General features: G+C 38.7%; 4 protein-coding genes across 8 annotated transcripts in view; all 4 read left to right on the top strand.

The window, feature by feature from the left end:
- The first annotated feature begins 1505 nt into the window (after positions 1–1505).
- arih2 (ariadne homolog 2 (Drosophila)) lies at positions 1506–16152 on the top strand. Its single transcript, XM_060881165.1, has 15 exons — positions 1506–1664; positions 3236–3694; positions 5224–5291; positions 5385–5457; positions 6701–6842; positions 7093–7214; positions 10289–10398; positions 11543–11660; positions 11786–11836; positions 12900–12921; positions 13022–13173; positions 13611–13754; positions 13852–13920; positions 14455–14568; positions 15419–16152. The coding sequence occupies exons 2-15, from the start codon at positions 3446–3448 to the stop codon at positions 15488–15490; spliced, it is 1506 nt and encodes a 501-aa protein (XP_060737148.1). The 5' UTR covers positions 1506–1664; positions 3236–3445; the 3' UTR covers positions 15491–16152.
- A 2387-nt stretch (positions 16153–18539) lies between these two features.
- impdh2 (IMP (inosine 5'-monophosphate) dehydrogenase 2) lies at positions 18540–30753 on the top strand. Of its 3 annotated transcripts, XM_060881157.1 has the most exons (15): positions 18541–18898; positions 20529–20577; positions 20955–21056; positions 21223–21297; positions 22054–22260; positions 22353–22440; positions 23214–23413; positions 23496–23586; positions 24054–24149; positions 25269–25340; positions 27235–27378; positions 27586–27730; positions 28047–28190; positions 28342–28425; positions 29505–30753. In XM_060881157.1, exons 1-15 carry the CDS (start codon positions 18801–18803, stop codon positions 29524–29526), a joined length of 1617 nt encoding a protein of 538 aa, XP_060737140.1. In that variant the 5' UTR covers positions 18541–18800; the 3' UTR covers positions 29527–30753. The 3 variants fall into 3 exon arrangements, with proteins under 3 accessions (XP_060737142.1, XP_060737140.1, XP_060737141.1); XM_060881159.1 differs by lacking the exon at positions 28047–28190 and having other exon boundaries at positions 18540–18898; XM_060881158.1 differs by lacking the exon at positions 25269–25340.
- A 6891-nt stretch (positions 30754–37644) lies between these two features.
- Positions 37645–46111, top strand: dalrd3 (DALR anticodon binding domain containing 3). The gene is made up of 13 exons (XM_060881468.1): positions 37645–38081; positions 38622–38926; positions 39051–39346; positions 40310–40368; positions 40617–40718; positions 40974–41038; positions 42543–42601; positions 42710–42792; positions 42973–43099; positions 43549–43607; positions 43734–43850; positions 44027–44095; positions 44343–46111. The coding sequence occupies exons 1-13, from the start codon at positions 37845–37847 to the stop codon at positions 44460–44462; spliced, it is 1698 nt and encodes a 565-aa protein (XP_060737451.1). The 5' UTR covers positions 37645–37844; the 3' UTR covers positions 44463–46111.
- Positions 46112–61315: 15204 nt separating this feature from the next.
- Positions 61316–61451, top strand: part of celsr3 (cadherin, EGF LAG seven-pass G-type receptor 3) — a 57542-nt gene continuing 57406 nt past the window's right edge. For 2 of the 3 annotated variants that reach the window (XM_060882179.1, XM_060882178.1), the window contains exon 1: positions 61317–61451. This exon is cut by the window's right edge and continues 5227 nt beyond it. In XM_060882179.1, the coding sequence (XP_060738162.1) occupies positions 61419–61451 (33 nt within the window). In that variant the 5' untranslated portion in view covers positions 61317–61418. The other variant, XM_060882180.1, reaches the window with a different exon arrangement.

Below are 61451 nucleotides of genomic sequence, written 5' to 3'. Positions count from 1 at the left end.
GTTTTGATTGTCCGATTCCGCTGAGATTTTGGCCCTAACTGTGACCAGTACTACCATCTGACCAAGTTTGAGCTCTCTAGGCCTTACGGTTTGGGCTGCACGACCGTTTCTATGGCGGAATGATAATAATAATAATAATAATAATAATAATAAAAATCCTAACAAAAACAATAGGTTTCCAGCGCTTCGCGCTTGAACCCTAATAATAATAATAATAATAATAATTAAAGCTGCAAGCAGCATTTCCCGGGTTCAAGCGTTTAAGGCCTTTAGGGAATAATAGTTGAAAACAAATGTCAAGTAAAGAGTCAAGTCAAGAAGTTTTTATTGTCATTTCAACCATACAGTATATAGCTGTTGCAGTGAAATGAGACAGCGTTTCTCCAGGATCATGGTGCTACATACTGTAGAACAACACAGAGCTAAGGACTTAAGTAAGTTAGTCCTAGTCACATAAAATGCATCTGTGCAAACTGGTGAAAACAGTGCAAGACAAGACAAACAAGACAGTGCAGGACAAAAGACAAAAAGACAGTGCAGGACAAAAGACAAAAAGACAGTGCAGGACAAAAGACAGTGCAGGACAAAAGACAAAAAACAGAGCAGGACAAAAGACAAAAATACAAGACAATACACAAAAGACAATAGACAAAAGACAATACACAAAAACAGTATTTACAAGACCAGTGTAAATACTGTATATCCAATCAATATTACATGTGCAGAAATACTGGAATGGACACATTAGTATTATAGCAGCAGTTACATGAGATATTGTGAAGTATTGTGCAAACAGCAATCAACTGAAATGTGAAAGACAGCATGTGCAAAGAGCAAAAACAGCATGCAAAACAGCATGTAAACAGTTTTATATGGTGGTGCTGTAGACATGGATGTATATTGTATTATATGTCCATATCAACATGGAAATAACAGAAATTTTAGAGTTAGCTCCACTTAATATGAGAGTGTCCTAGACACAAGTTTCCTTATTTTCTCCTAGGGATTTGTTTGATAAACAGTCCAGACTTAAATTATACTCCAGTTATACGATTATACATTAGTATGTTGTAAGTTTTAGTATGTTGTGAGTTTTAGTATGTTGTGAGTTTTAGTATGCTGTGGGTTTTAGTATGTTGTGGGTTTTAGTATGTTGTGAGTTTTAGTATGTTGTGTTTTAGTATGTTGTGTTTTAGTATGTTATGAGTTTTAGTATGTTATGAGTTTTAGTATGCTGTGAGTTTTAGTATGTTGTGTTTTAGTATGTTATGAGTTTTAGTATGCTGTGAGTTTTAGTATGTTGTGGGTTTTAGACAGTCACTTTACTTCTAGAGATAATCTTTTATGCCACAATGAGTTAAATGAGTTAAACTATATTCGGTGCATTTGATATAGTTCTTGGGTTCCATCCTAAATTGCTGTTTATGTAAAACGCAGTACACTACATATTGTGCAGAATCCTTATTATCCTGTCAGTGCACCCATTAGTCATGCGTTTGATACCGGGCCGTTGGCTCACTGGGACCCGGAAGTGACGCCACGCACTAAGCCCCCGCTTGTATGTTCCGCTGTGCGTCGGCTCTGCTAGCTGAACAAGACAGGAGCACTTCTACCGTGTGAATATTTCATCCAGCAGAAGTCGAGCGTTTTCTTGTATCATTCTGGTAGGTAAAACAAAGTCGGTGTGTTAGTAGAGAATGCGGGTTTTCACGTGTTTTACACGTGACTTTACGCAGAGTTGTAAAATGGCCTTGTTTACATACGAATCCTCGGACTGAAGTGCGAGCTGGTGACGGCGTTCGGGTTCATCTGAGGGAGGAAATGGTTTTGTATAAAAAAAAAAAATCTTACTTACTGGAGCTAACAAATGATAAAACGCTGGAAAATATCTATGTATAACTTAACGTAGTTTTCAGTAGATCTGATACTGACTGAAAACAGGATAGTTTACACGTTTAACAAGCAGTCAGCCTCCTGCGTATCTGCTGCTTTAGCTTTAGCTTGCTAAGCTAGCTTTTATTAAGTCAGACAACAATGCAGCGTTCGCGAGTGTAAACAAACCCAACTAACGAGTTCAGGTCAACGGTTTACAGCCTCCCCGCTTTAACTGTCTGAAACTGTAATCTCCAACCAGGCACTTTGTGTGTTATTACGCGTGTGCTGTGGGTTATTAATAGTAGTAAGAGAAGAGGAGTGCACAGCGAGTTGTTTTTCGTATCTGGAAAAAGTCCAGTCTTGAGCTGGACTGGTGATAGTCTTCATTTCAGACACATCTCTTGGTCCATATATGGTGCTTTTGGCTCTGATTCAACAGTAGTCCGTGTCCAGAGTCCCAGTGTACACCGAGACATGGGTGAGTTTTGGCACTGGTCACATCATCTAACTAGAGCTAATCTTTCTTGTGATCCCTTGCCCTATGTTTAATCCGTTAAACCTCAACAGAAAGCCTTTCATTCCAGCGAAGCTTTGTCTTTGGACCATTTGTTCATTTCGACCATCTGTGACTTGAGCAACACAGGGAGAAAAAAAATCAGATGTGTGGAAAACGACCTCCAAAAAGAAATGACCCATAACACCCACACTTTTAACCTCAAAGTGTGAAATATCCAAGGTCTGTATTTCTGTAGATAAGACTCCAGGCCACCTTGACCAGCAGATGTGGGTTAGTGAAGTCGATCCAGAGAGATTAAATCGAGAGCTGGTTGTGCACCAAACCAGCTATGAATTCCCAGAATTCTTTCCAAGTATTTTCTATGCGCTTGTGTATTATGTTTACGCACGCTGACGTAGTTTATCAGCTAGACTTGATACCACCAGTATTGCACTGATCTTAGAGTACTAGGTAAAGAAAGTTTAATATACTTTTACATCTCCTGATTTCACATGTACACTGTTAAATATGTTTGTTTCGAACCTGGTGTGTGTTCCTGTGCATTTGAGAACACAGCAAACACATTCAAGTGTGGACCAAAATAACCAATAAACCATGACAGCCAGGCGATCTCTGTGCACTTCCAAGTGCGATTCAGTTACAGCAATAAAAGAGATTTGACTCTGAATCAACTCGACCACAGCAATGAACCCAACACGCCTTAATTGTAATGGTTTAGAACTGTGATGAAGGATTGAAAAACATTCCTACTCCAGTCATATATTGAATACACTTGCTTTAACTTATGTGTAATAAAAACACATTACTGATCAATAACACAATTTCTTGACTGTGTCCCTTCAGTGTCTCTCAGTTCTCTCAGCTCGTCCCTATTTCTGATTTCCTCATGAGTGACGGGGAGTGCGACTTTTTCTGCTTCTTCCGCTGCTGCTGAGTTCGGCACAGCCCCCCTGGGATAAGTGATCCAGTCTGGGGCAGACAGCGGCAGCATCGAGGGCCGCTTCCTGGTGGAGAGCGGCGTTTGAGTCGGCGCACGGATAAGCCCCAAGGGCTATGTCTGTGGACATGAGCAGCCAAGCGTCCGACAGTAATGAGGAAGATTTTGAAGAGGAGGAGAATGAGGGCGCTGAGGAAGAAGATCAGGGTGATATGACTTATTATTATGAAGGTGTGGCTGGTGACGTGGAGCAAGCGGAACCAGACGCTTTTGACCCGGAAGAATACCAGTTCACATGTCTGACCTATAGAGAAAGCCAGAGACTGCTGACTGAGGAGGTCAACCATGTGTCCTCCTCCCTTAAGGTTTGTATTGGTGTTGTGTGTGTGTGTCTGTGGTTTCTTTCAGAAAGCTGATTAGGTTGGAAGGTGGAAGATGTTTTCTTTTTGTTGCATTTTGATTTGAATTTAAAACCTTTCCCATGTCATGTTAAATGAAGATATATATGGTGTCATGCTGATGGGTTATTAGGTTACTCTCACTGAGTAGGTTTTAAGTGATCTCTCTGCACTTAACAATGTTTTTTAAACAATTAACTCCTCTTAGATAGCTGGTTATTTAGATACATTGATTCTTGGGTCAAAATAGTTTTTTTCTCAGTATTTTCTCAGTACTTCTGATTGGGGAAGTGCTCCATATGACTGCAGTTTGTGAAGCAGGCTTAAACCTGCCCTGTCCAGTATGCAAATAATTAGATCATAGTGTATTCTGACAAAAATCTTGCAGCATTTCACTGATAAAGCCTGCATGTATGACAATGCAAATCAAAACGTAGATGGAGAAGCTGGTCTTTGTGATTAAAACAAGCAGTTTCTAGCTGTTAAATTGGTCTATCTGCGTGTGGTACAGCAGAAGAATGTTTATATATAAAACGGCATACAGTACTCGTTCTTTAAATGCTATCGAAAAATAAAGCAACTGATTCCGTCGCGATCCATTAAAGTTTCATTTATTTATTTACCCCACATGCTTCAGCACTGTGGGTGGGCAGAATTGACTCACTGAACTGTCTGAACTAAATTCACTGGGAGGAAACCCTGCTGTGTTCATGTGTGTGAGGGAGAGAGTACAGGGAGAAAAATCTGTGTGTGGTTCTGCATATTTTAATGTGACCTGGCACTGGTGTGACTGTGTGGGCTGCAGTGTTACAGCTGCTTCTCCTAAAACTGGAGAATCATTATCAGCCTCAAATCTTTCACGGGCAGCATGCAGGGAGATGCTTCCTGAAGTCAGCAGCCAGGCTTTTACTAAGGCTACATTATTGCAAGCTTTTCTTCATTCTGACTAAGAAATTGCACACTAATGCTCGGATTGAGTTATTTTTCTCAGAAGGTAATAAAGAGCAATCCCCGAACTTTTTGTGTCTTATATATAACAAAGGTAATGTATTCCAAGAAGCTGGGAGTTGGTCCTGGGGTCATTCAAATGTACTGTGACGAGGTTTATTTCATACTATGAATTCCCGTCTTTGCTGTGGTCTATTACACACAAAACACACTCTTCTTCCCAAGGTGAGTGAGAATGAGGCGTCATAAATGTGTAGATTGTGTAATTGTGTAAATATGGGAGGCTTAAAGGTAGGCAATTTTAAAATCTCATCAATGAAAAGGACAAAGGAATGAGATTATATTTATATAGTAGGTGCTGTTTTTTTTTGTTTTTGTTTTTGTTTTTTCTTTTCATTTATCCAGATGTCGGTTGGTGTTCTGGCTGATCATTGCTTTGATTGGCCAAAATTGGTATACCAAATTACTGTCTTTCCTACTGCTTTACTAAATGCCTCATTAATTCTTTAGTCAAAAATAATTCACTCGTATCGTTTTTCTTTCACTAGGTGTCACCGGCTGTGGCCAAATTGGTCCTTGTACATTTCCACTGGCAAGTGTCACAGATACTAGACAGGTAATAGAACACACACATAAACTACCCTGATTAAATATGGGGCAAGTTTACAAACAAAGAAAGGGAAAAGCTGGTTTTCTCTGTGTTCTCTAGGTACAAGTCGAACTCTTCACAGTTGCTTTGTGAGGCCCAGGTTCAGCCCATAACCACCTGCCGATCTCTCACTGTGAGTATCTTTTTTTGTTGTTGTTATTTTCCAGTTTACTTCAATTATATTTGAAACACATTCTCCCTAGTGCTTTTATAGGATTTCTATTTGTGAAGTTATTTGGCAGCCTAGCTCTCTCCGTAATGTTTCCCACTGGCACGGCATTACAGTAGTTCTGGTCTCACTACCACTAACTCTGTTTGCATATTTTTTTTAAGTAATAAACAAAAACACAGCTGTATGGAAAAGCAGCAGCCACCAGCTGGTACCTAAACTAAAACCTGCAGTCAGACATGCTTTCAAGTTGGCCGCATCTGGGACATTTCTGCTTCCTCGAAAGTTGTATTGTTTACAAGTATAATGATTGAGTGTGTGGTTGTACAGTGCGGTTCAGAAACGTACATCACAAATCACATAGGGATATTAAAGTAATGCTGAAATGACTGTGTGTGCAGTGCACATTGTGTATGTGTGCTTGAACATTGTTGTTCTGGCTGAAGAAAGGAATCCATATAGTTATAGAGCTAAAATATTTATGAATAGCAGAGCAACGCGGTAGGTCTGCATGGTAATATGGCTAAAATGAAAATCAATGTTTTGTTCAATATTGAAATCAAATTATTCATTCAGCCAGTTTAGGAACAAAAGCCGTTTTATTGCATAAAACGTTTAGCCGTTTTATTGCACTTTGTCTTATTATCTCTTATTATCGTCAAAAAAAACAAAAAACAAAGGTTTTCACACAGTAGGCTACTGTATATTCCTTCAAATGTCTGTCTTCTCAATCAATACTTCTCAGTCCCATTAATTGATTGTATCTTCTGGTGCATGTCTAGAGATTTTTAGTTTTGCTTGTAGTGCTGAATGAAATCACCGTTCCCTGCAGGCTCACTGTGTTTTAGATGCAGAGACCAAATAGTGTTCAACGCTCACTGCACATAGAACTTGTGATTGTAATTTCAGAAAAACTCAAAGGTAACTGATGTTGATTATGAGCAAGTAGTCTAAGGTTGGGTTGTCCAAGGGCTGGCGTGGGTGCAGGTACAAGGCTTTCAGTAGACTCAGTCATGGCTTCTGCTTGGCTAGAACGAAACCTTTACCCACACTGGCCCTTTGTGGATAAGATTAAGCTGACCTAGGAAAGCAAAAACTGAGGACAGGATTATAATGTGAATAATTTTTCAGCCCTTCTGTATGTGTTTTGGGTAACACTGTTCTCTCATGGCTAAACTCTTTCATACCGTGTGTTTACTGTGTTTAGGCCATGGCGTCATTGCAGTGCGGTGTGTGTCTGCAGTTTGTACGGAGAGATGCGCTGCTCTCTCTACCGTGTCAGCACTCCTTCTGCAAGTCCTGCTGGGAGCAGCACTGTACTGTGCTGGTCAAAGATGGCATAGGAGTGGGTAAGTACATTTCTCTTCTGGTCTTTATCACTTTAACCAAGACAGAGTGTATTGTCTTGTAAGAATGTCTGGGTAAGTGAGAAAAGCTAAGCCTTTCATTTGTCTCTTAGTTACTAATCTGATTTTATATAGATGTTTTTACTCCGGTACATAATTCCTTTCTTTAAATAAGGTAAATTTGAATGTAACAAGAAATTTCAGTTTGACCTCGGAAAAATACATATTAATCCAACCGTGTGTGTACTTGTAGGGATCTCATGCATGGCTCAGGACTGTTCTCTTCAGATGCCAGAGGATTTTGTCCTGCCACTGCTTCCCAGCGAAGAACTAAAGGACAAATACAGACGCTACCTCTTCAGAGACTATGTGGAGGTATTGCATGTTTGTTTTGCAATAACAGATAAACAAAGAAAATACACACAGCATCACAAGTGGACAGATTAGGGATGTCATGACACCACAATGTTGTTATCACAGCTCTGGATGAAAAATAAAATAAATATTTAACTAAATAATTTAAACACGGTTTTTTATTTAGTAGTGCATTGGCGTAGACCAGTGGGGGGCAAGATACGTCTGGGTGGGGGAAGGTTAGAGATGCTGTATGACCTGCACTAATAACTCACAGCCATGTGATCAAATTGCAGGGTCTTGTAAGAATGAATTTGCAAGATGTGTATTTTTTTTACATTTTTAAATAAGGAAAACATGTGTCCCATATGAAATAAAAAAAAAATTAGTTTTGCCTTCTCGCTCAAGTTAATATGTAAGGTATAACAGAATGGCACAATCATCAAACAAAACAACAAAACAAGGAAATAATCCCTGTTTAAAAGTTTTCACACATTTAGAATCAGAATCAGAATCAGAAAGAGCTTTATTGCCAGGTATGTGTTCACATGCGAGGAATTTGTTTTAGTGACAGAAGCTCCACAGTATAACAGATTGACATATACAAAATATACAATTTGTATGTACAAGTGTGAAATGTGCAATTGAAATATAAATAGTATGTTTTAAGTAAATAATGTGTAAGAATAGTGTTGTGTGTTCCGCTTATGTTAAGTGTTCATCAGATGGATTGCCTGAGGGAAGAAACTGTTCCTATTTCTGGTCGTTCTGGTGCTCAGGGCTCTGTAGCGTCGACCAGATGGGAACAGTTCAAAGAGTGAGTGTGCTGGATGTGAGGGGTCCAGAGTGATTGTCTTTGCCCTTTTGCTCACTCTGGAGAAGTACAGGTCTTGGAGAGTGGGGAGAGTTGTGCCAGTGGTTCGCTCAGCAGTCCGGACTACCCTCTGTAGTCTTCTGAGGTCAGATTTGGTAGCTGAGCTGAACCAAACAGTAATTGAGGTGCAGAGGATGGATTCAATGATGGCAGTGTAGAACTGTACACTGTAGAACTGTTCAGCAGATCCTGTGGCAGGTTGAACTTCCTCAGCTGGCGAAAGAAGTACAACCTCTGCTGGGCCTCTTTCACAATGGAGTCTATGTGAATATCCCACTTCAGGTCCTGGGAGATTGTGGTTCCCAGGAATCTGAATGACTCCACTGCTGTCACAATGCTGTCCATGATGGTAAGTGGGGGGAGAGCAGGGGGGTTTCTCCTGAAGTCCACCATCATCTCCACTGTCTTGAGCGTGTTCAGCTCCAGGTTGTTAAGACTGCGCCAGACAGCCAGCCGTTCAACTTCCAGTCTGTAGGCAGACTCCACACCGTTCTGTATGAGGCCGATCAGTGTAGTGTTGTCTGCGGTGCAGTCATTAGAGGTGCAGTCATTTGTGTGCAGGGAGAAGAGCAGTGGGGAGAGGACACAACCCTGAGGGGTGCCAGTGCTGATGGTACGGGTGCTGGATTTGAGTTTTCCCAGTCGCACTAGCTGCTGCCTGTCTGTCAGAAAGCTGGTGATCCACTGACAGACAGAGGAGGGCACAGAGAGCTGGGTTAATTTGGGCTGGAGGAGTGATGGGATGATGGTGTTAAAAGCAGAGCTGAAGTCCATAAACAGGATCCTCACATAAGTCCCTGTTCTGTCCAGATGCTGCAGAATATAATGCAGTCCCATATTGACTGCATCATTCACAGACCTGTTTGCTCTGTAGGCAAACTGCAGAGGGTCCAGTAAGGGTCCAGCGATGTCCTCCAGATAAGCCAAAACCAGTCTTTCAAATGATTTCATGACCACAGACGTTAGAGCCACAGGTCTGCAGTCATTAATTCAGATAATTTTGAGTTTCTTTGAGACAGGGATGATGGTGGAGCTTTTGTAGCATGAGGGGACTTCACACAGCTCCAGTGATCTGTTGAAGATCCGTGTGAAGATGGGGACCAGTTGATCAGCACAGGTTTTCAGACAGGCTGGTGAAACGCTGTCTGGGTCTGGTGCCTTTCTTCTATTGATCTTCCTGAAGACCTGACACACATCATCTTCACTGAACTGAATTTTAGGTGTGGTGGAGTCGGGGGTTCCAGGAGGTGTGAAATGGGCTTTTTCAGACCTGCAATAGAACTCGTTTAAGTCGTCTGCCAGTTGTTGATTCACCACAGTGTGGGGGGATGGTGTCGTATAGTCATTTAGTTCTTAATATTGTGTAATAATTGTGCATGAGATCCTTAATTCTCTCAGTCCAGTTGCTTCACTTCCTCCAACCAATTCTTTTGGTTGTCTTACCCAAACTGCATGTTTGTGGTCTCCCCAAAGTGCCTTATTGATATTGAGGTCAGGAGACACTGATGGTCGATCCAGAACCTTCACCTTTTTCTGCTATAGCCATTGTAGGGATAACCTTGTCTTGTGCTTTTGATCATTGTCATGTTGAAACATCCAAGAGCGTCACATGCTGCGCTTTCGTGCTGTAGAATGCAAATGGTCTGCCAGTATTTTCTGATAACATGCTGCATTCATCTTGCCATCAATTTTTACTAACTCCCCTGTGCCACTGGAGCTTACCACCATGCCTCTTCAAACATAGCATTTATGGTTCTGACTAAAGTTGATCTCATCACTCCAAATGACTGCTCTAGAAGCTGTGAGGCTTGTCTAGGTGCTGTCTGGTGTACTGAAGGAGGGTCTTTTTGTGACAAGCCTCTTTTAGCAAGCATCATTTAGCATCTTGCTCATCAGTGTAAAATACAGACACTATTTGTTTTTTTCCTATATGCAGAATGGTATGTTGTTTACAAAGCTAGTATTTAAGATTATAGTTTTGCATTATATACTAGGTTGTGGTATTAAAAATGCATCAAACTTTCAGTTCCTCACACAAGTCGATCTTTCTGTCCTGCTTTAAGCTTCAATGATAATTAATATTTAGGCTTGCAGGGTGCTTTACAGAATATTTTTCCATCGTGGATGAACGTCAGGATTTGAACTGAGGATCTGAACTCAGGATTTTCACAAGGTGAACACGTTAAAATAAATAATTGTACTGTTCCGTTTCATTCTACAGAGTCACTTCCAGCTGCAGTTGTGTCCTGGTGCAGACTGTCCAATAGTCATAAAGGTGCAAGAGCCCCGAGCTCGCAGAGTTCAGTGCAGTCGTTGTGATGAAGTCTTCTGGTAAATATAAAATCATTCTAGTATACACAAACCGCACACTCAATCACACTAAACATAAACCAACATGTGCAGATTTGCTTGTGAATACAATAATGTTTAGGAAGCCCTTTAATACAACCTCAAATCAAGTCAAGAAGCTTTTATTGTCATTTCAACCATATATCGCTGTTGCAGTACACAGTGAAATGAGGCAACATTTCTCCAGGATCATGGTGCTACATGCTATCATGGTCTTAGTGAGTACAGTAATCCCTCGCCACTTCGCGGTTCAAGTTTCGCGGTTCATATTTCGCGGCCTCAGTGCATCGGTGATTTTTTAAAGATTATTCATCGAAAAATAAAAATAATAACGGTTTCCCAGGATGCCAGACAAAGAGAGAAACTCTCTCAGAGGCTTTGGACATACCCACGGGCACTCAGACAAGGCATGTGATTGGCTCCCGGCGCGAGATCTGAGCTGATTGGCTGCGCATCATCGCATCCTCTCCCAGCTTCTTCCCTTGTTGTACTGTATCTCACCACTCTCGTTCACGCTGTCAACTGTGTCTCACGTATTGTGTTTTCGTTTAGCCCTTACAATGCCTCCTAAGTGCCATGTGCTTGCAAAAGATTCCACTAGTGAGCCCAAGAGGAAGAGGAAGATTATGACCATAATTGAAAAGGTCAATCTAAGGTTTTATAGTTAAATTGATTTAAGTAAAATATATATATATATATAAAGTATAAATATACATATTTTAAACATTCTGGTACCCACACACACATACGGAAATTTCTAGGGGGGGGCACTCCTACTTCACGGATTTTCACCTATCGCGAGGGGTTCCGGTCCCCATTAACCACGATAAACGAGGGATCACTGTAGTTCTAGTCACATAAAGTGCATCTGTGCAACCTGGTGCAAACAGTGCAGGACAAGACAACAAGACAGTGCAGGACAAAAGACAGTGCAAACAAAAAATTACAAGACAATTCACAAAAGACAATACAAAAAAGACAATAAACAGAAACAGCGCTGACCAGTGTAAATACTTGTATGTTCAACAATATTGTGTGCAGTAATACTATAATGAACACAGTTTCATAGCAGCAACCTACCTAATTAGTGGCAGCTCATTGAATGTGCTACTGTCTGTCTCTCAAGTTTTAAGTGCAGACAGATGTACCACGCCCCCACAGACTGCGCTACCATCCGCAAATGGCTCACTAAATGCGCAGACGATTCGGAGACCGCCAACTACATCAGTGCACACACTAAAGACGTGAGTAAATTTACCAGCTCTGACGCATCTGCACACGCACGCAGCACATTTTTCGTTCGGATGCCACTGGTGTTGAGTTGTTTGGTGTCGAAACTGATATTTTTCTCTCTACTCTTGGATTGCAGTGTCCTAAGTGCAATATCTGCATCGAGAAAAACGGAGGCTGCAACCACATGGTGAGTAGCGTGCACTCTGGCTGCACTCCATTCTAATTCCTGCATCTTCACGGTTATTTAAAAACATGTTGTGCATACATCCAAGTGAACTTGTATCCATGTAGGCTTTCAAATATGACCGCCTGTCAAGTCATGGAGATTGTAGTTTACAAAGAGGAATTACTGGATTTAAAAATCTGTCTGCCCTATGATCCCGAGTATGAGTGATAGATGGATCGGTGGGTGGGTGGATGGATGGATGGAATCAAGTATGCTCATTAGAATTCTAAAAAAACTAAATTCTCAGTTTAGTTTCATTATCAAACTCTGTAGGTTTTTACCTTCTTATTGTACACTATATTATCTACTACCATTTCATTGTAAATATACCAGGCATTGTTTAGTTTAGACAATTAATTATTTCCCAATGCTTGATTGCTAGGAATGGGCTATTACTAAATTAATTTTAACTGTTAATTAATTAAATGCAGTTATGCTTAGCACAGTCATAAAAATACACCACAGCTATAAACAATCTGCATTTATAAAGTAGGCCGTGAGTTTACTGCTTAAAGGACAAACATGGTCAGGTCTGACGAGCAGTGGCTACAATTTGGTTGCAAGAAACACATTTGATCAGAAAAATGCAATAGTTCTGTGCTCCTACCTGACATAGATTAGATAAATAAAAACTTAAACAACATAAACATTACAAACAAAAATGCAAGATGCAATTGGCCAAAATAGCAAATATAAATAAGAAACTTCACGCAGTGGTTGTGCTCAGTAACTAAGACTTAAATGGATTTGATATTGGTCAGAATAGATCAAACATGCTTTCTTTATATGTTTATATGTTTCTTTATATTTGATTATGGTCAAATTATAATAAATATACTTTTAATATCAAATTGATAGAGGTTGATTTGTTAAAAGAAATCTTCACCTTCTCCATACTTAAAGTAATTAAATCTCGGGCTGAAATTGTGAACGTTCTTAAATTTGTGTTATTCAAGTGTTGTTTTTAGGCTTCCTGTAACTGTTTATAAGTGTTTATATTTTTCTCCTCTCTCTTTCCATGCAGCAATGCTCCAAATGTAAACATGGTAAGAGCCTAACAGCAGTGCATGTAAGATTACCTAATCAAATGAACGCAGCTCGAACATGCAGTTGTCTCGCATAAATTCGGCGTGTGTTTGTGTGTAGATTTCTGCTGGATGTGTTTGGGAGATTGGAAGACCCACGGCAGCGAGTATTACGAGTGCAGCCGCTACAAAGAGAATCCTGACATCGTGAACCAGAGCCAACAGGCGCAGGCTAGAGAAGCCCTGAAAAAATACCTCTTCTACTTTGAGAGGGTACTACATGCATACATGTGAACAAAATGTTTCAGAGAAGCCATGAACAGCCACTAGCCTAGTTTTAGGTTATTACCCTCATGCCTTTTGTGTATTATAAATGGTCCCTAAAACCCTGTGTTGTGTTTTATAGTGCAAATGGGATTTTTTGATTACTGTTTATTACTGTCAATTTCACCAAATCTGTCAAATTTATACAGGCTGATTCTTTTGATCAAATTAATCACTAAACAAATGGGGACCTTCTAATGTGTTACACAATAATATAGAATGTCTGAAATATTTCACAAGCTCATATTTGGTGCTTTTACCTGCAGCTGAACTGAGTTACAACCAGTACAATCCTTAAAGAGATCCAGTGAAGTTTGTATTCTTTCTGATTGGTCTTGGGTAGACAACAAACAGACACTAAAGTGTGTGTTTGTGAATGTGTTTAGTGGGAGAACCACAATAAGAGTATGCAGCTGGAGGCTCAGACGTATCAGCGCATTCAGGAGAAAATTCATGAGAGGGTTATGAATAACTTGGGTACCTGGATCGACTGGCAGTACATGCAAAATGCTGCCAAGCTACTGGCCAAGGTACGTACACACACTACACACTTCTTTCTGAAATATTTCATAGGTTATGCTTCACAACTGTTTTTGCCCTGTGTCTCTCTGTTGTTTCTCTTCCTAGTGTCGCTACACACTGCAGTATACTTACCCCTACGCCTACTACATGGAGTCTGGACCCCGCAAAAAACTGGTGAGTGATCTTACCAGCCATGTGCAGATTTACATTCAGACTTGTGTACAGGCCGCACATTTATTACTTATTTTAATGTTGTTTTTCTGTTGTCAACTGATGTGATGGTGGAGATCATGCTCAACTACAGTTAGTGTTTTTATTTTTTAATGAGTAATGGTAATTGACTATTAAAGTGAAGAACCTTACAGCGCTGTTGATACTATTGACGCTGACATGGCATTAAAATAAATAAATAAATAAAAAAAATTTGAATGACTCTCTTAAAAGAAGTTATTTTTTCCCCACAATGTCTTAATAAAGCTAGTACAGTTTGTGTGATTTTAAATGTTTTGAATCTTTTAACATGTTCAGAAATCAAAAGCTTGTATAGCATCATTAAATCAATATTAAAGTACATACAGATTGACAAACTATTGACTATTGTAGAACCATAACGTCATTTAATGTTTAGCAGTTGTTTACATTGTGTGTGTGTGTGTGTGTGTGTCTGTCTGTCTGTCTGCCTGTCTGTCTGTCTGTCTGTCTGTGCAGTTTGAGTACCAGCAGGCGCAGCTGGAAGCGGAGATAGAGAACCTGTCATGGAAGGTGGAGAGGGCGGACAGTTATGAGAGAGTAGAGGGGGAGCTCAATGCCACTGATAGAGGGGTGAGAGGTTTTTGTTGTTGTTGTTTACAGCACCATCTGCTCCTAACACACAAACCATCATGCCTTTACACATTCAAATGATAACTCCCAGCCATAACTCCCTCCACTTACATTCTTACGTTACAGTGCTAGATAAAAACCTCAATACTCAAAGGGGGTAGAGTAAAGAGCATGTGGTATTGTTTCACTAGACACGAAAATAAAAATGCTTCATATTAGATTTCCACTCTAGTTTCATCTATAGTTGTTGACTTGATGCCTAGGAAAAATCTTTCACATGGTCAAATGTTTACATTCACTACATTTTGTTCTGAGAACTACACTGGTTTCTTAACTTAAAGGTGCAATAGTGTTACAATTTAACACCATAAGAGCTTGTTTTTGTTTTTAATTCAGTGGCAGTCATCCAGTGGGATTTTCAAAGACATTTTCACATTTATGATGGTTATTACTGTATTTACACTGCATTTGTTAAAGGCACTTTTTGGTTGTTTAGTAGCTGCTGCGCTGGGCATAATTGTCTTTATGGTCACAATAATAATGTCGTCTATAGTTATATTATAAGAGGGACTGGGCCTACGAGTGAATGTAGCTGATGTAGTCACATGACATGACTATTTTCAATTATTAGTGTACAGTACTGTGAGGAATAGTATACACAATACTCTACAGTATATTATTTAGCTGTACACTATGCTCTTGTCACTATGCTTATCAGAAAGAAAAAAATGATAGCGATGATCTCCTGTAGTGCCTAGCATTTGTAGGGTTCTTTAATGTTTCTTTTCTGTTTTGTTTATTTTTGTCTGCTTAATTAATTGTGAATTCATTCTTCTTCCCCCCCCAATAGGATTTGGAAAATCAGATGCACATCGCTGAACAGAAGAGACGCACACTGCTAAAGGACTTTCATGACACTTGAACGCTTGTCTGAAATGATCCCAGCATTTGGCTCTCTCTTCTATCATCCTCTCATCCTTCTCCATCTGTCTCTCACTCCAAAGATCCCCTCACCTCCCCATCCTTCACTTGTTTCTTTTGTGCTGTTTCTCATGTGTCTCTCTTTCTCTCATTCAAACATTTGGTCATATTTCTTGTATTCTCTCATGTCCATGTGATTCCCCCACCATCTCTCTCTATCCCTCTTTCTATCCCTTTCTCTATTCCTCCCACCCATCTGTCTCTTAGCTCCAGAGTTTCATCAGAGCGTGATTGTCATAGCATGATTCATGCCCCAAATTATTATTTTTTTTAACAACTCCATATCAGCACACAAATACACACACAGTTTAAAATATACATAGTTTAAAACACTCCTGAAACCTGGACTACCTGCTGCTCTTCCAGCTGAATCCTCCCAGTAATCACTTTTTGGGGGGGTTTCTCTTTTGTTTTGTTTGTTTGTTTCTTTTTTCTTTCACCCTTTCTTTTTTCGCTTTTCACTCTAGGTTGATTTATTTTTTCTTCTTCCTGAAAATGGCTGTTGATAGTTAGCTCGCTTAAAAACAAATGAAACATGCTGTAATTTTCAACGGTTGTACATTAATACAGAAATAGTTACTGAGAGAAGGTTTTTAAACCAGATATTGAGTCCTGTGTTCTGTACGCATACACACACACACACACACCCCTGTCACTTTTTTGTAAAGTAATGAAAATATGTTCAACAAATTATCAAACTAATAATGTTATTCTCTAGTGCATAATGCTTATCGTTCTTAGATTTATCTTTTAGAAACCTTCACATGAATACTTGCTGAAAGGAGAAGACCCCATTCAGTGCTTGTACTGCAGCATTCCCCTTACTGTCAAGCATATTTTGTTGGACTGTCCTGCGCATAATGACCATAGAAGGTTATTTTATGAGGCCAATTCATTTAAAGAGCTATTTTACAAGGTTTCATCAGAAAAAGTTTTAGCGTTTCTGTCATATATTAATGTAAAAAATTTCATTTAAGTTGTCTATATTTGTCTATATTTAATTCTTTGTGATTTTAGGTTATTTTAATTCTTATTAACCGTTCTTGCCATGAAGATAGCCTCAGTAGCTGACATGGCAGTAAATTATAGCATCTAACTTTAGAAACCTTCATGACTGTTATATGTGCCTTTTACTCATGACTACGTCCATTTCTGTGTGCTCACATGCTTGTTTGGCACATGTAACCACTGCATTTTCAGGTCTGAACACACAAACCAAATATAGCCAGCCCTGTTGTAAGCCAGAGATAAAATTAACCTCATGGGATGGCCCATACACACATGCAGCCAAAAGATAGAGAAAACACAGCTACACCCAGAACATCACTGCACCATACCTTTTACGCAAGAGAGTCTGTATTCTGAAAATCAGCTTTTTTCCTGATTCAGAGAACTGAGAAAATGTTTAGGAAATAGAAGATTTTTAATTTTACATGAAACTTAGGAGAACTCTGACTACAGCTATAGGTGTAGGATTACTGTTATTGTAGTTCAGTGTAAGTGAAAAACAGGCTATGCCTCAAACTGCATATTGTCATTCTAAGTATTAGTACTCGATATATAAAACTATTGGTTGTAAACTTTCCAGACAATATGATAGGACTTCAGTTTTTAAGGCATTTAGTCGATGTTGGACAATACCACTGAATCCTCTAATCTACGATTTCAATTCATAAAGCAACAGTTTGATAGTACAACAGAACCAGCTATAATACAATACCATACTTTTCTATTTAATCACTGTTCATTCAAGATTGATGACATAGTGAAGGACAATTTTAAGTATCTGACCATGAGCAAATTAGCTTGTAAGGTCATTTACACATCAGTTTATAAATATGACTTAATGAATACAGGAATGTTTGTATGCATCATTACTCTGGCCCAAAAGGCAGTTGTATGATTGTTGCCTCTGTTCATTTCAATGTTGTCTCTTAAATTTAAATCTATTATTGAGTACAATTGTATGGTATTTTAGGGGTGTCCTGGGGGAAGACAGTGGGCTATAAAGCATGATTAAATAGTGTTGGTTATATTACATCCACATCAATTGTAGATGTAACTTGGAGTAATTAAACAGCTCAAACAGTTCATATATCTTTAGTTTTATCATGATCTGGGTTGTTGGGAATATGGTGAACACTTGAGGGCAAGGCATTCACCCAAACTTTTCACGTGCTCAAGTCTTTCTTATGGAAAAATGCATCTCAACCTACTCTGAAAATGCACTTGCATAATTATTCGTGTAAGGTAATCACAAAAAAATTCAACCCTTACAGATGTATAAAAAAAGAACTTATAAAAACAAATGTGGGAAATCCCATAAACTATTAAACCACCAACTCTACAGGAGAACAATCAGCATGTGAAAAATAAGTATTCTTGTTTAAAAGTCATGTGAAAATAACAAAGGTGAAAATTTCCCAGTTCATGGAAAAATGTGGTGTCACAACCCATTTGAATTTGTCGTACGTGAACGAATTGTGTTTTAATGTTCCGTGTTTTTACAAAGACATTTCTATCTATAGTGAAAGAACCTGATCTTCAGTATGAGTGTCTCTCCACCTCCATCTGAAAGATTTGGTTCAAGGATTTCTGTAAACTAGCTACTTTTCACGTAGGACCCAGAAAACTTCTGTGTGGTCTGGGTATGATGGTCTTCTCTGTATCTCTCTCTCTCTCTCTCTCACACACACACACACACACACACAGTATTCTAATGTGTGTAACATCACAGAGAACAGAACAAAACTGAAGTCTATAGTCAAAACAGGACACTAGAATTCCATCCCATCATAAACACATAAGCTCTAACTGGTGCTTAAAAAGTCTCTAGATTACTAATAAGGCTTTTTATTTTATTATTAAAAGATAAAAAAAAAATAGTATCTAGCGTTAAAAATCTGTTGTTACACTGCGAAAGACCACGGGTTTGAAATCTGGGCGTGGCCTAAAACCGGAAGTGACGACAGACAGACTTTATTTATACCCTCTGACCACAAGGTCGGTCTCCAGACAAACACGTGCGCTTGTAGTTAGCACCACGGAGCCGAGGCCGGTCCTCAACCTGGTGAACGGATGAATAAAGGAAGTCCGGTTCTGAGTAACAACCATCAGTTAACACGACCTGATATCAGGGGTTAATTTCCAGCGATCTGTAGCAGTGAGTCCAGCACAAGCTAGCTGTAACGTGACTGTCTCACATTGGGACACGTTTCTGTTCCGGAGTTTTCACCCTAATTTCCTGCTCCATGGCGGATTACCTGATTAGTGGACAGACCGGCTACGTGCCTGAAGACGGTCTGTCCGGACAGCAGCTGTTCGGGTGCGGTGATGGCCTTACATACAAGTATGTAGCATGCAGTCTGCTAATTCTACACAATATACACTATTATACATCAACATTGTGGACAACTGGCTTCTGTTAGGAGCTGAGACAGAAACCCGTGACGTGAAAAGCTTCAAACTTAAAAAGAAAATCTTCCAGAGGTTTCACTTGTAAATTAACTATTTACTTAAAATAACATACCAGAAAAAAAAAAAAGAACGAATCTGTAACTCAGTAACACAAGATAGTATTTCTGTCTCCATGGTGACAACATAAAGTAAATCCCTTTTTCTTTTTGTTCTTTTCACATAAACAAATTCTTAATGACTTCTAAACCTATAAAACTCACCGTTTTGATCCTTAGAGCAGCTTATAAATATTTAAACCTATTTAAGGTGGAAACTATTTAGCACTTTCCCGTGATGTGCCAGTAATGGACCAGTAATATCTCCAATACAGGTAGTTTCTTGTGCTGCTTTAAATCCCACAGCAGTAAAGGCAGGTCAGAATAGTGAGTTACACCACCCTACAGTGACACTGTGCAGTTTTAAGTTACACATTCCAGGTTTATTCCAGAAAGAGCTTCAGGGTTTAGAGACACCTTGTTCCTCTCACATAGACACTGTGTTCCAGACACACCAAGTTTTTTTTATACCACTGACCCAAATCTCCACACTGTGGTGTTAAACAGAGAAAGTAGCTTTTTTTTTTAATTAGTGACCATTTATACACTTAAATATGGCTACGCCCTGTGGCTACGCCATGAAGTTCTGCTCACTGCTCAAGAAACCACACAAATGGGCAAAGTTTCGAAGCGTAAACCGAGTCTTGCTCATCCCACATGTGAAAATAAAGTTCCTGTGGTCTGTGTTTACTTTGACGTCAAACTGAAAGGTTGGCAGCAAGATGAAGTGCCAAAATTGCCTCTATTTTAACCTCCAGGCTCATTTTTTAACTCCCAGAACTGTGTTTTGAGGCCCATTGTAAAAAGCGCTATACAAATAAACTTGAATTGAATTGAATTTTTTTTCCTGATGTACTTTAAAATGGATGAGTAATAAGGGTTTAATGCATAACATTTATTTTCTCATTACGACTACACGTTGGAATATCAATCTATTATAACAAACTTAGGAATGTAATAAGTAAGTGATCATTTGGTCCCTACTTGTAGTGGCAGACAGGAGCCTTTTGCCATCACTGCAGTTTGCCAACACTAAATAAAACATATTAAAGTCCATGTATATGAAGCTTCACCACATCAACGTTTCAGTGATTTTCTTTCAATCTGTGTATTATTAGTGTTGTATTGGAGCATCCACCATGACAAGGTTGCAAAAAGTAATTATTATTGTATGCTTTATAAGCCTTACATCTGCCACTACTGTCTGAATTGCTGTAACTGAAAATGAAAGATGAATGAATGAACACATTTAAGCGCACTATGGTGAATAAATAAATGACTACAGAAGCAGTATTGCAGTTGTAGTGTTAAATGAGAGGTGGGGGCATGTTGGCTTAGTGGTTATTTGCCTCACACCTCTGGGCTTACAGATTTGAGTCCTTCCTTCATTGAGTGTGTGGAACGTATGACATTTATTTTGCTTATTCACTTGATTCACACAATTATTTATTTATTTTTCTTCCTCAGTGACTTCCTGATTCTTCCAGGCTATATTGACTTCACAGCTGACCAAGTGGTGAGTAAAGCGCATGTGTTTGTTCAGAGCATCTAGCTCAGACATTTGGGAGCAGGATAGTGAGCATTATAGTTAATCCATGGTACCCAAGGGAAATAAACCTCAGTGATGTGCGTTAATGACCGTGTTGTTGTCACTATTGAACGTCTGATCCTTTCAGGATACTCATTCGTGTTATTTAAAATGTGCCACTTTTTAATAAACAGGACAAAGCTGTATTTTCACCATTGTGTCGAATATATTTCACTCGCAAATATCGTGATTACAAATTCACCATCATACCCGCATGCACATCGGTAAAGTAGTGTCACACAGTGAAATAGGTTGACTGAGACATTTTATTCATGTGTATTTTTATATATTGTTTAAACTTGTAGGACTTGACATCAGCCCTGACCAAACAGATCACTCTGAAGACGCCGCTGGTGTCATCTCCCATGGACACGGTGACCGAGTCGGGGATGGCTATTGCTATGGCTGTAAGTGACATGGTCCTGCTTATATCTCCAATTATATTATTATTTTAAAGACCTGTGGTACGTTGAGATTTAATTGACAAAAGGCGACGATATTCCTGCCTTCACTTAGCATTTTCTATCTTTTAAGAAGATCTAGTGAGTTGAATTGTTGTTCTGTGGTCTTTAGCTCACCGGTGGGATCGGCTTCATCCATCACAACTGCACACCAGAATTCCAGGCCAATGAAGTGAGAAAGGTCAAGGTAAATCTCTCCTCTCCTGTCACCCGCACACTCACAGCTGTGTCTTTGTGCTTCGTGCACCTTTTGTCTTCTGGGGCCATGGGAGATAGGACCATGTAACGTAACGCGCACCTGAGGCTAAACCGCGTCAAACGATGGTTTCTGATCTTGGGACGATGTTTGCGATCGCAGAGAAACGGATAGAACAGATAGAAGCAGCTTTTAAAATAGGCCACTCTTACCCAAAATATTTACATTTAATCTACGATCATCATCCAATTATGTACCAGAAATGCTCAGAATTTCAAATCTAATGGTTGGTGTAGTTTTGCAATAAATTATTTGGCAGGCCAGTTAAATCAACTCCTAATGAAATTGTCAGTGCTGTATGAAAATCGTGTGCCCTCTACTGGGAATGACATGATCCTGACAGTGGTTTTACAGTTTTTAAGTCACAATTAGAACATAAAACAAGTGATGCACACTGATATATAATACACAATATGATACACAATAATATGAAACCAGTGTGAACAGTGAGAAGCAGTTGCCATGACAACCCTGCTATAAACAGAGGGGAGAGTTCAGTCCTATCTGGTAGTCTTCTCCTCTGAGTCTCTTTCATTTTTAAACTTTTTCTTTCTTTGATTTACTGTTTTAAATCTCAGCTTTAAAGTAAAACTCTGCTTCAGCGATTTCCTGCTGCTTTTTTTCCTTCATCACACATACGCTCTTCCCCATTCTTTTTTCTCCCCTTCTGCCCTGTGCGTCTCTCAGAGATACGAGCAGGGTTTCATTACAGATCCTGTGGTGATGAGCCCCAAAGAGCTTGTGAGGGACGTCTTTCAGGCAAAAGCACGCCACGGTTTCTGCGGCATTCCCATCACAGATAACGGACAGATGGGCGGACGCCTGGTAGGCATCATCTCATCTCGAGACATCGACTTCCTGAAAGAGGAGGAGCATGATCTTCCTCTCAGTGAGGTGGGTGGAGCTTAAGATTCTGTTCAGACTTTTGTACATTGAGTTTTTATCGTATGAGGGTTCACACGGATTGACGCTTTACACATGTGTAGGTGATGACCAAGATGGAGGACCTTGTTGTGGCTCCTGCTGGTGTGACGCTGAAGGAAGCTAATGAGATCCTTCAAAGGAGTAAAAAAGGTAAAATCAGTGTAAAGTTTGCATCTGTCTTTTCTGAGAAGATGATGATCAAATGCATTGCTGTTTTGTGCATTTTAGTCATTCTTATTAATGTTCCTGTGTTAAACCTTTTTGTGCAACATTCTGCAAATGATTCTCCCACATTCTTCAAACGTACAACATTTTCAAAGTGTAGTTTTTATCCTTCTAGGGTTTCAGCGTTTTGTAAGAAAACCTAAAAATCTGTACATTCAACGTGAAAACAAATTGTGAAAAAAGTAACTTATAAAAAAGTTTTTTATCTTTACTGATATTGCTGAATTTTACTGACCCAAATAAACATCAATCTAATTTATAAGCCAGCTTATAAAATTAAGTTATAAAATCAAGTGTACATTATATTTGTGAATTTTATTTTAGTAGCAAATAAATCCTATGTGTAAATATCTTTAGTTCACCCACAATTATACATAACGTGCATTTTCTGTGTCTGAGTTTACACAATATGCACAATAATTGAAATCCGTTCTTAAAGTAAGAATGCATTTATAAAAATAACCCACGAGGTCTAAAAATCAGAATAGAGACATGAATTGCAGTGAATATTGCATGATCTTTATTACCTGCTAAAGGAGCTTGTGTAGTGTACAAACATAACATGCAGGAATACAGCAATGCGATGCCCATTCGTTCATAGTGAGTAAAATATGGCAGGTGTTATTGACGTGTATTAAGCTGGGCTTTTTCCCCCAGAACGTCTGCTTAACACTTCACTGGCACTAATGTTCCCTCAGGTAAACTGCCCATCGTGAACGAGGAGGGCTGTTTGGTGGCCATCATCGCTCGCACAGACCTGAAGAAGAACCGAGATTTCCCTCTGGCCTCCAAAGACTCGCGCAAGCAACTGCTGTGTGGTGCTGCCATAGGAACACACAACGATGACAAATATAGACTCGACCTGCTCGTGCAAGCTGGCGTGGACGTCGTCATACTGGTGAGTGTCCCTGTGCACTTTGACTTTTACTTTCTTCTTTTTTTAAGCCCTATTTTTTTTAAGCTTATTTTGTCTCTAACAGGATTCTTCCCAAGGAAACTCCATTTTCCAGATCAACATGATCAAGTACATCAAGGAGAAATACCCCAACCTGCAGGTTATAGGAGGCAACGGTAGGTGTCACCCAAAACACACACACACGTGCACACACACACCATTTGACCTGTGTCAGGGATGCACTGTGTTCCTGCTTCACAGAAAGTCAGTATTTCCAATCAAGAGAAAAAAAACAGCACCCTTGTCGTTTTGTGACGACAAAGGGTGCATGAGATACTGAAAAGTGTGCAAACAACTCAGACCCTGAATTACAGACCTGTGCTTCTATCCAAAAGCTAGGTCATACATTGCATTAGCACAGGATGACCACTAGAGGTCATAAATGTGAATCTCCTGTATAATAGGATCAATTAAGGGTCTTAATAAATCAGTATATTGCTAAACAAAAGATGGAATTTTCTTCTCTCTCTGTCTCTCTCTCTCTCTCTCTCTCTCTGTCTCTCTCTCTCTCTCTCTGTCTCTCTCTCTCTCTCTCTCTGTCTCTCTCTCTCTCTCTCTCTCTCTCTCTCTCTCTCTCTCTCAGTGGTAACAGCAGCTCAGGCAAAGAATCTGATCGATGCTGGCCTGGACGCCCTGAGAGTGGGCATGGGCAGTGGCTCCATCTGCATCACACAGGAAGGTGAATCCAGCAATCATACACATTGTTAATTTCTTTTCAGCTTTTCCCAAACCTTGAATCTTCCATCCTCATCTGATTAACCATCTCAAACCTGTCTGTCTGTAGCTCAGTTATTTTAAACTAGTAATCTAAAAGTGAAATAGTTAGAATGGGTAAACAAGTGTCTGCATTCAGGGCTTCAGACTGAGCTGCACGTGATCGGGCGCTCTATCTAAAGTCTCTCTGGGGCAAAATGCTGCGCTTTGAGTCTGTTACACTGACAAAGCATGGTCAAGGCGGCATAAAAATGTCAGATGTATTTACTCTGTCAATGTCATGTATTTAAACACTGACAAGTGGTAGTGTGCACATAGTCTTCTGTGTTGCATGTAGATTTTGTTTTTACTTTTTGAAGGACTGTGTCAGAAGGACAATGCCCAAGTAAGTTTATAAAGTAGAGAAAAGGTTAGTTAGTAAGTAAAGTCTGATGTATTTGGCATAGTCCCTTGTTTTGGTTGCCCAGTGTAATCATATGTAGCCAGCTAGTCATGATCATGTAGCACATTGTGGCCCATCACTGCTCCCTACCTCAGGAACATGAACTGTTACAGCATCAAGGTGTGTCCCAACAGTGACGTACATTTAACCTGAACAAAAGCCTACATACCAAATGAAAACCTTTCTATTATAAAAGTTAATAAGTAGTAGTTTGAATCCAGCTACTGTGAATAAATGTGTAGCCTGGCAAAAAACCTCTCTCCTAAAGCAGAAGTGCTGCTTCTCTCTCTCTGCTAGAAAAAAAAATTCCCCTGCACTACTTCTAGCAGAAGCAACGGTGGTTTGTTGAGGAGAATTGGAACATGTAGGCAGGTCTTCACTTTCTAGGGCACCTTTATTTGTTCCTGTTTTTGTATCTTCCTTTTTTTCCCCCCAGTCTTCTTTCCTTGTATCACCCTAAGCTTTTTTCCCTCCCTTATCCTATAATTGCATTTCTCTCCCTCCACCAATCATCCATCTGTCCTTTATCCGTCTTTTGCCTGTTTTTTTTTTTTTTTTTTTTTTTTTTTTTTTTAAACTCTTTGTTCCTCAGTTCTTCTTTCATGATTTCAACCCCGCTTTCTGTGTTTAATCTCTCTTTAGCTCCTCTTACTATTCCTCCTGATATAAAGCTCCACAGCCCCAAAGCCCCAGCCACTGTAACGGGATACTGCAGTAAGTCCGTCCCCCCTGACACAGGGCTCCTATTGGCTCGGTGCTCCCCTTCTTCACCCGCCTACCTTTCACAGCCCGCTGCACTGATTGGCTAACGGCTCTGCATCGGTAGTAGAAGTAGTAGTTGTTGCTGTGTTTGGGTGTTTTGGGGTTTTGGATGCTTGTACTACTGCAGGTGTGTCAGGCTCCAGTCCCGTTGATATTCCTACAGAGGATATATATATAATATCCCGTCTGATTCGACGCATGGAGGTTTCAGTAATGAGCCGGTTAATTGAATCGGGTGTGTGCGGTGGTTCTCCAGGACTGGAATGTGAAACCCCTGCTGTAATCTGACTAACCTGTCAGTCACAGGCTTTGGCAAACTCTCTGACTCCACCAAATGAACAAAGACTTCAATTTAGAAAAAAAAATTACACAGTAAAAAGGAATGTAGTTTGCAGAGATCAGAGCCTTACAAGCATATCTAACACTGATCTAACGGTTGTTTCACATTATAACTCACTGTATAATTTTTCACTTCACTATCCCTTATGAGTGTTCGTTTTATTCTTTCTTTTAAATCCAGGCTGGTTTAAGCAGCCCGCTCTAAATTTCTATTTATTTATTGAATTTTTTTGAGTAGAAGTTGCACGGAGACTTTTACTGCATGCTGTGCTTTTAAATCTGACACCTAAAATCTAGTGAACTTTGAGCAGTACGAGATACAGCATGATTCAGTGTAATTTGTTTTCCTTTCATTTTTATAAACAAATTCAACATATTTTGAAGTGAACTTTTTCCATTTTAGAAACAAAATAAGCAGGCAACATGAGTCCAGTGAACACCGCTCATTCAGCATTCTCCTTTCGTCCACAAGAGGGCGCACAGTGTAGTTGATCATCCAAAACTTGTTTTCAAAGGCATGTTAACAACTACTGTGCAAACAGCAACGTAAAGCAGCATGCACGTGTTTAACAATCCTCATCAATTTTTATACATACGTACATACACAGCCTGGTTGTTTAGTTTTTCCCCTTGTTTTCGAGCGTCTGTGCTGCATTTGCAAATACGATTTTAAAAGTTTACCCTAAACTTTTTTTTGTTTAAGTTTTTGTTGGTTTGTTTGTTTGTTTATAAACAAGTGGACTATATAATCCAATCCATCTCCAAATGACTGAAGCTGTGAACTCCTTCAGTACAAGAGTCTTTGTTATTTACTCCCTGTTGATTTAGATATCCATCAGAAAAGAAATGATTGTACATTATATCATTATGTAGCTGCATTATACGTGTCTGAAAAGTCAGGAACCAGTGAGTGTAAAACTACATGTACTTTGTTTTGTATTTAATATTACAGCACACGCTCTACATGTTCACACTTACACACTACACATTTTCTGTTTTACTCAGTATCCTGTTCCGGTTGTTTCTAGACTTTTCAGACACCCTGTAATTTATATACAAGCACATACTTTCAGTCAAATTCTTTAAGATGTCTACTCAAGATCTTTTCCAGACAATACTTTTCCCCCTCTGAGTCCACTGTCTTTCTTTTATTTATTTATTTATTTATTTATTTATTTATTTATTTAAATAAATACTGGCCATGAGACTGCTAAAGTACCAATTCATCCTCAATTCCCTTCTGTCTATGTACACTTCACAGCACACTTCACACCCCAAGTAGTTATGGCTTTTATAACCTCATATAACCCACACCCTTCACCCAAATCAGTCTTCACACATCGAATTAATCATTACTGAATGATTAATTTATTAGAACTAAAGACAGTGCAGGCTGTGAAAGAGGTCAACAAGATATGTTTTTCCTCTGAGCATGTAGGTCTGACATTGTGGTGTTGTGAGATTATTTATGGGAGTGAAAGTACTAAATACTAGATTTTTCTCTCAGTGCTGGCGTGTGGCAGGCCGCAGGCTACAGCCGTGTATAAGGTGTCAGAGTACGCGAGGCGCTTCGGCGTGCCCGTCATCGCCGACGGTGGCATTCAGAACGTGGGCCATGTCGCCAAGGCCCTGGCTTTAGGAGCATCCACGGGTGAGGAACTTTATGTATTGTCAGCTATATGGTGCACTGTTGGAAGTAGGAATGGTGTCAGAACACTGAAATTTGATTAATTAGTGATGTGATCAGCTTTGTTTTTGCAGTTGAAGCTTATATCATTAACAGTAGAGCTGATGAATCTGGTTACTGGTTTTAATGTTTCATTACTATTGGTGGGTTTTTTTTTTGTCTCTCTATTAGTGATGATGGGCTCATTGCTGGCAGCCACCAGTGAAGCTCCAGGTGAGTATTTCTTCTCTGATGGCATCAGACTGAAGAAGTACAGAGGAATGGGCTCACTTGATGCCATGGACAAGAACCTTGGCTCCCAGACCAGATACTTCAGGTAATTCGCACACATTTGCATGAAAACACTCTCCATGTTGAATACACACTCTAATTTAAGCATGATTTTACTCACTTTGCTTCTCAGGCCCTTGTAACCTCATGCAATCTAACATCAAACTAACTTCTAGTATCTTATGTTAAACAAGCCAAATGTCTAGTGATGTCACATGATCATATGACTGGCTGATTTGAATTATACTGTAGCTCCTCCACTTTCTTTCCCAGTGACATGACCTTTAGTACGTGATCCAACTCTAACTCCTGTGTATAAGTGTTATCGCTGCTCATCCTCACTGTGTTTCTGTCTCTTTCAGCGAGTGCGATAAGATTAAAGTAGCTCAGGGTGTGTCAGGCGCCGTACAGGACAAAGGCTCCGTCCATAAGTTTGTCCCCTACCTCCATGCTGGAATCCAGCACTCCTGCCAGGACATAGGAGCTAAGAGTCTTACACAACTTAGGTACGCGTGACAGCTGACCCCAAGTTGAAATATAAAACAGTGTTGCAAGCACACACAAGCGGAGACTCGCATGAATTGTGTGTATATGCAGGTCTACCAGTCTGGGCATTCTGTGTTTACTGTTTCTCTTTGTCTGTGTTTTGTGTTTCAGAGCGATGATGTATTCTGGTGATCTGAAATTTGAGAAAAGAACCGTATCTGCTCAAGTGGAGGGAGGCGTGCATGGGCTGCACAGGTATACACACATACATACATGAATATAAACCGCCACGCATTCTGAAAGGATCGTCGTGTATAATGCACTGAAATGTCAAACTGAACCTAGGTCAGTGTGCGTAATAATATAAACTGTACAGTCAGGAACTGTATGGTGGATTTTCAGGTGATTCTGCAGTAATATGCAGTAAAACAGAAAAAGGACATTTTCAATTTAATGTATTTGCTGATTGTCCAACATTTTACCAGCGAGGAAAAGCCACAAACTGAGAGCATGTAAAATTGAAATAGGGGCGGGGCTTCCAGATGTCAGTCAATATCAGAAAGTTCAAATCACCTGCAATCTGCAGTTATCCCGAGGATTAAGACTGCACTTTTCATTGGTTTATAAGTTACTACTAGTAATAAGTACAGAAAATGTGTAATGATGATTGGCAGTTCTGGTACAATATAATAGTGGTGTATATAATATATAATAGCACTCAATTAGGCACTCAATTAGACAAAAATTCTGTCATTAAGTCATTAAGGATCGGGGTTCAAGCCCCAGCACTGCCAAGCTGCCACTGTTGGGCAGTTGAGCCTTGCTTGCTCCAGGGGCGTTGCATCATAGCTGCCCCTGCTCTCCGACCCCAACCTCCTCAGTTGGGATTTCCAAAGAAAAGAATTCCACTGTGCTGTAATGTTTATGTGGCAATAATAAAGGCTTCTGTGTCCCAAATTCATTCATTTGTTAATTCAATATTAGTAAATGTGACTGGATATCATGGCAGTGTGAATAATGTCGAGATGATCAAATTCATGTGCAGGAACCGTTGTTAGTTGCTGACATTTTATTACAAGCAAGAACTAAGAGGAGGAAAATTTTAAATGAGTACTAAGAATAAGGCAAAAAAGTGTGCTTGATTTTATAGCGGCGTTATACCTTAAATCCTGAACGAGACGTGATCTGGTTTTAATACGGGAATATGAATAAATGTAAACTATTCTAAATATCCTAAAATATTGAACTGTGCTATTACTTTTTTAATGTTGCTTTCTTTACTATTACAGATGTTCTTGTTTGTATTATTTACATTGTATTTTTCTGTCTTTCAGCTACGAGAAACGGCTGTTCTAACGAAGACCCCTAACATCAAGAACGTACACACAGTACATTACCACAGTCATACTCCATCGTTCTGTTGTGTAATGACACACTACTAAATCTTATGAGTTCACAGATGGCCACCTTACATTAATGTATCCAATGTCACATCCCACACTTCCCCTTTTTTTTTTTTTTTTTTGTCTTCCAGATCTTTGTTGTGCAAACCAACAGTGTGTCAATGTGTTCAGATCTACGCACATACTTTTATGTTTTTGAAACAAAAGAATTAGAATTTCGTAACGCAGTTATGTTCAGAGGCATTCATTAATTGCAAATACATTTTTCCAGTAAAATAATTTGTCTTGTTTCTTCTTTTGCCATTCTGAATTCCACCTCTTCCAAACACACACAAACAGCACACATGTGAAACTCTTCGTCTGAGAAAATTTTTGCAGTCAGTGTTCACAAAAGAGGAAGTAATGCTGTGGTTGCCTTTTTTTATTTTTTTTTTTTTTTTTTTTGCACTGCAGTAAATGTTGAGACGGAACCCGACTGACTTCCAGACATTTCAAACAAACGTTTTTTATTTTATTTAGGTTTTTTTTTTTTATTTTTAAAGCAGAAAAGTTGCTGAATCCGTTTAATAAGTGGAAAAAATGAATATGCTAGTATTAACACTAGTGTATGAGAAATATAGAGTATATCATGCATATTTAGATGGTGAACATTTAATATGTATAAAGAGTGTCAGATTTCCACAGCAGAACGCTCTTCCTCATTTAGCCTGTGGGTCCTCTGGGGAACTGCACTTCCAAAACCACCGGACTTTCCAGACAGGGGCTCTGTACATACACACCCAGAGGAGGACAGAGACATGGGTACACACACACCTGGACAGGTTCGGTTCAAGACACCAGGTGTCTCATTGAATGAAACCTAATATTTAACTGATTTTTATTTATTTTTATAATATATATATATATATATATTGTGTGTGTGAAGTCTGTTCACATCACTATCACCCAACACCTCCACCACCATCAATCCCCACCAACCCCGCCTTCGTTTAGACAAATAATTGATGAAGCGTGGAATTTTTCCAGTCCTGGGTACCATGATAAGAAGAGATGGAACTATAAACATATTAATACTTGAACAGGATAAATCTTTGATTTCAAATCATTAAATAAACTGCAATCGTTAGCAAATCACTGTAGTACTATATGATTAAAGCATTTCACGGTGTGTGGACATTGATCATGGTGTCAGTGGTGTTTTATTCCTTACTTCCATCCCCACTCTTTGGTCAGAAGGTGTTGATGGAACTTTCTATAACAGCAGCTTTATCAATAGTCCAGACTGTAATTTAAATCATAGGTTTACATCAATGTGATCGTTTCAATACCTGATCGTTTCCATAGTAACATCTCATACACAGTGACTTCTTTAGTGGATCTACAAAATCTAAGCCTGATAATGAATATGGATTCTTATTTAACATAAAGATATGTTTTACTTGTTGATATGGTCAGATAGGTTTTCTATATGGAGCTGTTTATTTCATATAAATATATAAATAAGAAGTCTTATTCAGCGCATTCCAACAATATTCCCCTTGCACCGAATGATCAAATGCAGTTGGAACAACTAAGACGACTAATGTTTTGTTTTTCTTGTATTTGAATATCGTAGCTAAGACAGAAGCCTGGGAAAGTAAAGTAGTCTGTAAAAATACAGTATGAATAATTTATTAATAACGAATATATATAATCTGAGAGTTAGCAATTTCTCTAAAACTAAAAAGTCAAACTCTTATTCTGTTAACGACGTCTATAGCTTACACAGAAGTAATATTTCACCAGCAGTATAAGCACATAAAGGCAGAGAAATCATGACATATTATTTTTGTTTCAACAGTTTCATTGCTATTCTGAGATATTCGATCACTGATGAGATCTGTACAGATGTTACACAGAGAGAGTTTCATTTATTCACTTATGTAAATTTATATCAGTTAAATTAAACGCGCAGATTATCTGCCTCTGAATACAGCAAATGTCGACGGGTTTAACTCTTCTTGATCTCCAATTTTAATTTAAATTGCCCAATCCTTGTTTAAAAAGATGAAAAGTCTGTACTTTTTTATAATTTCTATGCATTTAAATTCCTGCGTTTTGGAACGAATCCACATGTTAATTAGTAAATACTGAATCAACAGAATCAGTCTCTAGTGCACAGGCTTTCTCGCCCCCATGCTTGGAAAATCCCCTCTTCTGTAAAAGTTTAGTGTTTTCCCTGCTCCCAGTAGAATTAATTCAATTTATATTACTTTATATTATGTTACTTTAATATTAATATGAACGGAAGGAGTCTGCAATTTCAGCACTTTGTACATTTTCCATCACAGGAAACGTTAATGAATGATTTTTTTTTTTAATTAACAGCCCTTTCAGAGTTGAGCTGAGTGTGTTTGAGCAGAGAGTTTAGTGTAGATTATACAGGTTTTTTTTTATCTCTTTGTAAACTGTTTAATCCAAAGTGACAGAGCCTAATGTAACTATACAGAACAGGAGTTAAGGGCCAGAAGAGGCTTTCCTGGTGTAACAACCTGGTGTAACAAACTAAAATGTTCACAGCAATGGTTCCTCCATTGCAAGTGTAAAGTAAAACATTAATATTCAGCTATCTGGTATAATTTAGCCAGCAATTACTTAGAGACTGAGGGCTAACGGTGTGTTTGTGATGTGGATTTAAACACCACAATATTTTTCCAAATAATCATCACATCTCACATCACATCACATCTCAGATCACATCACATCTCACACCACACCACATCACATCTCACACCACACCACACCACATCACATCTCACACCACACCACACCACATCACATCAAATCTCACACCACACCACACCACATCTCACATCACATCACATCACATCTCAGATCACATCACATCTCACACCACACCACACCACATCTCACACCACACCACATCTCACACCACACCACATCACATCACATCTCACACCACACCACACCACATCTCACATCACATCACATCTCACATCACACCACATCACATCTCACACCACACCACACCACATCACATCTCACACCACACCACACCACATCTCACATCACATCACATCACATCTCACATCACATCTCACACCACACCACATCACATCTCACACCACACCACATCACATCACATCTCACACCACATCACATCACATCACATCTCACACCACACCACATCTCACATCACATCACATCTCACACCACACCACATCACATCTCACACCACACCACATCACATCTCACACCACACCACATCACATCACATCTCACACCACATCACATCACATCTCACACCACACCACACCACATCACATCTCACACCACACCACATCTCACATCACATCACATCTCACACCACATCACATCTCACACCACACCACATCACATCACATCACATCTCACATCACATCACATCTCACACCACACCACATCACATCTCACACCACACCACACCACATCACATCACATCTCACACCACACCACACCACATCACATCTCACACCACACCACACGACATCACATCACATCACATCACAGACTCAGGAACAGTTTCTACCCCAGAGCCATTAGAGAACTGAGCACAAAAAAAACTCCATTATTGGATCTTTCGAACAATTTGCACTACACACACTAACATCGACACAATTCATAGACTCCTACCTCGTATTTATTTCTTCGTAACCCCAAATCTGTACAGAAAATGTGCAATACCTCAATATTATGTAAACAGAACTTTTATTGTAGAGATAAAAAAAAAGAGTATAAATGTATAATACACTGTTCACATGTGTGATATCTCCACTGTTCAGTACTTCAACTATATAGTATTGTATCAGACCATTTATGTTAATGTTTATACTCTATTATATTTATGTGTATACTTATTTTATTTCAAGAATATGGCAGTCTTTAAAGGACTAACACTTCATTTGGTTGTACCCTGTGCAATAACAATAAAGAATATCCATCCATCCATCCATCCATCCAGTTTTCATGAGTTTGTTCAAACATGAATGTATATGTCCCTGGATGCAGAGAAGGGAGTTATGGGTAAGTGTATCTCACCGAGGAGCAACCACTACGTGTTATAGGAAACTGTATATTTGGTATTGTTTTTTGTTGAGGCCCAAATAAATCATCAACCCTAAAACTGAAGAAAGTGGGCTGTGTAAGTCGTGTCATCTTTACCAACACTGTCATTTTTTCTAAGATTAAATACAAATGATTAAAACAGCTTTACGTAAATTCAGTAAATCAGTGCAAGGTTTTATGAGGAAACTAATCAATGACACAGTGGTGTGATGTCCTAATAAAAAAGGGAAGTTATTGTTATCGTCTAAGCGTTGAATATTTAATAATTGAATTTTATTTAATAACTGAGATTTTATTCCAGTTATACCACAGTAATTAGACAGCAATTACAATTTATTAATGAACAACAAATCCTACACTTAGGACATAACCCTTTAAGATTAGGTTTAATGTTATGGAACATCTGGAAAACAAGCTAGGTTTTGTGTCACTTGTGATGTTCCCTCACCAGGATCTCGCAGATTGACATGTTATTAAGAAACCAAAAAGCACAAAGCACCTCTTTCCTGAATATTCTCCTGTGTCTTAAAGTTTACTGAACATTACAAAACATTGGAGACTTTTCCCCAGAGAATATTAAATAAGCATGTTTTCTTTCTTTCTTCCTAAAAATAACAACCAAAATAAATCCATTTAGTATTAGACTTAAAAATGTGAAGTGTCTATCATACTTGTATCTAAGATTTCAAAAGAGATGTGGTATGAAAGTAAAACCAGTTTTTAAAAGATTAGGAAAAGCAGTCAGCTGACAGTGATTTTCTGATGGGAGACAGAAAACACTAATCTGAATGAAAATCTAAAGGTGGATAAACTGGATTTTAGTGGGAAATTCTTAAAATAAAAGCTGCAAAAAGCTGCATACAGCAACATGTTCAACAGCAAACATTAAGCAGCATTTGAATGTGAGAGAAAAACTAGCAGATTGTTCCTTTACCACTGAGCTGCTTTTGTTTCATGTGTTTGAGATCTGCAATCGTTCTCTTAAGGACACACCGTAACTTGTGGAACAGTAAAAGAAAGGAAGTCGATTTGAAAAGCTAAAAACTGAGACGTTTTAAGGACATAACGAACATAATGGATGAGAACGAGGAGAGGGGCAGAGGAAGAGAAGGATGGTGGGAGTGTCTGTGGGCAGCACAGTGAAGAAGTGAAAGTGAAAATGTTTCTCAGTTTTCTGAAGAGGAAGTGAACACTTATAAATACTCACACATATTCGTAAGAACAGACAGAACTGAGCAGCACAGGCGAGAGAGAAGTGAGAACAGCCAGGATAAGGGTAAGAGCTGTTGTACCTTCAAGGTAACACTCGGTTTTTTTTAAATTTATTTTCATCTTATATTTCTATCCTGAGTACATTATGCTTAGCTGCAATCTTTTATTTTCTTTTGGTGTTCTCTTTAGATGTTCTCTTGTCCTTTCTCTTTTATTTGCCAATGTGAGCATTTCCCTTTTGTTTTTCTTCATGCTTGTACACATTGCTATTCAATTTCATAAGCTTCTGCTTTTATTTGCTTCCCTACAGGAACTCAAAGAGAGTCACTTAAAGGAAAAGTAAATGTGATTCATCCAAAATGGATGACTGACTACTAAGGGATGTTTCATCCCTGTTAGTTGTGCTTTTGTCCCTTGTTGTTTTCTGATTTGCAAACTGAAAGTGAAGGAAGGGTATGTACAGTGACTGTTTGTAAATATTTTAATAGTTTACGCTGTAAATTTCTTACTACAACTCCTTGTTTATTCTTTCTTATTGCGTCTTTCTTAAATCTGTCTAGTAAACTGTCAGACTTCAGCTGAAATACTGGTCGTTTTATAGTGGTGTGTTTTTGGTAGGGAAACAGGTTTTTCAGGCCCCCTGACTTTAGATGAAGGAAGATAAATAAACAGGATTGGCTTCATCCATGAAGCCACTGACGCCAACAAAGTTAAAACAGTCTAAAGAACGTTTGAGATTTCATCAGATTTTTCAGTGTGCAGAACTTTGATTCATATTGAATCCTCTGTGCAGACTCATTATTTGTACATCATCATGTGCTGTTTAAAGATTATGAGACAGGACACTCATAATCATGGATCTTGTTATTTGTAAAAAACTGAAAAGATTTACAGTTTCATCGTGTGTTGTGAGCCTCGAACGCGGACCCTTTCCTCCTGGCGGCCGGGTGGTTAACGGAACCCATAATGCAGCTGATTGGTTCATGAACAGCTGGATATGGTTTCCGTTTCCCACCTTTCCAGCAGTAATGTGAAATTTCACATTCTTTGTAGCTGATATGAGAAAGTGGCTTTTTATCTATATGATCTGTGAGTAAAAACAGTATTAATAAGTAGGTGAGATGAATTATTGCTCTTTAGGATTGAACAGAAAAAAAAATTACTTCACATGAACATGAGGAGAAATGGTAAAGATGTTGCTGCAGAATGACACGTTTTCTCCCGGATTGCCAGATATGCTAACCGCCACCGGGAACTTCGTGTCAGCCAGCAGTGATATCCGAATCTATTCAATCAAATCTCCACCAGCCTGATTATCAAAACCAGCCTCTGTGTGTCTAAGTCAGAAGAAGAAGAAGAAAAAAATCAAATATCTGAATTATTTTATTTATGTTGTTTAATAAATAATTTAGAATGTAAATATTATGTATCTCCCTTTGTCTTTTGTCACACACACACACATACACACAGAAGTGGGAAGTAACAGTGTGCACTTATGTCTAGATTTATACTTATATTGTTTCATTCTCTAATGGGAATTTGCATAAATTGATTCTAATAAGCTTCTGATCAGAACGTAATGGTTTTAAATGGTTATTAAGAGGCCACCTATTTTACAGAATTGTTTATTGTGTTATATACCCCAGAAGTCTGTTAGGTCCATTAAACCTCCATTAAACTATTGTTTATTTCCCACAGTTACCATTAGAGACCACAGGTCTCCTGGAGGACCTTTGAACCGCATTTGTTTTTAATTAACACAACACTGGTGTCTGCTAAACCAGCCAGTTTGTTTACTTTATGATTGTAACAAGTAGCAAGAAAGGAACAATTATAAACCATGGTAAAATTACCGGGAACAAACCTGTAAAAGTTGCCATTGTATTTTCCGGACATAAACTATGTCTGTTGTAATTAAGGGATTATGGGCATTATATGGTTCAAATCTGTTAAAGGGTAAACTGCAGGCTAACTCACCTTCTGTTTTATTAGAGTAAGAGTTTATTAGACAGTAAATGTTTAAAACTGCTAGGAGTACATTCTAAAATAAGTGAAAATCATTTAACAAAACAAATCCTGAAAGATCCTTACTATTGCTACATAAATTTCTGTCGAATTCATTATGAGACGTCAAATGCTTGGTTGAAATAAACTACTGCCCGATGAAAAAACTGCCCAATTAAAATAAAAATATAGAATTAAACCATTCCTCAAACTGCTAAAAATATGCCAGTATGTACAGTGGCTATGCTGAATGACTGTGTGAATATGTGTACGTACATGTAGTGACCTTTGGACTAGCATCAGTCTGTTCCCACCTCATGCTCCATTCCTGGCCACCATGCTGACTGGAATAAAACAGTTACTGAGGATTAATGACTGAAGCTTACTATTTGAAGAAAGCGACTTTTACAATATGTTATATATTTATTGTTCTAAAAAATGTGAGGGTGTGAAATGGTGTTTATATACTGTGATAAGTGCCTGTCTGTGGACGTTTGAGTTTCAGTAAAATTTTATCTACACAATAGCTGAATTATACATAAAGAAAACACCAAGGTTATCAAAGATATAATTAAAAAAAAATAGATTATGTATACAGGATTATGTATGCTTAAAGTATTGTTGGCTGCTGAGTAATCAAGCACATTCAACAACAACAATAATAATAATAATAATAACAATAATAATATTAATTTTATATATATATAAAAAAAACTGGCCTGAACCCTGCCACACTTAAGATGGCGTCCTTCCAGAGCGTGTATGTTTCAGTGAAATGTGCCGTAGTGGAGCCTTTTCCTTACTATATAGTTCCGGTTTCAGGGATTTGCTAGTGATCGATGTGCGAGGAAACGAAAACGCGTGGGTGTTCATTAGAGGCCTCATAGACATAATTAATCACACCGGGGTTTCGACTGAATGCTTATTATGTTCACATTGTGAACGAGGTGAATGATGGAGACCGCGGAATCGGCGCCGTTCCGCATCGGCTCCACTGTACGGGCGCTGCGGTGTGTTCTGCGGAGGGAAACCGGACACGAAGCCGAGTCAGAGCGCACCGACAGCGGGGAGAGGAGCACGAGCGAGCCGGTCAAGCTCTGGTTTAAAGAGAGCAGCGCCAAAAACCTGCGAAACCGAGACTTCCTGGCGCCCAACACGGTTCTGGCTACACTTTACTCTGACGGACAGGTGAGGTTCAGTGTGTACAGACATGTGTTACTGCTGCTATGCTGTTTATGTGCTTTAGTGACTGGTAACAGCTGACATTGCTGTTATTGACCCAAACATTTGAGCCCTGAGGCAGATGCTTTCGTCTCTCTAATGTCCTCAATATCCTGCAATAATAACATGGTGCAAAAAGGCACTTAACTCAACACACCACAGCTAGAAACAAGACTTTGGGTTATTTATTTCATTTTCTTGGACACATTACATCAATAAACAAACTGCTAGAGTAAATATGTCAACAAGTTTGCAACTTTACGCTACTCCCACGCTGCACAATGACGTCACAACATTTACACGTTAAGTTCCTCTATACATCATACAACTTCAGTGGATGCACCATAAACCATGTACTTATAAAAGGTTTCTACACAAAAGCAGCTTTTCTGTATTCAGGACCCCACTCTTTTTTATTTTTTAGATGATCTGCGTTCTTGAAATTCTAAATGGATTGGGATTTCTATCGATACTCAGACCCCTGTGTATCTGTGTGTCTGTGTGCAGGTTCCTCCGGCCATTATGAGGCGTGTCCTGTCTCTTCGTGGAGGTGGTGTGTTACCACTTGCAGGATGTGACATCACAACAGAGGGGCTGCGCGTAACAGTGGACCGTTGCACAGCATTCCGAGGTGTTCTGTGTGGGATAAACACGTACCTGAGACCAGCCAGTCAAAGACAGGGGTGTGTTCTGATCAATTGCCCCGCACTGCATGCCAAAAAAGATCCACCCACTCCAGACACTCTGACACTGGGGCAGCTCCGGACTGTCCTCATCGCTGACCATCTCAGAGCAGTGCTCCTCAGACAAGGGTGAGTAAACCGGTGTGTGTGAGAGAGACAGAGAGAGAAAGATAAACAATGACATAGACATATAGAAAGAGATGAAGGGTATAAGTAATAAGTCACTTGTGTGTTTTTATAACCTTTTTTGCAGTTACTCTGTGTCCTTATGTCCTGCACTGCCTGAGGAGAGTGACATCATCAGCTTCCTCCGAATCCTGGGCATTGATTGGCTGGCGGCATCTGTTGGCTGGACCAGTGATGAAAGAGAGGAAAAGATGAGGAACACCCTGGAGAACTGTTCCTACAGAGAGACAGATGGAGAAAGAGGGAAGAGGACGAGTAAGGGAGATGATGCAGGGATGACAGAGGAGGTCAGGATAAACCTGAAGCGAGTGATGGAGAATGTAGAACTTCAGGGTTATGACCCCACTCTTGGCACCTGCACAGGTGAAGTGTGTGCGTGTGTGCGTGCGTGTGCGTGTGTAGTAAAATACAGTTAACTCCAGACCCCCAGCCTTTGTGTCCATTTTTTTTTTACTCATCCAGGCTTTCAGCCTCACACTTCACATTTTGTGTCAAGTGTCATTAGTATGAACAGATGGCTTCCCTGAAATACACAATTACATCATCCACAATCATCAATTAGCAAAAGACACTATATTTACAAGACAGTCCACATTAGCAGTGGCTATAAAAATGAATGAAATGTCAGATCTAGTTCCTGACAACATGAAGGTGAAAGAAACAGATATACAGCCATAGATACTTGTGCTGTTTCTGCACATATTGTTACTTCAGCTTGGGTGTGGGAGAACAGGCAACTGATTATCCTCATGAATTTCACTGCTATACTTCCCTTTACAATCACGTGGCCTTGTGTCAGATGCTGAGAGGTGATAAATTAAATGAAAACCTAGTGACTCGGTTATGTTGAATGAGGCATTTATTTTTATTGCCATGGTTTCACCTTTATGCTCTGATGGAACCTTTCTGTCCTGATACTTAGATGGTACATAATATGATATGGCGCTTAACAGTTATTAGATCCCAATCCAAATGATCTCCTTCAAGAGATTTTGGACAATGCATGTGTGGCTCTGAGTAGGTCAGGGCAGGTAAAACTAGTTAGCCACCATCAGGAAGTTTACCCTTGATTATGTTTTATATAAGGATAACATCTGACTTTTTTTGAAAGGCGTTCAACTTAGATAAGGGCTATGAAAACTGAAGAGTTTTTATACAAAAAAAGATACAGGTTGCCAAGTACTCTCATCTCCTCTCTTTCCTAAATTTTATCCATGTTGAATGTTTCTGATGTCATTGAATATGGTTTCTTCTTAAATCTACCATATATACTATGTTTGTGATTGGAATAATAAACGTGAATCTTCTTTCTCTCTCATCGTACAGTGCAGCGAGAAGCATTGTGTCATCTGGCTCAACTCGACAGAGCAATGGAGGACTTTCCTGTAAGGCTCAAATAATTGATATTGTCACATGTCAAAAGTTATGATATTAGCCCTATTTTCACCTGCACTTGACCACATTTGTTTTAATCATATATTGTGTTAACATATAACAAAATGTATTTGTTTACTATTAGTAAACTACTCTTCTTGGACTTGGATGACTTTGTCCATGTTTTAGTATTTATTAGCAATTGCGGTCCTGTGTTTGTGCATTATGGTTGATCTGTAGGACCCTGTCGTTCCTGCAGGCATCCACGGCTACAGTGCTACACGTGACTTCCTGTCAGGACGAGTTTCGCCAGCAACAAACAGCCATGCTTTGGAGAGCTACCAGTGCCACAGCAACGCAGGTTTCTCACAATAACACTTAAAAGAGGAATACTGAAATTAACAGAAAAGGAACTAAATATTGTCAGTCCCTGTGAAGCTAATACAACCACATGCATACAGACAACACTGGCTTTTCTGTTTCTATTACACACACACACACAGTATGTGTGTGAAGTGTAACATATTCAGCTCTTACTTACACTTGATGACTTTAAGGAACATTAAAGAGTACAATTTTGCATTCATTTCTGTCTGCCTGTATGTCTGTCTGTCAGAGGCTGGTAGTGTGTGGTCCAGTAAAGACACCAGGCACTCAAATGAGCGCGGCTCAGTACCTGCAGTAAGTTATGCACTCTTCTATACATACAATCTTACTATATATGTAGCTCTGCTGCATCCTGTCTGTCCATCATTAGATAAGGACTGCCCCTGGACTACTGCTGACCTGATGTTATTTGTGGGCTGTTCTGCAGTCATGGTGACATGGCAGTATGTGTTGCACTGGTATTACACATTGTAGTCGATTATTACACGTTGTAATTGATAGCTCGATACTAGCACAGTTTCTTCATGCACAGTTTGTGTTAATCATCCTCTGGCCCCTTGTCAGCATCATCTTCTGAGAACCTGATGTTTTGTGTTTGTTAAACGGTTCTCAGTTCTAAGAGACTTAAAAACCTCAGCTGTATTACTGCACCTTGTACATTCGAAGCACACAAATGACCACTTCCTGGTCAGTGACCAGTACCTCTGTGCTGAGAATGGTCCACCACCCAAATAACACACGCTTTCAAGTAGTCTTGTGGTGGTCGATATCCTCTGATAGACAGGGGGTAAAGAAAATGGGCATACCAGCAGATAATCCGCAGTTAACTCTACCTATTGAAATGGCCACTGAGTATAGGTGAAAGATAGGTGTTTATACTCTACCGTACATATGTATGTATTGTGTTTATATTAGGTATCTTATCCAGTGATAGTGACCGCTATCTCTTTAGTACTCAATATCTGTATGTGTATCTATATTCAGAATTTAACTCAAAGTCGGTGTAATCTAAACCAAATGAGGTTTTTGTTGTAGGATTATGCGTGTATCCTACCACTGTGCATCAGAAACAAATACCAGCATTATCAACATAGTCTGTATAATCTGATTCTGAAAAACAGCTCCAAACCATTATCTCTTTTTCACCACATATTACTGTGTGCACTATAGGTAGCATTCTCGTGGCATCCACCGAATGCAGATTTGTAATGCTCTTTGTGGAGAAGCATGAGATAATGCACAGTTCTTGTGTTGATGTTGCTTTCAGAGGCAGTGCAGACCTCTGCACTGAGAGATATAAAAGAAGATAGGAAATTGTTCCATGCTACATACTTCAACAATGAAGTTCACAAAATACAGTGCTTATGGTTGATGGTGCAGGTCTACCAGGGCAGAAATGTCACTATTAACTTGTTACAGAAGGTGCAGTTCTATGGCACCAAGTTTAAAGTCAATGAGCTTTTCAGTATGATCCATTCTACTGCCAGTGTTTGTCTATGGAGATTCATAGCTAAGGTGTAGCTGAAACACCTGAAATGAATAATTATTATGGGGTGCCAATACGTTTGCTTATATAGTGTCTATCTATCTATCTATCTATCTATCTATCTATCTATCTATCTATCTATCTATCTATCTATCTATCTATCTATCTATCTATCTATCTATCTATCTATCTATCTATCTATCTATCTATCTATCTATCTATCTATCTATCTATCTTATATATACACACACACTATCATATACAATCAATTTGATCTGTGTGTGCGTGTGCCTGCACATAATTTCTCCTCAGATTAAGAAGAGCTCAGATGAAAGAAGCTTCTGAAGTGAAATACGGTGAGCAGGTGGAAGGTAAGTGCAGGTGTGTGGTGAGACAGGAAGTGAGCTTGTGTGTGTGAGGTCTGTGAAGTAAAGCTACATGTGTGTGAAAGTGACTCAGGTTTTCTTGTGCCCTTGTAGGACAAACCTGGGAGGACATCATCAGAGTGATGACTTGTGCTACAGTGCGATTTGAGCTGCTTTCCACAGCACACACTAGCCCAGTGAGTGTGCGTTTGAGCACATATGCATGCATGTATGTCTGCACACACAGTAACATTAATGTGTGACCTAAGGGTGTTTATGTGTGAAAGTTTGAGTTTGTATTTGTATATTGTATGCTTCCATTTAAGGAGGTTTGTAGCAGTGATGACTGCGATCTCTTTTTGACGTTGTCATATTAGGTGACTCTTGATGTACAGCGTGAAGTGGGCGTGTCCACAAAAGGTCCTAGGGGAGGAGTCTTTGTTATGTATAACTGTGCAAGATTACACACGCTGTTCAGCAGCTATGAAAAAGGTGTACAGCAAGGTAAGACACACACACGCACGTACAAAATAATATATTCACTGTTTGAATACTATTAGAAAATGTAATCATATTTACATTTTTAAAGGCCATTTAAATCAACATTTAAATGTTTAATATCCAAAATTTGTTTGTTTTTGCTGCTTCATTTAGAAAAAGAGAATTGACCTAGGAATATTTTGCAGTATGTTTTTAGTCATATATATTTTTTTATTTATTAAATGATTTTGTAAAAATATTTTTTAGTTTTTAACAGGTATTTAGGAGTCATGTTTTATGATTGGCTGAATCTCAGATTCGATCCCCTGTATTGGACAGTGCACTCAGTAGGGTCTATGTGAGCACCTGTTGTGATCAGTAGAAAACTATTTGCTTAATATCGGCAGCAAATGTGAATATAAACGTGTTACACTCACCATGATGATTTGAAAGACCTCGTGACTGTTCTGCAGGCATCTACCCAGAAATCCCTGCAGGAACAGAACTGGATTTTTCCTCTCTTAAAGAAGAGGTAATTCAACAGACCATTGGTTTTTCAGATTTTTTGAGTTCTAAATCAATTATTTTATGTTAACTGCACCTTGTTAGGATAGATAGTTAAACACTGAAGTCTTAACAATAAAACTGTCTCCACTAGGGGGAGTGGCTTCTTCTTTTCAACTATCTCATTCCATTCTCTGAGCTTCTGGACCAATCAGGACAGACGCTGGAGCTGGAGGGGGCGGGAGCCAGAGTTAATTTAAGAACAGAGCAGGTTTGTTTTTGTTGTGTACACTAGATGTGTACATTTTGACAGTAACACTTTGCTACATGCAAATACATTTGTATATTTTAGCTAATATTTGAATATTTTTATATATTGTGTTGCATTTTTATGTTAATTGAGGAAATGAATTTGCCTCAATTTGCTTTTTCTGGTGTATTTCCCAGGTCTGCAGATTCCTGGTGTCTCTCAGTAAAGACTTCAGTTCGTATTACAACAGAGTCCATGTACTTGGGGTATGTCTAACTTTCTGTTTGTGCGTCTGTCCGTCTGTCTGTACTATCAGCATGGAAATGTTGTGTAATGTAATTTAAAGTTCAAATGGATTTCAGTGACATTAACCTACTACCTTTTCTTGCATTGTCACCCTTTTTCTCTCTTTTTTTCCTCATCTCTTTTTACACTCTCTATCTGCTTTTGTATTTTTTTTCCTCTAACCTTTCTTTACTGTCCATGTCCCTGTCCTTCTGCCTCACTCTGTAGGAGCCGTTACCTCATCTTTTTAATCAGATGTTCTGCAGGTTGTTGTTGCTGAAGGCTTTGAGGGAACTTTACCACAGCGCCTTGGATTCTCTAAATCTGCCCCCGATTCCACAGCTATAGCTCTGAGTGAGATGGCAACACCAGTACATCTACAGAAACAATCCATATTACAGAGAAACGTGCCAGAAATGTTTAAAAGTAACTAGGAATATACCTGGAAATTGCTACAGAGCTTCCATGATCATCATAAAAGCCACCAAGAAGTATTAAACAATTTCCTTAATTGCACACCTAAGATTCTATAATACATGCTTTGGTTCTCAAAGTCCCCAAATATTTCTCTTATTCTAAACTGTAGTCTTTACATGAATGCAGCGAGTTTGAGTTAGAAATTCTCTACAGAAAAACACCTAACAACCACAGCAAACGATCTTATGCTGTAATAAATACTGCACCGTAACTGTCTTTGGTTCTTATGTGGTTTCCTTTATACCACAGAGCATTTTGTTTCTATAGTAACAGCTCATTTACATTAGGACCTGTGTAGTGGACGTTCCACATAAACAATATGACGTGTAACAAAAAAACAGGTCCCTTAATGTGTTTTATATAATACAAAGAAAATCTGTCAAAGAAAATTGATGGTGCAGTTTTCTGTATATAGATCTTTATTTCATATTTATGGAAGGAGTCTGTAGTGCCAGCGCTGCAGGACAATCTTCAGGACAGAGGACACTTTGCACCTTGGGGTTTCTCAGTAACATGACAAACTGCATGTTTTTGATCTTAATGACTTCAAGATAAAGAAAAGCCCAAGCACTGTCACAGTCTTTCAAATTTTTTCCTTCATCGATTTTATTTCACCTCAGAGCTGCTGCCATTACTCCTGACACTGTTTTGTACTTCTTGGTGCTTTGTCATGTCACTATGTTGTCCAGCGTATTGTGTACGAGAACTAAACATGCAAACACACACTGTTCATCAGTCTCAGTTGTCTATTAGAAAACGTGGTTTCACAAATGCTTTATATCAAGCTTTTATTATCTAACATTATTTAACGCATTTGTTAACATTAACCACTCATGAAGTGTTCACCGATGTTTGTTTAATGTTAATGTATAAATACTCTCCTGCATCGTCTGTATTTTATTCAATCCATAAACAAAAATAAGAGCCATGTATAAATTAGCATTATGTAAATTGCAGTTCCTAAATGTTCATAATTTCCTGGTGTAAAAACCGGAATTTCCTTTTCAGATTTTGTTCTGGGTTTTTGTCACCTATCAACCTCAAAAAGTGTTAATTAAGGTCATTCTTCTGGGCTTTGTTTTACTCATTGACTTGAAGTAAGGCAGGCGATTATTTGGTTTAATTGGTTTATTATTAAAAAAAAAAAACATTAATTTAAAAATGTTAATTACTGTGATAATGTGTTTAGGATTTATTAATGCTGAAGGTCATGGTTTGTTCATGCTAATGACTATGGTAAATAATGTTAGTTAATGAATCTTTAATGAAAAGCATTACAGAGCTTTATACATGCATGAAATTCATACACTGTAGATCATCATCATCATCATCATCAATCCCCAGTTACTCACATGCCATAGAGAACAAATGCCACTCTGTTTATAGTCTGGGTCTGTATATCTGTCCCCTACATGTCGTCGCTTTATGTGTTTGTATGCACATGTGAAGAGAGAGGTAAAAAAAAAAATTGTCAGTTTAAATGACTGTATTATTAAAAAGAACAATCAACTCTGTTTTAATCAATAAATTAGTGTTTTTTTTGTCTAAGGATTTTTGAACGGATATTCTTTAGGGTTTATGTTATTTAATGATGCATTTGACAAGATTTGTCAGACATTAGGAGAGTTCAAGCCCTGATGATGCCAGATTCATCCAAGGCCAGGAATCCAAGTGAGAAAAACTGGCTGTGTTGTCTGTGTGAGTGCGGCTGCATATCCTGTCTCTCTCTTTCCCCTGTCAGTCACACCCTATCATGTGCTATCATAATGTCAATGCTTGCTGATAGCAAGCAGATCGTGGATGGCATTTTCCTCCAAATGTGTTCCACCGCCCTGAGGCACAGCATAAGCAGCAATTGGAAAATAATTTTGACTGGCTTCATGTCTCAAAAGAGGTGGGCTTTCTGCTGTGATTGTGGACAAGTTACAGTAATTCTCTGCCAACTGGTAAAATCCACAGAAAATACCCCTCAACTAGAAATTTCAAGACTTGGAGTAGTATTTTACACACGGCACATACACGACTTGGAGTAGTATTTTACACACGGCACATACACGACTTGGAGTAGTATTTTACACACGGCACATACACGACTTGGAGTAGTATTTTACACACGGCACATACACGACTTGGAGTAGTATTTTACACACGGCACATACACGACTTGGAGTAGTATTTTAAATGAAACAGTTTAAAGTATACAGAGTGATGTACCTGATGTACAAATACAATGGGCACTCACATTGTGAAGAGTGAGGTAGTCCTCTGAATTATGGTAGTGCTGGCTATAGAGCAGTTATTATACAAACACAGTACTTCGCTATAAAATTGACTGGACTAATCACTATTAGCACTGACATTACCCAGCTACATTTCTCTACATTTTAGGTTGCATGCTATTGTCTGCTGTTGTCACTCTGCTGCAATTTTAAGTCTAAAATGATGCTCTAAGGTCGCTATAGTAGAACAACAGACATTCAGGCCTCTAACTGTGTAAAAGTGTAGTTAGATCTTTTGAACTTTACCTTCTTTGACAGATCAAACAAAAGAAACACTCTTGATAACTTGTGCAGAGGAGGGAAATTATGTTATTACAACTTACCATTTACAAAACACCATAAATGCAGCATTAGCCTACCTGACCCCATCTCCCCTAGCCTTACTTAGTAACTGTCAGATGGAGACTGATGATTGGGAACGGGGCAAGATTAGCAAAACCATCCAAATATTGGCATGATTTGGTCTCTAAAAGCTTTTCCTGCAGATGTAAAACACTCAGGCCCCAGAACATGTGGTGGGTCAACAAGAGTTAGAATGTTAACTTCAGTCTGCCTTAACAAGAATATCCTGTCATGACATCACTTTGGCTTGTGGCTGAATGGCCAGATCCTCACAGCAACCTTTCAAAATCATCTGGAACATTTTGCCTTCCCAGAAGACCGGAGCAAAGGAGAACCTTTGTGTGGAATCTGATGATCGGGTGTCCGCAAACTATTAGCCATTCGGTTTATGTTATTTGTACTAGTAATAAGTAAAAAAAAAAGCATATTGGAAATCTAAAGTCAGATTAGTTAATGAATTCTAAGTATAACTATAATTATGTAGAGTATACAAATATTATTTCCTGCTTATGAGTCAGTTTAGAACACAATAATCTAAACTGTAAAAGAACAGATAGTTTTTTTTGTTTGTTTTTTTAAAATACATCTTACTTTTATTTAATTCAGTATAATCCTTACTGGTTCTTACTGGTCTTCTTAATATCTGGTAATGATTTTAATCAGATTTGAGATATTGCAGACAAAATGCAGAAACCGGATAATGATTATTACTGTGTTATTACTGTGTGCTGGTTTATTAGACTTGTGTGTATATTATTGATTAGGCTGGAACTGAAGGTGATTAGACAATAATGATCTCTGGGATGATGACTAAAAAATGGACTATTGGGAATGTTTCAGGCAAAGTAACAGTGCTCACTTCCTATTTCATACTTCAGTAGCCTATCGGGTGGTCAAACACTTGTCAAAAACAAGCGAGAGAAGAAGTTATTGTCTGCTCCAGTTATTTTCTTGCTAAAGAAAGTTTGTGTTTTTGGAATCTTTTTTAAAACATTAAAAAAAAAAGCTGCACTTTCTCCAACTTGAATATTTCTGTCTTAAACTTTTGAAAGTATCTTCAATCTGGTAAGAAGCCGTTTGTGTCTCTGCATGAAAGCTATAAATATGCCTCGAAAATACGGTGAGAGATTAGAAGACTGGAGCTGGAGGAAATGTCTCACGGTGATAAGTGCAGGGGGAAGATAGAGATGTGAGTCAGAGGATCATCGACTTATTTCATGCCCCTCATCTGCAGACACACTGAGCTGCTCAGGTGACCGCAATAAAGAGAACACAACCTGGCAAGCAGAACTGACAACTTCCTCTGTGGGTGTTTTTGTGTGTGTATGTGTATATGTGTGTGTATACTGATCTCATGCCAGTTTGCACTGGCAAAGTTCCACAGCTCCATTGCTCATTCTGGTCATGTAGCGAGTTTTTTCCCCCAGGTGTTACGGGAAGAGAAATAGCTATTGTGTACTAGGAGAGCATGTAGTAAAAGAAAAAAATTAATAAATCACATTATTTTTTTCCTTAGCATGAGCTACTTTATCAGCCTAATTTCCAACTGATTTATTTATTTATTTAGCAGTTGCTGTCCTCCAGCAAAATAGAAATTCAACACCAGAAGCATTAACACATATAAAAACATTAAATAAGTTTCACTTTAAGTTTTGCACTTTTCCTTTAACCAGATTAAAACTTTCATCTTTTCAGAAAGTGCATGAATCTTGATGAATCCAAATCATTTTGGCATCTGTTGTATTTACAAATTTTGATCAGGCAAAAATTTTGTAACCAATATTAGCTATAAAATATCCTAAAATGATCGAAATTCTCCTCTGAATAGATCATTGCTGTGCTTAAAATTGTGTAATATCTCACTTTGTACACCAGAGTGCAATCTTTAACCCCCTTTCACTCTCATTCATGCCGTTGTGCTTTGGGGACTGTTAACCTGTCAATCATTCCCGGAAGGCCTCCTTTGAGCCGAGACAAAGGAAAAGAGAACGAGAGAGAAATCAAGTGTAGCATGAAAGCACAAAGCAGTAGACAGTGTACACGCTGTAATCGCTACAAGCGAAACTGGCATCTTTTGTAAAGAGAAGAGGAATAGATGGAGGGAGATGAATGGGGTCAGAGATGCCCAGGAGAATGATCTGAGTCTTTGTGGTTGCCAGCCAAGGGTAGAGATGCAGAAACAGGTTTGTAGGGGGAAGCTTTCGTTGTATTGATGTGGTTTTAAGTGCTGTGGACAGCACTGACAGCGTGAAAGGTAGAGAGAGAAAGGTGGGGCGATTACATGTAATGGCCACATGATGATTGTGTGTGTGGCTCACAAGGAAAGCTATTATTCAGTGCTGTAGTGACTCACTGAGATGGGTTACAGAAAGATGCAGTGATGTGAAGGAAGTGTGTGTGTGTGTGTGTGTGTGTGTGTGTGTGTGTGTGCCTGTTCATCTGTTCACCAGAGAAGCCAATTATTTATTTTTGGCTTTCTATTTACAAACGGTTGTTTTGTGACATCTTAGGCTTCTGACAACTTGAATCATTTATCCTCCACAGGATTATGAAACATTACCTGACAATCTCACAAAAGCATTTCCCCAATTATTTATTGTCACTAAGCAATTTATCCCCATCAGGATGGCTTCCAGGATGGTGTGAGGCGGGAATTAATTCTGGACAGGATGCCACACACTCTTTCACACAAACACATACACAAACACACACTTGACTCACACACTTTTACAGGCATTGGGGAAATTAAGTTAAGCTAATTTGCTTATTGTAATGTTTTTGGAGGTGGGAGGGAACCGGAGAACCCTGAGAAAACACAAGGACATGCGGAGAACATACTAATCTGCACACAGATATAAATCTGAGCACAGGACCAAATCAAGGAGTTCGGATCTGTGCGTTTCACTGGAGCTGGTTGATTCATAGTTACTCTCTGATACAGATTTGTTTAACACTGGGCCAACCAAATGTCTTCTATGATCATATTTCATTTCACATTCTGTATTGTTTTACTATTATTCATTTCCCCAAATCGTTATTATAGTAATTAGCATATTGGTTAATTTTCCTGTATGAAATGATGTCAGTGCTTCTACAGGTATTTGGCAACCCACTATATAAACCTGGTGTATTTGGGGTTAAATGAAAAGTTTCCTCATGAAACAAACTAATTAACTTCTAGAGTTCAACAAACAACATTTTCTAAAAGGAGATCCCTGGTTGAGGGAAAAACACTCTAATATGCTAAATCAAACCTTTGTTTTGTATGGAATATCAGAAGATTTGCATCTCATGGATTCACTGAAGTCATCATGTGTCACAGTAGAAGTGTGAAATAAATACTTCCTAAACAGTACAAAATGTTGTCGTACCCTTTAGGAACAACATTTCTCTATATTTCACTTCTACTGTTCCAGAGCTGAGTGATTGACATATTGAAGTATGAATTGTGAGAGAAAGTGGCAGTGTGAGTGTGTGTATGACTGAGCTCACACACGATTAGATCCAAGACAAATATCCCTCAGCAGAAGGTGTGATTGAGGGAGTGTAAAGAGAGAATGAGGCTTGTGGGGGGTTGGTGGTGTTGAACAGCGATGGACAGATTTTATCAGATCAGTACTTCAATCAACAGCTGTCACTTCCTCCACTGTCTGTGGCCAGTTTTAAAGTGAAGTGATCACGATGCCCTACTTCCTCTAAAGACTACACCTTTCACAGTGAGAATGGTAACGTGTCCTCATCGGTATTGAGCAGCAACTGTTTGGAAAGCACTTGAATGGCATTTTTCAAAACCAAAGCCTATGTCATAGTGTTGTACAATCACAGACATTCATGAACATATAGAAGTGTCTTGATTTAATAGTAACTTTCTCACACATTTAGACAGAAATTAACATCTGAAATTTTCTCCAATGCCAGATACAAATCTACAGCTTTGGGCTTATTTGCCTTTTCACTCATTTAAGTTGTTTTATTCTGTGACGATGTTCACATAACTAAAGATAAAGAGTACGCCCTGTCGTTTGCAACATTAATAGGTAGAAGGAGAATTCTTTTGGTGTAAAAATCATCAAATCCACCTAAACTGTCATCATGGCTTAATGATTTAATGATGTTTCTGAAAACTGAGAAAATCAAATACTTTCTCTGGGGATCACCTAGAACATTTTACAAGACATGGGACCCTTTAATAGTGTATATAGAGGAGAATGTGCCCAAATATTTATTTATTTATTTATTTATTTATGCAAGTATTTATTTATTTATTTGTTTGTTTGTTTATTAATTAATTTTTTATTCTCTTTCCCAGGCATATAGGAGGTATTTGTGGGAAGAAAATGTGAAAAAAGGAATGCTTTTGTATGTGTCTTTTTGCCACTTAATAATTAAATAATAATAATAATAATAATAATAATAATAATAATAATAATAATAATAATAATGTATTCCTTTTAATCACAGTTTACTCTTATCTAAATGAAATGTGCTACCATGGTGGTGCAGTGTGTGTAGCATTGCTATCTTTCATTTCCATGTTCTGGTTCTGGTTCATTCCTGAGCTTGGGTTACTGTCAGAACAAAATTAATCAGGTTCTCCCTAAGAACCGCTGGCCGCTGGATTAAATGCGAGGGTTGTGTCAGGAAAGGCATTCGGCATAAAACCTACGCCAAAACAAAAAATATAACAACTTGAAAGCTTCTAAAAAGCTTCTGGGGAGAAATGTGTTCATGGATTGCTGCCTTCAAAAGCCGTCAAACTCAATTTCCCTTCTAATTTGGTCATTTCCCAACCTTTGGCCATTTCAATAATGTTTTGAAATGCTCTTTGAATGAAAGTTTTGAACACTTTGAGCTCTGCCGCAGGTGGTCCTTCTCAGAAATGCCCTGGATTTTCTCTTCTCTCTCTCATTTCTTCCACTTAACTTTGAAAAAGTGTAAACTGAAAATTTCTTATTTATGTGACATACTGTAGGGTTAAGTTCACTTGATATTCACACTTTCAGGGAGACATCACTTATTGCCACCCACTCTCCCTCATGCTTAATCAAACTGCTTCTTTATTTTTATCTTTTATTTTTTTCAGTGTTCATGGTGACTAATAGAGGAATAAGGGTGAAACTGGAACCTAATTTCTGGTTCATTTACACAATATAATTGTTAGCCTAAGTATTAGCATGCAAACAAACCTGCATAATACTATTATTAGGCTAATTTTAGCACAACAGCTAATGGACTTATGATTCCAAATGGGAATAAATAAATAATATTCCATCACAGTATAGGGGGTGTATAGTTTCCATCCATTTTGTAAAAAGTATGGAAACCTTTTGTACTCCATTTTGTAGAAAGTAACCTAAAATATATATGTAACTGGGTTGATGTTGAATTTTAAGCTTGTTTTTTTTTTTTAATGAAAAGTCAATAAAAGAACATCCTTAGGGAAATTAACAAATTGTACAATATTGGAAATTAATTTTATATATTTAAAATGAACTCTTCGTTTATAAAACCATGAAAAAGACCAAGAAAAGAAAATCTATTTTCATGAGGAACTTCATGAGCCATTGTTCACAATATCATAATTAAATTCCAGTTAAATAAACTTAGGCAAATTATCTAGCAAACTAGATAATGAGTTAAAATATGTGAACAGCCACATTTTTTGCTAATCATAACCTAAATCTTTAACCCTTAAAATCGTACACAATAGAATTATTAGCCAATGCTAGCTGCTTGTGTAAAACATATTTACTGGCTTATAATAACTTATATTTATCCTAACATTAGCTAGCTCATAGTAGATGTGGTGCTAGAACAGTAAGTTGTGAAAATCAGCACATGCTGTATTTATGTAGCCCACTAGCTTAGTTAATGTTGTTTAATAGGGAATGGCAGTAATTTCCTCTGTGCAAATAGACATGCTATAAAAAGTAGCATTTGCTTAGGTGTATGTGGGAAAAGCCACAGGTTGGGACCTGTTAAAATCTGTTATTGGCTCCTTTATGTAAATGCGTTAAATTAGGTTGAATTCACACCAGAGTTCAGAGCGATGTGGCCAAAGAATGTATTGAACACTTACTTGCTGTGTTCTTAGTAGAGCACATTAAATAGTGATGTATTCACATGGTTATGTACCCTTCAGTCACTGCAGGTCAAGCATATTCACTGAGCACTTTATTAAGAACACTATGCTATGCTCTCAAAACAGCAATTCTTTATGTTATGCATTCCCCAAGATGTTGGAAATACTTGTTATTTGAGATTCTGGTCCATGTTGACATCAGAAAATTCCTGCAGATTTCTCAGCTGCACTTTCATACCGTGAATCTCCTTTTCTGCCACATCCCAGAGGTGTTCTACTGTGCTGAGTGAGAAGCCCATTGATGAAAACTGATGGAAACTCTTATTAAGTTCATGAACGTAGAGACAAGTTTGTGACAGTGAATCATTGTGCTGGAAGTAGCTATTAGAAGATGAGTAAATTGTGGACATGAAGGGATGCACACGGTCACCAACAGCAATACTCAAATAGCCTGTGACATTCAGGCAATGACTAATTAGTATTAATGGGCCTAAAGTGTGCCAAGAAAACATTCTGCATATCATTACACCATCTCCATCAACCTGGACAAAACCTGGACTGTTGACAAAAGGCAGGTTCGTCCACAAAATCATGCTATTGGTGCCAAATTTTGACCCTACCATCTGTGTGCTTCGGCAGAAAAGGAACTTTATCAGATCAGGCTGTTTTTCAAGTCCTCACCTGTCTAGTTTTGCTGAGCCTGTGCCTACTGCAACATGTCCTTGGCTGTGAAATGTGAAATGTCTGGCAACTTGCAAAAAACTAGATCACTTACCTATTCTTTGTGTTTGATGTAAATATTACTCAAAGCTGGTGTCCAATTTATGCATTATATTATGATAAATTGCATGGCTCTATCTATCTATCTATCTATCTATCTATCTATCTATCTATCTATCTATCTATCTATCTATCTATCTATCTATCTATATATCTATCTATCCATCTATCTATCTATCCATCTATCCATCTATCTATCTATCTATCTATCTATCTATCTATCTATCTATCTATCTATCTATCTATCTATCTATCTATCTATCTATCTGTGTGATTGTTTCTGTGCCCTATATTTTAGCAACTATTTAAGGCAAACAAAATTCCCTCTTTGATACCTGCTTTGATTTGGAAAAACACTAATAATATTATTTAAGTGCAAGTTAATTCAACCATAGAGGTGGTTCTGGTTTTGGTTTAAGCTTTGGGCTACAGATCAGAAAAACATGAGTTTAAATCCCAGTACTGCCAAGCTGCTATGGTTGAGTCCTTGAACAGTTGAGTCCTTGACCTTCAACTGCTCAGTTTTTCCAGTCTCGGTTTTAAGCCCCTAAAAGCATCAGCCATATGAGCATATGTAGTAGATTATTTTTCATTTTAATGTGCAATTTCTTCCTTTCTTTCTTTTTTTTGAAGTACAGCAATTACCTGTAAATATATTACAGTATATTTATATGTGAGCAAGTTGCCAGAGATGTCTGCCAGTAAGTCTTTGTCAGAGAATTATCATTATAATAAATCTGTAACAGAGGCACAGCTATTTCAGTACATAGTGAAACTCTGTGATTAAAAGGCCAAATTGAAAATAGCATCTAATCTGTAAGAATCATGTGATTTTATTCAAAATGCTCCATGGCTCTACATTTGACAGTATGTGGTATAGATGGAACAATTTACTACATGAAATTGGCAGAAAAGCAGAGAAGTTTTATGTCCCATACATATGGAAGCTGGACAAGTGGATAAGAGTTTGTGTATGTGTGTGTTAATTGGACTGTAAGGTGCTGTGTATGTCTGAGCTGAGGAAGAAACAGGGAAGCAGTGGGATAATAAGGCTGGATATTTATATCTGGATCATGAATTCATTTCTTTCCTTGGTTCAGTAACTATCATTTTATACTTTCACTCTTTCTCACCCTTCCCACCTTCCCTCCCTCCTTCCCTGTCTATCATTCTTCACTCTCTCATTTCCTCTGTTTTTTGTTTTTCATATACTGTGATTTGGGTCACTGGCTGACTAAAAGACAACACGGTTGGCCTATAAACAGCTTCCCCCTCCCTTTGCTCTTATACACAGAGCAATTAAACACAACACAACAATATAACTCTAATGCACAAAAACACATCATCAGGACATAACTTATTCACCCTGTAGTCTTACATTAGGATTATAGAGCAACTTTGTCTCTTTTCTGACTCATTCAAGTGTGACAAATGGCAAGTGTACATATAGTATATGTAGCCTAGATAAAGAACACACACATATACATGTAAATGAGACAAACAATATCAAGGTTTACCAATTTATGTTTATGTGCTTATATTAGTTCCATGTGTTCTTTACTTAAGTATAGAAAAAGTGTGTTTCCTGTGAATACACCTGCATAACATATGGTGCTCTGTGGTAAGCGTATTATGACAATAATATAAAATATGTTTATTTTAACATCATTAACTAATATAAAATAGAAGCATTTATATTGTATATGTATATATTGTGTATATGTCTTTTAAAAAAAATCTGTTAATTTTTCAAACAGCTTAGCATACAGTTGTGTTCAAAATGATTCAACCCCCACTGAAATTGATTGTTTTGGTCGGTTTGACATTGATTATGATCATTCAGTCATCCTGCTTACAATTAAATCAAAGAGGCACATGTAGGTCAGACAAATATAACATAACATTTATAATGAAATAACCACAAATGTCTTTTCTGAGCTCACATCATTATCAGTTTTATTCAACCCCCAAGTGACATTCAATCTTAGTACTTAGTACAACATCCTTTTACAGTTATAACAGCTTTTAAACGTGAAGCATAGCTTGACACAAGTTTTTTGCAGCGATCTACGGGTATTTTCGCCCATTCATCATGGGCAAAAGCCTCCAGTTCAGTCACATTCTTAGGCTTGCGCACTGCAACTGCTTTCTTTAAGTCCCACCAGAGGTTCTCAATCGGATTTAAGTCTGGTGACTGCGATGGCCACTTCAAAATGTTCCAGCCTTTAATCTGCAACCATGCTCTAGTGGACTTGGAGGTATGCTTGGGATCATTGTCCTGTTGAAAGGTCCAACGTCTTCCAAGCCTCAGGTTTGTGACGGACTGCATCACATTGTCATCCAATATCTTCTGGTACTGAAGAGAATTCATGGTACCTTGCACACGCTGAAGCTTCCCAGTACCTGCAGAAGCAAAACAGCCCCAAAGCATGATTGACCCCCCGCCATGCTTCACAGTAGGCAAGGTGTTCTTTTCTTGTTCTTCCTCCTCCAAACATAGCGTTGATCCATGGGCCCAAACAGTTCTAATTTTGTTTCATCAGTCCACAGAACACTATCCCAAAACTTCTGTGGTTTGTCCACATGACTTTTGGCATACTGCAGTCGACTCTTCTTATTCTTTGGGGACAGCAAGGGGGTGCGCCTGGGAGTTCTGGCATGGAGGCCTTCATTACGCAGGGTGCGCCGTATTGTCTGAGCAGAAACTTCAGTACCCACATCTGACAAATCTTTTCTCAGTTCCTCAGCAGTCACACGGGGACTTTTCTCCACTCTACGCTTCAGGTAGCGCACAGCAGTCGAAGTCAGCATCTTCTTTCTGCCACGACCAGGTAGCGTTTCAACAGTGCCCTTTGCCTTGAATTTGCGAATGATGCTTCCTATGGTGTCTCTTGGTATGTTTAACATCTTTGCAATCTTCTTATAGCCATTGCCCTTCCTGTGAAGAGTAATCACCTGTTCTCTTGTCTTCCTGGACCATTCTCTTGACCTCACCATGTTTGTAACCACACCAGTAAATGTCTAGAAGGAGCTGAGTATCACAGTCATTTTAAAGCTGCCTAATTGGTGCTTATTAGGCTTTATTGCTGCTCCCTGATATCCACAGGTGTTTTCAATACCTGATTGAAAACACTTCATTGAACCTCTGTTCTTCAGAGTGGTAGTCTTTAAGGGGTTGAATAATTATGTCAATGAAGAATTCACAAAAGAAACATTTACTACTGTATTACAAAACTAATTGATGTCATTTTAGTTGCATATGGTTCTTTAAGAAGTCCTTGTAGGATTTCATTCTGAATACAATTACAAATGTACACTAAATTCCCTAAAACCATTTACAGCATTGGGGGTTGAATAATTTTGAACACAACTGTATGTGTCATTATTATTCTTCTTGACCTCAGTGAGTGTAACAGCTGTGTGTTATTGCCTAATTATTATCCTCATCAGAATATACTGATCTGCGTAGGTGTGTATATATTCATTTACATGGGCACCTACATATAACCATGCATATGCAGAATTTTCCATGTTTCCAGCTCATGTGTTTTAATGTATTAATCACAAATTTTTGGTACATAAAATTTAAATTGTTTGTGAGTGTGTATGTGTGAAAGAGAGAGAGTTCCTCGCTAAGAGGAATTCAGCAGTCCACACTGCGCAATCTGCATGTCAAAATGCAATAAAGTGTGTGCCAGATAACGAACACAGACTTCATAATCTCATAATCCTCTAAAATCATTTATGACATCATTCCACTTTCAGCAACACACAAGCTCAAACAAAGACAAGGAGATGCTGACGTATCCTATTATCAATCACTTTTTAATTCTGTTGTTTTATATTTTAGTGTATTATGTCAGATTTAATAAAAGTAACCAGGTTTCATGCAAAATGTTTCTTCATATGAGAAAGAGCAGTGTGGCTGGATTTCTTTTGAACAGGACCATTAACCTCTAATCTAATGTAGAATCTTTTATAATTTTGCAATCCAATCATGCATAATGTCAATGTTTATATTTAACATTAGAATGGGGAAAATGTGATGACAGTAAGGCTATGATAACTCTATGATAAGGCTATGATAACTCAGGTTATTTACATCCATGGAGAGTTGAAAAGTATTTCAGAATGTACACTATGTACAGCAGCAGAATATCACATTGGGGTACACCACTAAGAACAGGAATCTGAGGCTGCAGTGGCAAAGATTTTATGGAAAGTATTTTTCTCATCTTAAAATGACAGAAACTTGCCGATTTTAATATCTGCAAGAATGTGCAGGTGTTGCAACTAAAGTGGACACTGGATAAAGTGACACCATGAATGTACTGCGCTGTAAAATCACATTAACTTCTCAACTTATGGATACAAAGCTGTCAATTTGTAATCTTAAGTATTTTATGACTGTTTCATTGACAACTTGACAAATTGGCAAATTTATAAATATAACATTCGGCCACCAAAATAATTTGTTCTTTTGTCGAAATGGCCACAGGCACCAGGGTATTCTTGTTTGTTGTCTAAGAACATTATAACCCTAAACAAAGTGTCATGTCAAGAGTACTGAAGAACTGAAGTCTATGAATTTTTTTTTTTCCAGCTTGCTCTAATTACTTCCTGGTGCACCGTGATAACAGTCCCTCAGAGGTCCTGGGCGCGTCGGCCAGCTGCTTCCATATGCTGTGTGTAAAGCAGGGATAGCCTGAGGACAGAGGGACAGAGGTGTGTGTGTGTGTGTGTGTGTGTGTGAGAGAGAGAGAGAGAGAGAGAGAGAGAGAGAGAGCAATCAGTGAGTTGTGTGCAGTGTGCGCATGTATAGCAATGGGCACCCTGTTGGCAATGGACAAGATCATCCATCAGTCATGTCCCGCCTGCACACAGCATGGGTGAATATGCATTACCGCCCAGTCACACCACACACGCGCCAGCACGCGGCCACCTGCTACAGACCAGCGGGGTGGGATACAAGGGATGGGTCTGATGGGTGGAGCCACTTGAAGTGCTGAGCTGGCTGAGCTTCGCTGCAGGGAGCACGCTGCAAGAGCACAAAGCATGTGATGATAATGAGCAACAGAGGGGCGCGTGCAACAAAAAAAGACCTGTGAGCCTCCACCACCCCCGCCCCAATCCCCCCTTCACTCTCTCTCTCTCTCTCTCTCTCTCACTCTCTCTCTCACACACACACACACACACACACACTACGTTATAAGAATAAGCAACTCTCGTCTTTACCGTTCCCATGGTAACTTCAGCTATGGAATGGAGTTGAGGCCTTGTGGCCAGGTGTGTGTGTGTGTGTGTGTGTGTGTGTGTGTGTGTGTGTGTGTGTGTGTGTGTGTGTGAGCTAGATGTGCACTTTATGCTCCACGAGGCATGATGAGTAGGTTGGAGTTTCCGGGGTTACTATTCAGCCCATTAGGTCAGACCCAATCCCAATGATTTTGCCAAAGGTGTGAACAATGTGTGATCCAATAACAGATGTGTAAATAGCATCTAAACAATGACAGTTGTCCCTGTAAAAAATGACAGTGCTTAACCAGTGGAATAAGATATCACATTACTAGAAAGCCAGACATAAGGTGGAATTTGAACATTTAGTATAATAATTATAAAGAAAAATACAATTTAAATGTTGTGTCTCGTATTATAAAGCATTACAAATAATCTATGTACAATAATAAATCATGTATTGTGTCAGAGAAACCACTAAAATGGCTCGAAAAACATCTCTATTTCTTGCCTTCATTAAGGATGCCAGGATCTATGAATATGCATGAATAATCCGTTCTGAAACGCCCTCGGAACAAGACACAAAAAAGAAGCTAAGCCAAAACTCTCATTTTAGTGTGCTAGGATATTCAAGTGAAAGCTCTTAAACAGAAGGGAACTGTCCTTGGTCCTGAAACTAGGTAGCCATCTGAAGATAATAGGGAGATTTTCAGGTCCAATCCTAATCCCGCAACCCTGAACTACATCATAACTGATTGTTACTCTGGATTTGATGTTAAATCTCGAATGAAATGCTACTGTAGCGTTTTGAATTTTAAGATATTTCAAACATTGAGTTCAAGGAACTCAGTAATATGAGCTGAAGGGAGTAAAGCCAACTGGGACTGCATGAATTTGAACTTTTGGAGGATAAAAAATTTACTTCAGGTAGAAGTGATTGTGCGTTTCATCTAATCTCACAGGCAGTTTGATCAGCTTTGTGGAAGAAAAAGAGAGGCTTTATTGCGGATGCGCTTTTAAGGGAATCCTTCTTCCTCTCTTACCTAACGTGATTTAGACAGCCAAGACCGTATGATATAATACCATTAAGGCAACAAGAGAGCAATCTCCACACAGATAGAGACAGACTGTAAGATGATAGCTCGACATGAGGCCTACTTAATGCAGATTTTTTTTTCTTAGACATCGCGAGTACACTGAGACATGGAGCCCAAAGCAGCCGTCAGTTCAGTTCAGCTCAGACGAGACAGCATGAGAACCGTGGGCGAGGAGGCGGCTTATCTTTCTGTGTGTGTGTACTGTATGTGTGTGTGTGTGTGTGTATAATTGAGCCGTATGCATTTTTCACCCTTCGTGGAAATGTTCCAGCTGTGGTACAGGCAGCCAAACTGCAGGACACACATGCTGGTGTTTTTTATATGTTGAAATATCCCTTCTTCTTTCTGTTATTATTGTTATTTAAGGACTTTCATAAAAGGTATAGTCATCTAGCGAAATTGTGTGTGTCTTAATTCTTAATGGATTGAAACAGGATGATTACCCTGAAAATGTCCTCTGGCCAATGCATGACGTCACAGGTGGACACCGGCTGACCACAGAATCACAAAGAAAGGAAACCATCCTGCTATATGCTTCACTTCTAAAATAAGGGAGACGTCTACTGATTAATTATATAATTGTAATAAATATTGCACATATATAGATACAGTATGTATACTATACATTTTTAGTCCACCATTTAAGCTTTCACTTTCTTAACCTTAAGTTTTAATGATATTGCTTCAAATTATAATGCTTTTAAGATTTCTGTGTATCATTTTGAAATTTGATGTATTTCCATTTACAAGATTCTCTCCAGTGTAGGTTATGGCGGCTGGAGAAACGGTCCTGCGCAGACTCCAAAGGGCTATTCTCAGAGAGAGAGAGAGAGAGAGAGAGAGAGAGAGAGAGAGAGAGAGAGAGAGAGAGAAACTGTGAGAGCTCGGGATAGAAAAAGATACAGAGGAAAAGAGAAAGGAAGAGGAGGAGGAGGAGGAGGAGGAGAAGGAGGAGAACGAAGGGAGCGAGAGGGGGTGGAATTATAGTAGCACCGGTTCCTGTGAGCCATGTTGGATGTGTGTAAGTAGGAAAGATGCTGCGCCCGTG

This window comes from Tachysurus vachellii, chromosome 11, assembly GCF_030014155.1.
Source record: "Tachysurus vachellii isolate PV-2020 chromosome 11, HZAU_Pvac_v1, whole genome shotgun sequence".
NCBI classification, from domain to species: Eukaryota; Metazoa; Chordata; class Actinopteri; order Siluriformes; family Bagridae; genus Tachysurus; species Tachysurus vachellii.
This window is presented reverse-complemented; position numbering and strand designations above follow the sequence as displayed.

Coding starts and splice junctions, on each gene's coding strand:
- dalrd3 (XM_060881468.1), top strand. CDS start 37,845: ATGATGGAGACCGCGGAATCGGCGCCGTTCCGCATCGGCTCCACTGTA. Junction 42,793..42,972: donor CCACAGCACACACTAGCCCA/GTGAGTGTGCGT, acceptor TTGTCATATTAG/GTGACTCTTGATGTACAGCG. Junction 43,100..43,548: donor TGAAAAAGGTGTACAGCAAG/GTAAGACACACA, acceptor ACTGTTCTGCAG/GCATCTACCCAGAAATCCCT.
- impdh2 (XM_060881157.1), top strand. CDS start 18,801: ATGGCGGATTACCTGATTAGTGGACAGACCGGCTACGTGCCTGAAGAC. Junction 18,899..20,528: donor GGTGATGGCCTTACATACAA/GTATGTAGCATG, acceptor TTTCTTCCTCAG/TGACTTCCTGATTCTTCCAG. Junction 21,298..22,053: donor ATGAAGTGAGAAAGGTCAAG/GTAAATCTCTCC, acceptor TGCGTCTCTCAG/AGATACGAGCAGGGTTTCAT.
- arih2 (XM_060881165.1), top strand. CDS start 3,446: ATGTCTGTGGACATGAGCAGCCAAGCGTCCGACAGTAATGAGGAAGAT. Junction 5,292..5,384: donor GTGTCACAGATACTAGACAG/GTAATAGAACAC, acceptor TGTGTTCTCTAG/GTACAAGTCGAACTCTTCAC. Junction 10,399..11,542: donor CGTTGTGATGAAGTCTTCTG/GTAAATATAAAA, acceptor CTGTCTCTCAAG/TTTTAAGTGCAGACAGATGT.